Source organism: Papaver somniferum, chromosome 2, assembly GCF_003573695.1.
Source record: "Papaver somniferum cultivar HN1 chromosome 2, ASM357369v1, whole genome shotgun sequence".
Lineage (NCBI taxonomy): Eukaryota > Viridiplantae > Streptophyta > Magnoliopsida > Ranunculales > Papaveraceae > Papaver > Papaver somniferum.
The window spans coordinates 57,492,796-57,564,884 of NC_039359.1; the positions used below are offsets into that span (position 1 = coordinate 57,492,796).

The 72,089-nt window shown below is 36.2% G+C and overlaps 2 protein-coding genes, 1 long non-coding RNA gene and 2 pseudogenes across 4 annotated transcripts; 2 read left to right on the top strand and 3 right to left on the bottom strand.

Moving 5' to 3' along the window:
* The first annotated feature begins 2,135 nt into the window (after nt 1-2,135).
* On the top strand, nt 2,136-19,118 carry LOC113351115 (annotated as a pseudogene).
* An 11,219-nt stretch (nt 19,119-30,337) lies between these two features.
* LOC113351116 lies at nt 30,338-32,325 on the bottom strand (annotated as a pseudogene).
* Nucleotides 32,326-32,821: 496 nt separating this feature from the next.
* LOC113347736 (serine/threonine-protein kinase orb6-like) lies at nt 32,822-39,252 on the bottom strand. The gene is made up of 13 exons (XM_026591403.1): nt 38,966-39,252; nt 38,282-38,456; nt 37,963-38,046; nt 37,146-37,387; nt 36,783-37,026; nt 35,748-35,827; nt 34,809-34,893; nt 34,488-34,619; nt 34,284-34,397; nt 33,962-34,006; nt 33,701-33,773; nt 33,497-33,550; nt 32,822-33,392 (listed from the first exon to the last, which is right to left on the bottom strand). The coding sequence occupies exons 1-13, from the start codon at nt 39,178-39,180 to the stop codon at nt 33,304-33,306; spliced, it is 1,632 nt and encodes a 543-aa protein (XP_026447188.1). The 5' UTR covers nt 39,181-39,252; the 3' UTR covers nt 32,822-33,303.
* Nucleotides 39,253-57,608: 18,356 nt separating this feature from the next.
* On the top strand, nt 57,609-58,848 carry LOC113353343. Its single transcript, XR_003361218.1, has 3 exons — nt 57,609-57,967; nt 58,128-58,234; nt 58,609-58,848. It is a non-coding gene; the product is annotated as an uncharacterized LOC113353343 (long non-coding RNA).
* A 6,910-nt stretch (nt 58,849-65,758) lies between these two features.
* LOC113347737 (WRKY transcription factor 44-like) lies at nt 65,759-70,442 on the bottom strand. Of its 2 annotated transcripts, XM_026591404.1 has the most exons (9): nt 69,512-70,442; nt 69,334-69,409; nt 68,601-68,707; nt 68,372-68,431; nt 67,925-68,265; nt 67,704-67,820; nt 66,856-67,598; nt 66,480-66,635; nt 65,759-66,337 (listed from the first exon to the last, which is right to left on the bottom strand). In XM_026591404.1, exons 5-9 carry the CDS (start codon nt 68,156-68,158, stop codon nt 66,145-66,147), a joined length of 1,443 nt encoding a protein of 480 aa, XP_026447189.1. In that variant the 5' UTR covers nt 68,159-68,265; nt 68,372-68,431; nt 68,601-68,707; nt 69,334-69,409; nt 69,512-70,442; the 3' UTR covers nt 65,759-66,144. The 2 variants fall into 2 exon arrangements, with proteins under 2 accessions (XP_026447189.1, XP_026447190.1); XM_026591405.1 differs by lacking the exon at nt 68,601-68,707.
* Nucleotides 70,443-72,089: the final 1,647 nt, after the last annotated feature.

Sequence of the window (72,089 nt, forward strand, 5' to 3'; positions counted from 1 at the left end):
ACAGAAAGTAGCATAATCTCACATTCTTCTGCAGCTTGAAGAACATAATCCTCCAGATACTTTGGCTTTTGTATCTGTCTTGTTGATTTTCGCAGTGGAATGGGTTGAGTTATTTCATCGATCTCCTCTTCTTCTTCTTCTTCTTCTTCTTCGTTATTCTCAGTGTTTTCATTATTCTCTTCTTCTTCTTGATTAACATCATTGTTTCCATTGGTATTGATGATTATGGGTCCTTCGCGTTCATCAATTACTTGACCCCATCTCATGTGAAACATTCCTGGATCCCTACTTGATCCATCATTAGTTTCTTTCCAGTTCCAGTTTGCTTTTTCATCGAATACCACATCTCGACTCACTATTACTCTTTTCGTTGTTGGATTGAATAATCTGTAAGCTTTGGATCCAGGCTCAATTCCTAGATGCACAAGAGTCTGAGATCGATCATCCAGTTTATTAAGAGTTGCAAAATCAACTTTTGCGTATGCTTTGCAACCAAACACTCTTAAATGATCTATGTTTGGTTTTCTCTTTCGCAAACTTTCATATGGAGTCATGTCTTTCAGAGCTTTCGTAGGTATCCTGTTTATTAGGTATGTGGAGTGTCGTACAGCTTCTCCCCATAGATAATTAGGTACCTGCATAGCCTTTAAAGAACTTCTTGTCATCTCCATTAGAGTCATGTTTCTCCTCTCCACCACTCCGTTTTGTTGTGGTGTATATGGTGTTTTGAGTTTCCTTTTGATTCCATTTGACTCACAGAACTTGTTGAACTCTAAGGAAGTGAACTCTCCTCCTCTATCAGTTCTAAGCATTTTGACTTCCTCTTTTAACTCTTTTTCTATCAGATTTCTGAAAGCTTTGAATCTGTCAAATGCTTCACTCTTTTCTTTCATAAGAATAGAGCACATATATCTTGAGAATTCATCTATAATAACAAATATGTATTTGTTATTTGCAAGGGTTTGTGGTGTAATAGGACCACATAAATCAGCATGAAGAACCTCTAAAGGCTTTGAGGCTCTGAATGTTGTTGCTTTTGGAAAACCTTGACGCGTTTGTTTCCCAACTAAACATGATTCACAGATCCTTGATTCATCGTTTATCTGTGGTATCCCTCGAACCATCTTGTTCTGAGACACTGCCTTTAAAGTTCTAAAGCTTATGTGTCCTAATCTTGCATGTCACTTCCATGTCTGATCTTCCAGTCTCATATTCAGACACAATGGCCTTCCAATCATGAGACTTATCTTGTAGAGTCTATTCTGTGAACGTGAGACTCTAACTAAAAGTATTCCACTTGGGTCATGAACTGTTAGATAATCTTGTCGCATTCTAACATCACATCCAACTTCTGTAGCTTGTCCTAAACTTAGAATGTTGCTTTGTAAGTTTGGGATGAAGTAGATGTTTGTGAGAAGCTTCTGTTCTCCGGTCTTGCTCTGAAATAAAATTGATCCTTTCCCTTAAATTTCTACAGAAGATCCATCCCCAAACTTCACTTGTCCTTTGATTTTATCATTGAGTTCAGAAAAGTAGTGTCTCTTACCAGTCATGTGATTGCTGGATCCATTATCTAAATACCAGATTCCTTCTTCTCCATCCTTTGATTCGTAGTTCTTTGGTATTAGTTTTCCTTCGTTTAAGAATACAACTTCGTGCATGAAAAGAGTTGTATCTGCTTCCTTGTTTCATTCTTGTTTGTTTCTTCCATCTTTTGCATTCTTTCAGGGCATACAGAGGAGAAGTGTCCTGGTTTATCACATCTGTAACAAATAATGTTTGATCTATCCTTCTTTTCTTTCCCTTGGTTTTGATCATTCTGACTTGTTGTTCTATCTTGTGAGTTAAACCTTCCTCCCCTTCCTCGGCCTCTGTTTCCTCTTCCACCTCTTCCACGACCACTTCCTCTTGTCGCAGAGTTTTGTTGGTAAGAGTTTGTGTACAAGAGTTTTCCTTGAGTTTCTCCATTGTTTTCTTCATCGAGGATTCTCTCTTCATATGCTTTCAATCTTCCAATTATATCTTCATAGCAAGTCTTCTTTAAATCTAAGACTTATTCGAGAGAAGCTAAGATATGAATATACTTTGATATTGGTAAACTATTGAGAAACTTCTTTACCAGTTTATCTTCATCAATGGATTGCCCAAGTGACGCAGATTTTGAGGCTATCTCTGATAGCTTTCCTTCAAAGCTATCAATAGTATCAGTGTCTTTCATCTTCATTCTTTCAAATTCAGACATTAAGGTTTGCAAACGGGCTTCTTTAACTCGATCAGCTCCGAGATTACGTGCCTTTATTGCATCCCAAATTTTCTTTGAAGTTTCATGTTCACCAACTTGTAGAACAAGACATTCTGGTATTGCTTGAAAGAGTAATCCAATGGCAACATTGTTTTTATCTGGGTCCAATGTACCAGGATCAATTGTTTCCCAAACTTTGTAGATTTTCATCAGTACCTTCATTCTCATGGCCCATACTGTGTAGTTTGTGGCGTTGAGGATTGGAACTTGTATTGATGGTGGTGTGAACTGTTTTGCACCCACAATGGTGGTTTCGTTTTCCATGGCTCAGAAACAAGCTCTGATACCAATTAATGGCAACTGCAAGATGAAACTTAGCTTATATAAAGAAAACTCTCTTTATTGATGTTTAGAAAATCTCTCAAAACTAAACACAAGCTCTAATCTTGCTCATATGATCAACCACAACTTTGGTGATCATATATATATAGAACTATGAATTCCTTTTCCTAGTCCTATTACCTTATTACATGTCTTTCCTTTTCTTAGAACTAGATGACTTCTAATTCTCTTAGGATTACATCAATTTCCTAATCTTGTCCTAACCATCTTGTTAGTGACTTCTATGTTGAAGTTTAACCAACAGGTTTAGCCGGAGTTATAAATTCAGGTTCTCGTTTACGTACAGTGAACACAGGAGATGGGAAAGCTATGCTCTCTAATGAAAGAAGCAGAGAATTAGTTGCAGAGTTGAAAATGAGGAAAGAGAAAGACACACCATTTGAGTGGGTTGTTCGAACGTTATCATCTAAGGTTATCATACCTACCTAGCGAAGTAAACTACGTAAACATTATTCAAATGTAACTTGACATGTTAGACCAGACTGGGCTTAGGCTGGATTATTCTTAAAATAATGTTGTCATAGCTGTTTGGTTAATGCATGTACGTTGCATGATCAAGGTTGAAGGTTCAAGAATCAAGTCTCTGGAGACGAGTCTCGTCGATATATAATGACAATATCCAAAGGGTTATTTGGAAAATCAGGTTCGTGCATGGAAAGATCCTTGAATGTAGAACAGGTTGCATGACTTGTTTCAGGGTCTGCTTTTTTTTCCGTTTTTTTTTTGTTTCCTTTTGAGGTTCAAGGGAGAAAAAAAAGTAATAAAGGAAATGCACATAAGAAGCCCCGTCCAGTTTGGGGGTTGTGGTTTTTAAAGGGTACAACCTAGGTTGGTTTATCCTGGAAAAACGGTTAAATTATGTTTGTCTCATTGCAAATCCAATCCCGGATAAGGATTACTAAACCTTCCTTGATTTTAGGAAGCTAAAAAGGTGAGGTTATGGTATTCTTCCAAATACCTGGGATACATGTATCCTCACCTGGGTTAGACAGTTATTTTCCTTTAAAATAAGCATTTATCTAAGAAATAATTATTTATATTAACCTATTTTTGTAGTCAAACAAACACAAATTAACCTAACCCAAGATATGATAGAATTTTAGACAAACACCATTAAAACTAACCGTTAAAAAGGTTATCATAAATAAAATTAAGATAAACTTTTCCAGGATATGTTATCCCGTTTCCAAGCTCCCAAACAGAAATTCAAACTAGACCGACTGAAGGTTATACTTATAGTAACTAAATAGCCATTTGAACTTTGAAGTCAAACTACGCCGTCTATCTTACTTCTCAATCATATATATATCCGTCTTACTTCTCTTTTCAACACATCAATTATCAACCCTCTCGTTCCTTATTCATCTGATTTTGCTTCTTATGTCGGTAGTTCGCACTTTACATCCGTTTTTCCTACTCTTTTTGTCTTAAGGTAGAATCATAAAATATGATTGGTAAATCAAATGGAAAGAGAACACAAAGATTAGAGTGGTTCGGTCACTTAGACCTACGTCCACTATGAACCCCGTAGGGTGAATATATTATGATCATCAGAATAATCTGAGATGATAACATTTACATAAGATAACTCCTACTTATACTGACAATAGGATAAACCAATAACCCTAGAAGATAACTAACTTGACTAGGTAATACAGCTTAATTACAGGATCTTGTAAACTGGCGATCCTCTTTTCTAGCATATCACTTTTCTGCATGGTTTCCTCGGTCATGTGTATTGTAACCTCGGCTACTTACGGGCGATATACTCTAATATAGAATCACGAGTATTAGCAAGTAATTACATGGGATATCTCGGCATCATTAATTAAGGAAGTTTGTAAAATTTCAGTCATATGGAAACAAGTATTTTCCCAGTACGTAATTGAAATCAAAACAAATCACGAGGGTCTTGTAAGAAGTTCTGTCAATTTTCCGAATATGATATCCATGTGTAGATTGATGTAGGGGTTAAATATAGCACCCATAGGTATCATGTGAAGGGGTACTATTATAATGGAGCGAACTACGTTCGCACATAGCATATCCTAGGTGACGGAACCAATGACGTCATGAACTCACGAGTAAAGTGGGAAGTCAGTGCGAACTTCCAAGAGCATGTTCGAGAAGATCCAAATGTAAGTGTGCGAGTACATCGCACGTAAGATCCGAAAATAGGGGCTTCATTAGTTGTCCTCCACTATGTAAAACTCCCATATATATGACCAACCATCCTTGTGTTGAGAGGGAGAGATCTTTTGGAGAATAGGGATAGAGTCTTAAGAGAGAGAAAGTTGTTTTCTCCCCAAGTCAAGGGTTCTATTTTACTTCTTTGTATTGATTATTAAACTTAATAAAATTCTTCTAAGTGTTATTCATGATGATTTCCTAGTTTGTTACATAGATTACTAAAAGGGTGTAGTAGCAGGATTACCTACTAATACATTTTGGCGCTAGAAACAGGGATTCCAAATCTGCAAATGATATTCTCAAATATGAAGGTAAAGATGTCTTTATCGCGTATATGCTGAACCGCTTTCGCCTCTGACCATTTTGTGAAATAATCTGTTGCGACAATCAGATACCTTCTTTGGCCTGACCCTGGTATGAATGGTCCCACGATGTCTAAGCCATCTTGCGAATGTCCAGACACTGGTTGATGAATTTAAGTTCGCTCCCGGTGCATGTATGATGTTCCCATGTCGTTGAAATTATTCTCATCGCCTAGATACTTCTTCCTGGTATTCGCGTAACTCCACCATCGTTATTCTGTCTTTTATTCTGAACAGTTGTGTGAATAACAAGTCAGTTGGGAACAATGCATTGATGAATGCTAAGATGAGATTTCTTTCATCCACTCTCCATGCCATTTCACTGCTCATCGTCCTTCATCTATTGGTTATATCTCGCAGGCTTTCGTTCGTCCTCCTTCGTAGAATGAATGCTTTTTCAATTCCTGGCTTTAGCATACTGCTGTTGATGTATTGTCCCAAGAAAAAACTCTGCAAATGCTCGAATGACTTTATCGAACCTACTGTAAATCCATCGAACCACTTCAAGGCTTCTCATGCGAGGCTTGCTGGAAAATATTTTCATAGGACGGCGTCGTTATCCTCATATTGCAACAAAGCTAAGTTGTATGTTTTAATATGTTGGATCGCACACGTAGATCCATCAAAGATGCTAGGAAACGTGGGTAGGGTGCATTTTATTGGTATTGTTACTAATTGTATTCGCCGAGCAAAGGGTTCCCTTGCCGCTTCTTCTATTACTCTGTCTCTTTCCTCCACCTTTCCCTTTTATTACTAATTCTCTTAGTTCTGCTATTTCTCTTAAAATTTCGCCGTTTAGGAATATGTCTTCTTTTTGCTGTTGATCAAATTGATAATTTGAGAAATGAGAACCATGGCCTTAGTACCCAAAATGACTTCCTAAATTCCCAAGTATCCAATCTTTCGAGGTTGTTGTATAGTTCTGACTTAAGGAATCAAACTCTATCAGAGGAATATCGCACCCTTACGGAGGAAAGACAAACCTTCTTGAGTGAGAAGGATAACTTTACTCGAACCTGTACTGATCAAGAGGATTCCCTTCGTGTCCTACGGAACCAATATGACAGAGATGTGAAGAAATTGTCCTTGGAGAATGAGAAGATTGCGAATAGTAAGATAAAGATGACTGTAGAAAGAAATAAACTTCACGAACAACACGCTCGATTGATAAGTTCGCATGACATTTTAAAGAAGAAAAACGCCTCTCTCGCTCGAGATGATAAGAAAATTCGCTCCCGTCTTGAAGGCATGATAGGTGATGATTTTGATAAACATTTGGAGAGTATGAAAAATAGTGGTCTTGCCTTGTCTCAACATTTCCTCTCACAGATGGAACGTAGTCACGTCAAGCTGAACTAAGAAATTATTAACAAAGAAAACATCCTACTTTATCTCTTGAGAAACATTTTCTGGAATATTTTTTTTTATCATACATATAAGACAATGGGAGGAAAAAACGAAGATTTGATTCCTTCAACTTATAAAATATACGGCTTCAATGTGTCATCCAACAAGCCAAAATGATAGGTTACCATTTGAATCCCTCTTAAGGCAGTCTCTACAGAAATAACCTTTTGTATCGTGGACGTCGAATCTCCATACAATGCATTAATTGGAAGACCGTGGTTACATAGCATTATGGGTGTGGCTTCGACATACCATCAGTGTATCAAGTTTCCGCTACCACAAGGCATTGGAATCATTAGAGGAGATGTTAATGAAGAGAAAACATGCAATTAAATTGATGTTGAGAAAAGTGAGGTGCGTGCGAATAAGAGAAGAAATTGGAAACATGACGCAGAAGAAAGTAAGCGGTGTGAAAGATTGATGGTGAATTTCATAGAAAAAGAAGGAGAAGTTGATGGCTACCATGAAATTGAGGAATCATCAAAGAAAGAAGATGCTAGGATCGAAAAAGAGAACAAGGAAGGAACTAGTACAGGACAAATTCAGATGAGGACGGTCAAGATAGCAAAAAGGCATGAAAACGCGAAGAAATCGGAAAGGGCGTAGTTCCAACCTGGAGAGTTAGGCATGAGCGAAGTACCAACATATCGCAAGCAAGAGAATAAGAAGAAAGGAAAGGTAACATGAACTGGACCTTATATGGTGAAGAAATATTTTGGTAATGGGATGTACAAGTTAATGGAAAGAGATGGAAGAAATATGGAGAAAATTGAGAATAAGCTTTATAACAAAAAAAAACATCTGAAGCAGTTTTACAGTTAGGACGCGCGACAAAACCAATTCAAAAGTACAGATTATATACCAAGTGGGTGAAGAAATGAAAAGGGGTGAAGTAGCTAATAGATTATTATAAATTATTAGTAAAGATATTCATGTTTGTGCGAATAAAGAAGAGAAAGGAAAATCAGAATTGTACGAGAAAGGATTATTAAAAAAAAAATTCTATTCTTTCTACAACAAATATTACTCACATACAAGCAGAAAAAAGAGGCAAAAATAAGACCTCCAAAATAAGACCTCACTAGGGGGCAACAAAATTTAAAACCTCTAACTAGGGAGGCTAGAGGTCTCCAATTATGGCGTGCATCCTAGTTCGCACCTGTGCAAGAGGCAATATAAATAAGCCCTAACGCACGCCATAGTTGGGGAAAACCTAGTAAGGCATGGCTCAGGAGAAAGCCATACCATTCGTGGGACCTGAGTCATGGAAACTGGGGGAGAAATAAAAGCCTATCTGGTAGAGACTCCTTAGTCGAAAGACTAAGGTACTAAGTTCTCTATTATGGAGTGTAGAAACTCGACCAGGGAGGCGCGGCACATGGTTGAGCAAAGGGTGTCGTGAGAGCCTGGAGCATACCTCGTCGCCCTTGGTAAGTCCTGGGTATGATACACTCGGTCCTCAAGAAACCCCACCTAGGGTGCGGTCTCGTAACCATAAGCCACATAGGCTGCGGGATACGAGGTCATGAAAAAAATTGGTTGTTGCATCACTGGATGGGAAGAGCCCACCCCAACCCGGTAGGGGTACGCTTCCTTGAAAGGGCAATCAGGGGGAAGATAAGGACGACACCCTCCACTAGGGAGGTGGATTTTGTCAAAGATGTTAATATCAAAAGTCTTTTACTCACGGGGGTAATTAAGCTTGTCGTATTGACGTATATTCATATATCCTGCAGAGGCAATAATACGAAAGATGATAAGATAGGGTCAATGGGTCAATACGTGAAAACGTAAAGACGTCCTGCGACTCTGTCGCATCGCCAAAATAACATCCTGAGGCAAAAGTAAGTCTTATTAACAGGAGAGGCTGATTAAGACCTCTACTTAGGAAGGCTCAATAAGACCTCACTAATAAACAACAAGAGACCTAAGTAAATGTACATATAATTTTATCTCTTGAAAATTCATATTCGCATAAAAAAAAATTCTTTCTTAAGTGGAATACATTCGCATACACATTTTTTTCGTATTTATTCTGTATTCGTGTAAGCTATGCTTTGTAGCCACATATAACTCATCTTTGAATTCTTTTGACAAATGTTTCATGAAAAAATTATTATCTATTTTAGAGCATTGCTCGGTCGAACTCGCATGTGTTGCTATGTCAAGCATGTTTGTCAATGTTAATGATCAAAACTATAAGTCTTGGTTTCTAGTCTATTATAGCTAAGTCTCGGACTAGGATAAAAAGTGCAGTTGAGCTCAAGGACTTCATGGCGATTCATCAGCCAAGTAGAAGAACTACTCAAGGAATCGGTGGAACTTCTCGACAAAAAGGTATGTGAAGACTTGAACTTATCTATCACTCAAAAGTCTATCTACTCTATCTCATACTCTTTGAGACAAGAAGTTGCATGTATGTTATATATATAGACTTTGATTATACACATTTGTTATTTCGAGCCGAGTATACCTCGCCTATCTATATCTCGAAATATGAGTTGGTAAGCTTTTCGCTTTAACCAAGTTTATCTTTACCATGTGACGAAAGTCATGATATGTTTCAATCATCTTGAAAATTGCTTTGACGAGAAATGGTGTAACAACTGTATAACGTCCTCTAAGCATGTTTCAATGATAAAAATGAAAGTTTTGATTACATAACCAATGGTGGAAATAAGCATTGTTGTGGAAACACATTTATGTATAAGTCCTATTCCTTGAACCATAGTTTGCGAATTTTGTTGATCAAGAGAACCGGAAGAATGGCGTGAACCAAGTCCGCGAACTGTCGAAGTTCTCAAAATCGAGAATTTCTGCTGGAGTTGACAAACTATTTGCGTGAAACTAAGTCCGCGAACCGGAGAAGTTCTCATACTCGAGAATTTCTACTGGAGTTTGTAAACTCTTCCAAGTAACTTAAGTCCGCGAACCTAGTCTGCTAACTTGAGAAGGTTATATATATGAAGATGATTTCTGAACTTAAACTTAAAAAGACTAAGGAATGCAGTTTGCAAACCGTGGCTATAAAAGTTCATGAACCAATTCGAGTGAATCAAATCATCTTTGCTTCAATTGTGTCTTATGTAGTACATGAGATTTCCTTGCAATTGAACAACTCTCTAACTAGTTCATTTGAAATCATTTGAACTAGTTATGGTGAAGAAGAACATGGTTGATATGGAATGCTCATATGGATAACCTTTTGATTAACTATTGTTGAACCAACAAGTACATACGTTTGGGTACGGTTAACAAACCTAGAAGCGTGCATTGTCAAGTGTGTGTAACAAGCTAAGTTTTCGATCTAACGATTGGGAAATATTAGCTTGAATCTACATCAGGTTTTCATCTAACGATGGATATTGATTGCTTTGTTACCAAGATAACTTAATTGCAAACCCTGATTTGAAAGACTATATAAGGGGAACTCTAGTATTTGTGCAAAACTAATCCCCACACCTCACGTGTGATACTAGTTTTCATACTAGAGTCGGTTCTCCTTTAACCTTTGGTTTTCTTCTTCTAAAACCAGGTTAACGACTTAAAGACTTCATTGGGATTTTGAAGCCAGACCGAAACTACTTTTATCGTTGTTATGTGATCTGATATTGCATCTTCTATCGTACGAGTACAATCAGATTGATTGGCTTGATATTAATATCTCCGATAGGAAAGATATAAAAAGTAATCACAAACATCTTCGTCTCATTGTTTGTGATTCTCCAACATCTTGTTTCGCTACCATACGATTAAGATTGTTATGAGGTGATTGATAACTCTAGGTTGTTCTTCGGGAATATAAGACCGGATTATCAATTGGTTCCTGTTCACCTTGATTATTATCAAAATACGGAAAAAAAACCTTTTAGGGTTTATCTATGGGAGAAAGATTGATCCTTTGATAGACTTGTCTGTGTGAGACAGATTTATTTATTGTCAAGTCTACGACTTTGGGTCGTAGCAACTCTTAGTTGTAGGTGAGATCAGCTAAGGGAATCAAGTGCATAGTATCCTGCTGGGATCAGAGGCGTAGGGTGTACAACTGTACCTTGGATCAGTGGGAGACTGATTGGGGTTCAACTACAGTTTATTCTGAAGTTAGCTTGGGGTAGGCTAGTGTGTGTAGCGGCTTAATACAGTGTGTGTTAAATCTGGAGTAGGTCCCGGGGTTTTTCTGCATTTGCGGTTTCCTCGTTCACAAAAATTCTGGTGTCTGTGTTATTTCTATTTCCGTATTATATTTTTTTATATAATTGAAATAATACAGGTTGTGCGTTTGAATCAATCAATTGGAAATCCGACCTTTGGTTGGTTATTAATATCGATTGATCTTTGGATATTAGTCTTTGGTACCATCCAAGTTATTCCTTGTCTCGCAGTTCTTGCTTGAGTAAATAAAATCAAGAAGAGAGATATAAACTCGTTGATATACTTTTAATTGATTGAGTCTTGTTGATTCTCTTAAAAAGTATATTCGAGTTTGTCCATACAGATTGCTAAGCGAAATATTGTGTGGTGTTGTTAGACTCCTTCTTTTTCAATTGGTATCAGAGGATGAAAACACGTTTAAGACCTTACAAGTCTGTGTTTGTAGAGATTTGACTCTATGCACAAGAGTACTATCTCTGGTAAACGCATCTCCAGAAATAAAAGTTCTATCTCGTCAAATTCTATTAAAGAGAAAGTTTCTTCAATCTCGAATATAGACGAACCTTGTGTTCTGACGATAAAGACTAACATTGACATCTTTGATCCCGATTACCCTTCAAAAGAAAGCTTCTCTGGCAATGAACGGGATTCAGCTGAAGAGAGTGAATTGATTCTAAATCTTGTTAGAATTCAAGTTGATAGATTTAATCGGTTAAAACACCATGTCAATACTCTTCTTGGTATAGTAAGTGATTGCAAGTCCAAAGGTAATGTTGAAAATCAGTCTTCGTGAACAATTCTTGAGGCTACCCTCAAAAAGGATGCCTTTGGAATTGAACATCGCTTGAGTAAGCTCTCTATTCAAGGAGGCTCAAAGAAATCCAATATACCAAGTACTTCTGACACAACTAAAGAGGATTTTTGTTCAGAAGTAAAAACGGAAGCCCCTTCTAGTAAACTAGATGTGCCTGAGATCTCCATCAATTAAGGATGTTGCACACCTAATGGAGGGAAGAAATCTCCCAACGATGGTTTTAAGACTGTTCCCTCTAATCACACCAATGATCAGAGAGTATGTCCAATTTGTGGTTCAAAATGACATACTGAACAAAAGAGGAAATTCAGAAATCCGATAGGTTCCTCAAATGTTCAAAAGCGAATCAGTCTTCCTAAACTATTCCATCGAAAAATAACTCATGAATCTTCTTATGTGAAAAAGCGAGATAATGTTGGTCTTGATGTGAAAAAAGATACCAAAAGAAGGAAGAGAAACAGGAAATTCAAAAGACATTCTAAAAATGATAACAAAGGACTATAAAGAGTTCTTTTGAACTTGTGCTTAATGGTCATATCTTGAGGGGTGTGCGGCTGTGGAATTTTAGAGGGGTTATCTTGTATCTTTAACTCCTTAATGAATGCATTTAGCTTCGGCTTTATGATTGCATCTAAATTAGTTGGTATGTATTTTTTTTCCTTTTGTTATGAAATGTCTCTCTCAGAAATTTCATTATGATCCCGTTCTTGTAATTTGTCAATTTTATTGACAAAAAGGGGGAGAATTAATATGTAGTTCACACTACAACTACATATGGTTTTCGGATCATTGTGTAAAGGGGAGCGGTTTCCATGTGATATGGAGTATTGACTAAGGTGGAGTGATACATATCACCATAGTATTATTGTTGAAGTTGTGATACAATTGAACTTTCACGCTGTGTAATAATACTATGACACTGTATAACAATAATTGAGAACTATGTTTTCTCATTGTTATAGCTACGGATCTTCAACAACGGTGATGCTAAACTTACAACCTTTGGGATCATTGGAATACTTGGAAGTGACAAAGATTTCGAAGAATGTTAAAGATTAGACATGTTGAATAGGAGCTGCTAAAGTTTCTTTATATTTTTTGTATTCCATATGTATTGATAGTTTTGTCACTAAAATTGACAAAGGGGGAGATTGTTAGAGAATTGCTCGGTTGAACTCGCATGCGTTGCTATCTCAAGCATGTTTGTCAATGTTAGTGATCAAAACTATAAGTCTTGATTTCTAGTATATTATATATAGTTAAGTCTCGGACTAGGATAGAAAGTGTAGTTGAGCTCAAGGACTTCATGGAGATTCATCATCCAAGTAGAAGAAATACTCAAGGAACCGGTGGAACTTCTCGACAAAAAGGTATGTGAAGACTTGAACTTATCTATCACTCAAAAGTCTATCTACTCTATCTCATACTCTTTGAGACAAGAAGTCATATGCTATATATATAGACTTTGATTATACACATTTGGTATTTCGAGCCGAGTATACCTCGCCTATCTATATCTAGAAATATGAGTTGGTAAGCTCTTCGCTTTAACCAAGTTTATCTTTACCATGTGACGAAATTCAAGATATGTTTCAATCATCTTGAAAATTCCTTTGACGACAAATGGTGTAATAACTGTTAACGTCCTCTAAGAATGTTTCAATGATTGAAATGAGATTTTAGATTACATAACCAATGGTGGACATAAGCATTGTTGTGGAAACACATTTATGTATAAGTCATATTCCTTGAACCAAAGTTTGCGAACTTTGTTGATCAAGAGAACCGTAAGAATGGCGTGAGCCAAGTCCACGAACTCAGTCCGCAAACTTCCGAAATTCTCAAACTCGAGAATTTCTGTTGGAGTTGACAAACTATTCGCGTGAAACTAAGTCCGCGAACCGAAGAAGTTCTCATACCCGAGAATTTCTGCTCGAGTTTGTAAACTCTGCCCGGTAATTTAAGTCCGCGAACCTAGTCTGCGAACTTGAAAAGGTTATATATCTGAAGATGATTTCTGAACTTAAACTTAAAAAGACTAAGGAAGGAATTTTGCAAACCGTGGCTATAAAAGTTCATGAACCGATTCGAGTGAATAAAATCATCTTTGCTTCAATTGTGTCTTGTGTAGTACATGAGATTGCAATTGAACAACTTTCTAACTTGTTCATTTGAAATCATTTAAACTAGTTATGGTGAAGAAGAACATGGTTGATATAGAATGCTCATATGTCTAACCTTTTGATTAACTATTGTTGAACCAACAAGTGCATACGTTTGGGTACAGTTAACAAACCTAAAAGCATGCATTGTCAAGTGTGTGTAACAAGCTAATTTTTCGATCTAACGGTTGAGAAATATTATCTTGAATCTAAATCAGGTTTTCATCTAATGGTGGATATTGATTACTTTGTTACCAAGGTAACTTAATTGCAAACCCTGATTCTAAAGACTATATAAGGGGAACTCTAGTATCTGTGCAAAACTAATCCCCACACCTCACGTGTGATACTAGTTTGCATACTAGAGTCGATTCTCCTTTAACCTTTGGTTTTCTTCTTCTAAAACCAGGCTAACAACTTAAAGACTTCATTGGGATTGTGAAGCCAGACTGAAACTACTTTTATCGTAGTTGTGTGATCTGATCTTGCATCTTCTATCGTACGAGTTTGATATTAATATCTCCAATAGGAAAGATATAAAAAGTAATCACAAACATCTTCGTCTCATTGTTTGTGATTCCGCAACATCTTGTTTCGCTACCATACGATTAAGATTGTTGTGAGGTGATTGATAACTCTAGGCTGTTCTTCGGGATATAAGACCGGATTATCAATTGGTTTTTGTTCACCTTGATTATTATCAAAAGACGGAACAATACCTTTTAGGGTTTATCTGTGGGAGACAGATTGATCCTTTGATAGACTTGTCTGTGTGAGACAGATTTGTTTATTGTCAAGTCTTCGACTTTGGATCGTAGCAACTCTTAGTTGTGGGTGAGATCATCTAAGGGAATCAAGTGCGCAGTATCCTGCTGGGATCAGAGGCGTAGGGAGTACAACTGTACCTTGGATCAGTGGGAGACTGATTGGGGTTCAACTACAGTCCAGTCCGAAGTTAGCTTGGAGTAGGCTAGTGTCTGTAGCGGCTTAATACAATGTGTTTTCAATCTGGTCTAGGTACTGGGGTTTTTCTGCGTTTGCGGTTTCCTCGTTAATAAAATTTCTGGTGTCTGTGTTATTTCTATTTTCGCATTATATTTGTTTATATAATTGAAATAATACAAGTTGTGCGTTTGAATCAATCAATTGGAAATCCGACCTTTGGTTGTTGATTGATATTGATTGATCCTTGGATATTGGTCTCTGGTACCATCCAAGTTATTCCTTGTACTTGATTAGAACTCGCAGTTCTTGCTTGAGTAAATCAAATCAAGAAGAGAGATATAAACTCGTTGATATACTTTTAATTGAGTGAGTCTTGTTGATTCTCTTAAAAGTATAATCGAGTTTGTCCATACAGATTGCTAAGCGAAATATTTGGTGTTGTTGTTAGACCCCCGCCTTTTCAATCTAGCATGCTAATAATAGAGGCAAGTATGGGAAGTACAAAAATAAAATATTATTCGCATATCTAGAAAATAACTTTACATAGAAACGAATTTGTTTTTCTTTAAATGTGCAGCTAAAAACATATAAAAATAAATCCAAACAAACACAAAGACAAAAAGAAACTAAAGGGCGTTCTGAGAAACTTCATCATGCAAGCCAACAACTTCAGTATCAGCCTCAGTAAGAGGATTAGTACTTGGAATAGAGGTCTCCACGGGAACTTCAATGTGAGGAATAGCTTGAGCTTCAGTAAAGGGAATTGCTTCATAATTTGATGCATTAGGAAGATCCTTACCAGCTTCACCATCCTTAGGCTGCTCTCCAGGAAGAAGGATTTCATTGTCACAGCTATCGTAATCATAACCGCTATCAGGTTCGGGAAATGGCCTCATTATCAAAAATATCAAGAAGCTGCACTTCTTCTAGAGGAGGCAAGTTAGCAATGCATATTTCGCATGTGAAAGCTTTATCCTTGAGGTGAGCCTCATTATCAGATAAAGTAGGATGTTTTCTTTGTTAATAATCTCTTAGTTCAGCTTGATGTGACTACCTTCCATCTGTGAGAGGAAATGTTGATACAAGGCAAGGCCATTATTTTTCATACTCTCCAAATGTTTATCAAAATCATCACCTATTATGCCTTCAAGACGGGAGCGAATTTTCTTTTTATCTCGAGCGAGAGAGGCGTTTTTCTTCTTTAAAATGTCATGCGAACTTATCAATCGACGGTGTTGTTCGCGAAGCTTATTCCTTTCTACAATCATCTTTATCTTACTATTGGCAATCTTCTCATTCTCCAAGAACAATTTCTTCACATCTCTGTCATATTGGTTCCGTAGAAAACGAAGGGAATCCTCTTGCTCAGTACAGGTTCGTCGAAGAGCAAGATGTTGCTGAGTAAAATTCGCCTTATCACTCAAGAAGTTTTGTCTTTCCTCCGTAAGGGTGCGATTTTCCTCTGATAGAGTTTGATTCCTTAAATCAGGACTAAACAACAACCCAGAAAGATTGGATACTTGGGAATTTAGGAAGTCATTCTGGGTACTAAGGCCATGGTTTTCATTTCTCAAATTATCAATTTGATCAAGCAAGTATGAGTGGTTATTAATCAATTGATTTAATTGGTGTTGCAATTCTTTATTCTCCGCACAAGCGTCCTCAGCAGAACGCTGGTACTCAAACCTTTCCATGACTCGCCTTTGGTTTAAATCTTTATATTCATGCGAGCAAGGACAAAGAAGGGGAAATACATGCGAAGAGATACATATAACAAAACTTAAAAGAGGAACGAAAATGGTAAAATCATAAAGCAACTGAGAAGCAAAAGGGCATACCTCGGCTAAGACCTCTCCAGCATGAAAACCATCTTTCAACTTAGCATTCTGTAGAATAATCTCTTGAATGGTAGCGCTAGATTCTGAAAAACCTTCGGCTTGAATAAAGCGGCGCCGAGATTCCAAGCAATCAAAAGCAGCATTGACTGAGGGTTCCAGTTGAGTGAAGATCTCATTCCTAGTTAACTTGTCTGGAATTGAATCGTTAATATCTTGACGAGAGATTCGCACAGGCGAAGCTGAGAAGGATCATTGGAAGCTGAATGAGCGAGCTGAATTATATCGAGGAGAGGTATCGTTTCCGAACCAATAACACCAGAGGCACCTGCCTCACAAGTAGTAATATTCACCTGAGATGAAGTAGTTGTGCGAAGAGGAGAAGTAGTTAATACTGTACTCATGGAAGGAACAGCTGAGGCAATTCTCAAAGGAGAAGCTATGGAGTTATCCATAGATACAGGGGATGGTCGAAGAGGAAGAGATGGGCATATCTTGCAATGATGCAACAACTTCTTCAGTAGAAAAAGTGATAGCTTGAGTAGTAACGCCCAATCCCTGGGATGTGGAGGTCATTTCTGAAAAAGAAGAGAGATTCGAAGAGGCTGAAAGGATAAGGTCCTTACAGGGGTTTTGAATGAAATTATCAGAAGGATCGGAAGATAACGGACATGTGAAAGCTTTTTCCTAAGAAGAAGTAGTAAACGGTGAAGAGGTGGTATTCGCTTGATCAGAAGCGGTTGCATTCGCTTGAGTAACAAGGACAGTCCCACCGGAGGACCCCCATTGTGCAGAGCTAGGTTTCTTTTTGAAACTTGGAAGAACCATGCGAGTATCAATAGTGGGAGGTTGTTTGATTCTTCTAGACTTATTCCCTTTCTCTCTCGCGTCATCCTGCGAATTACAACGCATATAAGAAACGGAGGAAACAATATTGTTTTAAATAGTAAGGTGTTTCTTAATACCTTGTCATGTGAATGCTTCCTCTTGAGAGACTCGTCATCTTTGGGCCTTGAAGAGGAATTAGGGTTTGGAACGGTAAAACGGGTTCCAGAAGAAGAAGTCTTGCTTCAACAATACCAGTATGGGAAGTATCAATAGCATTAGCAGAACAACAATGGCGATACAGGAAGAACGATAGCAGCAGAATAACAATGGCGGTGACTAGTTACAAATAACAACGAAGACAAATTGTACACATCAAAGGACATAATGGAAGAGATAAAACAAACCTTTGGGAGGAATCCATGGAGTGTAAACACTAAAAGGAAAAGAGAAGATGAAGATTCAGAGGAGACGAAAATTTGAAAAGATTTTGTGAAAGAAGAAAAGACTAAAGAAAGCAAAATCTATCTCCCCTGAAAAGATTAAATAGGAAAGAAGACGACCGGCTGTACCAGGTGGAAGAGGAGACGTGTCGGTAAAAAATGAAAAAGTGAGAATGTGTGAACGGTTATGCTGAAAATCCGGAAGCCTGTCGGTCAAAAAGAATATGAAAAGTTGGTAGGGTGCGGCAAATCGCATAAATGGTGCGAAGAGAACTATAAGAGCAGTTTCTCTCATCGCTCTTTCCATAATAAAGATCGCTAAGAGAAGAGGCAAAATGTAGGGGTTAAATATCGCACCCATAGGTATCATGCGAAGGGGTACTATTATAATGGAGCAAACTACGTTCGCACATAGCATATCCTAGGTGACGGAACCAATGACGTCATGAACTCACGAGTAAAGTGTGAAGTCAGTGCGAAGTTCCAAGAGCATGTTCGAGAAGATCCAAATGTAAGCGTGCGAGTACGTCGCACGTCAGATCCGAAAATAGGGGCTTCATTAGTTGTCTCCACTATGTAAAACTCCTATATATAGGACCAACCATCCTTGTGTTGAGAGGGAGAGATCTTTTGGAGAATAGGGATAGAGTTTTAAGAGAAAGAAAGTTGTTTGCTCCCCAAGTCAATGGTTCTATTTTACTTCTTTGTATTGATTTCTAAACTTAATAAAATTCTTCTAAGTGTTATTCATGATGATTTCCTAATTTGTTATATAGATTACTAAAAGGGTGTAGTAGTAGCATTTTCTACTACTACAATTGATTTCTGGCCCTTTTATTGGGTGGATGATTATAAACGGATGGTATTTTAATGCATTTGTGGGATCGGCCATCTCTGGAGCCACTGACTGGTTAGATGGTTACTTGGCAAGGAAAATGAGGATTCATTCAGTGGTAGGATCATACCTTAATCCCCTTGCTGAAAAGGTTCTTATTGGCTCTGTCGCCGTAGCAATGGTGAAAACGGATCTTATATCCTCTTGGCTTGTTGAATTTGTCGTGCTTCGGGATGTTGGTCTTGTAGTTGGTACAGCCTTACAAAGAGCGAGTACCTTGGGTTGGCATTGGGAAACTTGGTCGGAGTTTACCAAACTTGACGGAGTTCATCGACAGAAAGTGGAACCCCTCTTTCTGAGCAAGCTCAACACAGTCTTCCAACTGGCACCTTAGAGACTGAAGTGTACATTAAAAACTTGAGTTTGCTAGTAACTTCGGCAACAGCAGCATCGACGGTAGCGTATGGAGCGCAGTACTTTCAAATTTGTGGTTTTTGGTCTTAAACTTCGGATTTTTGTTCAGAGAAGTTCGTACTGTTTCTATTTTTTTGTATCCCTCGAACTACTTGGGTACAAAATATTAGTGTTGAATTTCGAAAATGATGATTTTTATGTTCAACGCATGCAACGCGTTTGTTCACTTGTTTAATAAATTGGTTATGATCTATATATGTTACTGCATGCAACTGCTAAAGTAATGCAGACTTTGAAACATATTGGTCAAGTCATAAGGTCAATGTATAAATACTCATCCTCTGTATTATTGTAAACCACTTAAACATTATACTGTGTAATAATAATACATATCTTCTAAAACATTTTCACTGTATATATTAGAAACTATACAGTGAGTGGCCATATACCCATTTGATGTTCCACGACCCCATCTACTACCTCATATGTTTAATGATGAGGCATATGCATGGTAGATTCTGTAGGCCATGAATACAATACGAGATGAATAAATAGAGGATATGACTTAAGAGGAGAAGACAAAGATTTGGTGCCTATATTCTAAAACACTTTATGGAAGATCTAAAACAATGGCTGCCTACGTTCTCTTATTACTCATGATATTATCAAAATACATTCAGGTAAGAACGCGACGAACCCTTTTTTCTTTAATGTATACAAGGAGCATGCACGCGCGTTACGTTACTATGTCTAGTTTCTATCCAAGGCCCTTAAGATCTCCGCTATTACGTAAAAGCCACCATAGAGTCCTTTTCGTATATTACATAAATTGCACCGAACTCCTTATCTGACGGCCTTCATCAATCCGACGGGTGTGGTCAATAGTTCACCGATTTTTTTCTCTGAGATCTAACGATTGTTTTTTAAAGTCAGCATATCCAACCGTTCAGTTTAATTGAAGTTTCAAATTGGTTAAGCGTTTTCAATCTGGTGTTGCTCTTATTAAAGGGGGAAAGATGTATATAGAGCCAACCCATATCACATTTTTCTTTTTGATTCGTGTTGTGAGGTCACCCTGGTGACAGTCTTCCTAAGGGTGTACTTTTTAGTCGTTGGATTTAAATATTATGAAAATGTGGGGGTCTAACAACCACACCCAACAATTCGTTTGGCAATCTGAGAAGACTTACTCCAATATACTTTCTAAAGAATCAACTAGACATTCGGACTCAATCTAGAAAAAAGTATATCCAAGAGTTTATATTTCTAACTCTTAATTCAATCTGCAATTAGCAAATAGAAATCTGCGAGCCCGATTGAATATAAGAGAAATAACTTGAACGGTGCCAAAGACCAATATTCAAGGATCAATCAATTTCAATCAACAACCAAAGGTTGGATTTTCCAATTGATCGATTCAACGCACAACGTGTGATATTTCTATTATATAACAAAATATAATGCGCAATAGAAATAACACAGACACCAGAATTTTGTTAATGAGGAAAACCGCAAATACATAAAAACCCCGGGACCTAGTCCAGTTTGAACACCACACTGTATTAAGCCGCTACAGACTACTACCAATGAACTTCGGACTGGACTGTAGTTGAATCCTAATCAGTCTCACACTGATTCAAGGAACAGTTGCGCCCCTTACGTCTCTGATCCAAGCAAGGTACTATGCACTTGATTCCCTTAGCTGATCTCACCCACAACCAAGAGTTGCTACGACCAAAAGTCGAAGACTTGATAAACAAATCTGTCTCATACAAAAATGTCTATTGGAATAGATAAATCTTTCTCCCACAGAAATACGTACGAGTTTTGTTCTATCTTTTGATAAATCAAGGTGAACAGGAACCAATTGATAAACCAGACTTATATTCTCGAAGAACAGCCTAGTATTATCAATCTCCTCGCAATAATCTAAATCGTATGATGACGAAACTAGATATTGTGGAATCACAAACGATGAGACGAAGGTGTTTGTGATTACTTTTTATCTTGCCTATCGGAGATTAAATCTCGAGCAAATCTTAGAGAAGATAGTACTCAAACGATAGAATCGGGCAAGATCAGAACACGCAACTACAAAGAAAATAGTTGTAGCTTCATAATCCCAATGAAGTATTTGAAGTCGTTAACCTACAGGGTCTCGATAGAAACCTAAGGTTAAAGAAGAATCGACTCTAGTTGATGCAACTAGTAACATACTAGAGGTGTGGTGATTAGGTTTCCCAGTTTCCAGAGTTCTCCTTTATGTAGTTTTCAAATCAGGGTTTGAAATCTAAGTTACCTTGGTAACAAAGCATTCAATAATCAGCGTTAGATGAAAAACCTGATTCAACCAAGCTAATATCTTTCAACCGTTAGATCGAACTTAGCTTGTTACACACAAATGAAATGTACCCTCATTTAGGTTTATATAACCGTACCCAAACGTGTACACCATGTTGACTCAATAATAGCTAACCGAAGTTATCCATATGATCTCATATCAACCTTATTCATCTTAACCATAACTAGTTCAAATGACTCAAATGAAACCAGTTAAAGAGACGATCAATTGCTATATTCTCATAGAATTATACAAGAACACAGTTGAAGCAAAATCGGTTTGACACTCGAATCAATTCATGAGAATTATATCCACGGTTTGCAAAGATTGCATTCCTTATTATATAAATGTTTAAGCTCATGTACACAACCGATTTTAGAAAGTAACCCACTCAAGTACGCAAATGGGTATGCATACTTAAGTAGCCGGGACGAGTGTGGTTGCGTCAGTACGCGTACGGGTACGCGTACCAATTCATACTTCCACACTCCAGCAGAAATTCACGGACGTGAGACTTCCGCCAGTATGCGTACGGGTACGCATACTTCAGGTTCCCGGTTTTGGACTTATACACAAATGTGAGAACACACTATGTTTATATCCAAACATGGTTACTTGATTCTAAACTCTTTATTTCAATCATTGAAACTTTCTTAGAGGATGACAATAGCCGTTTTCACACACTATTAGCATCAAACCAAGTTTCAAGACATTGAAATAATCATTATGAAACATTCCAGTCTACACCAAATGATTGTATCACACAAACCATGTAGGATGTTTACTTGAAAATTTTCACATGATCATATTCTGACTTTCGTCAAGAATATAAGTTGAACTTGGTCGAAGTGAAAGCTTGCCAACACATATTTCGAGAAATATGTAAGCGAGTTAAACTCATCTCGAAATCTCAAATGTGTATAATAGAAAATTATACCGTAATACGACTTATGTCTCAATATAGGAGATAGAGTAAAAATAGAATTTCCAAGTGATAGATGAGTTTCAGTCTCCACATACCTTTTGTTGATGAAGTTCCACAAGCCTCCCTTAGTAATTCTTCGTCTTCAAATGATGAATGCCGTGAAGTCTAATGCTCAACTACAAAATCTATTTCCTAGTTCGAGACATATATAAATAGGCTAGAAATCAATATTTATAGTTTTGATCACTAACATTGATAAACATGCTTGAGATAGCAACGCATGCGAGTTCGACCGAGCAGTGCTCTAACATATTAGATGGATTTGCATCAGGAGACATTATTTACAGTAATAAAAAAATTATATTATCTCTTTAATTAATTTTATTTCCTTGTTGGTCCCGTTAAAAATCAAAACTTCTCTAGCCGTCAAAACCGCGACCTGATACTAATTTTCTTTGTTTCTTTAACCTAAAAATGTAATCTTTTTTTTTTTGCTTAAACATAGAAGAAGACTTGATTGAATTTGATGATTGGAGGAACTAGTCATGATCAAGTAGTCACTTCTAATCGTTCAAGTGAGGTACGATTCTGATATTGAGTTACTGCTAATAGTTGACATTATCACAATAATCACAATAATTTTAAATATTATAGGCTAATTATTGATTCTTATTTACATTTAGGAAGAATGTCAACAGACGTGTGATAAACTAATGGTGACAAAAATTCGTGTTTTGGTAGGCTTGTTCTTATTTTTTACTAAATAATTTAGTTTTTTTTTGCGACAGGAGGAAAACTTAAATCTACCAAGAGAACTAGTACAGAGAGTGAGCAAAAGCTTATATCTAGCCGCAGAGTAGAGACTGATCCTGTCTTGCATCCCAGTTATATCAAAATGTGATGATATTGTCATCTAATAATGAACTGATCAGTTGATGTTCTACCAATGGATGTTGATGCAGTTATAGAGAAAATCAAGGAAAAGAGAACGGCAAAGAGAACGATCGGTTGATTAGTTTATTTTTTTCAATTCTTTTTGTTGTTAATTGTTATAATATATTGAATTTCTTGAACTTTTTAAAACCACCTGTATTTTTTCTAAGCTTTCATAATTTCATATGCATTACTTCAGATGCATTTTCTATCATCGTAGACAAAGTAGACAATGCATATTACTAATAAGAAATTATTAAAACGAAGTGTTCATAATAAGATGTTTCATTTACCTTAATAAAAATATTCTTAACATATGTTATTGGATTTGTTTAATGGCTCGGAAGATCTCGATTAACCTCATTGATACGCTACGCTTACAGTGGGTTTGCTTAAAGATTTGTAATTTGGTATGACAGCTGGGTTTTTTTGACATCTCAAATGTTGCTCTTTTTCATATAAAAACAAAAAAAATAGCAATTTATTTCTCGGTATTTGGTTTTAGAGGACTAAAATCAAACGTACTTGAATATAAAGGCTTAAAAATAAGAAATATAAAAGTAAACAATAAATATTTATTTGCTATTTTAAATAACGTCTCGAGATGCAAAGACATCTAATATTTAAATCAATGGATAAAAAATGCACCATTACGAAGGCTTTCACGAGGATAACATCGTCAGAGCACGACTCTTTTGGTTGTCTTTATTTTTAGGGTTTAAGATATTCGGATATTTCGCCACCACCAACATCATCGCCGGCGCCAGACTCGGGAGAATGTGATGACTGTCAGACGATTGACATACCAAGCCAACAACCACGATCAACATTGGTGATAGAGAGGGTGTTGTTAGGTGTAACTTTCTTTACATTCATCATAATCGTCGTTTACTTTTTCCATATACACACGCCCATCAACTTCTCTAATACAAACTCCTCAAACTCCATATCCAGTTATATCTTTCACGTCGTCATCACCACGATCAGAAATCTCCATAGACGTAGATTCATCGTCTCCTCCGTTGGATGATAATTCCGACTAATGGATCTTATGAATAACATAATCATTAATGTATTTATGTATGGACGGGCAGATATTAAACAGAAAATGGATTATTTGACCAGAAAATTACCCTTTTCGGTTCATATGGACGAGTAAAATTTACGCCTGGGTGAAATGAACGGGAGATATTTAAAAGTGTAACTGACAGAAATACCCTCTATATATATTCTCTCTATTTTCTCTCCGTTATCTCAAAAAAAAAAAAAAAAAAAGTCACCACACCGATCTATTTATCCCCCTTATGTTTTCTCCACCACAATCATCTTGTTGCAACGCTGAAATTGGTTTCTCCACCGTCTTCATCATCTTTATCAACCATTTGCATCATCTTTTTCCACCGTCTACATCAACAGTATCATCATGTTTATCCATCGTCTACATCAAAAGTATCATCACAATTGAAATTGAAGACTTCATTTTTGAAATTGGTTTCTCCGTCGTCTGCAAAAACCATCTCGAGCAGCCTAATTAGGGTTTGAACAGATCAATTTCACAAAATGTCACCTAGAACTCATAAGTTCCCAAACCCTGAATCTATGTTGAAACTGGTTTGCATCTTGTTATTATATCTGTACCTGGGTGTAACTTGGTTATTTTTATTTATTTTAGCATAAATTAGGTTGTTGTTTTAATGCATCTGTGTTGGATGAAACTGGTTTTCATCTTGTTTTGTTGTATTTATGGTTAGCTATATTGGTTTACAAAATGGTTTATATGTATGTTGTGAAATTGGTTTCATATGAAATCTATTCTCTCTGACCAATTTAAACCAGGATGAAACTGAATTCATCCATTCAGGTTTACAAAAACTAATTGTCATATTTGTATGTTGTGAATTGGTTGCTCTTTAACCGAATTGAACTACGATGAAATTGGATTCATCCAGGTTTAGTTAGAGTGAATTTACATATAGTATGCTATACAGAGGATGTGATTATCTCATTATTTGTTTGGTTTCATCCTAGTATAAAAGTGGGATAAAACTAGGTTTAATCTGCAGTTTCAGCAGGTTTAAACTAGGATAAAACCAAGTGAAACTGGTTTCATCCAGTTTTAATCTGTGGTGTACATGTTTGTGATTGTTTTTTATTCACTTAAGATTAAAATCTTTTGAAGATCTAGAAATAATAATTGTGTACATGGTTGAAACAGTAGTACACTCTAAAATACGTAGGTATTTTTTTCAAACTTTCGCATCTAATATGTGCTTGATTATAAGTTATGTAACTAGTTATCTGTATTACATGAAGAAATTGGTTTTTATTTAGCTTTAAGATAGGATGTAACTAGTTTTCATCTATCTGTAAGTTAGGATATAACTGGTTTGCATCTCTTGGTGGTCCTAATTTTAATGATTAGGTTGTAAATAAGCTGTATTGGATGAAACTGGCGATATTCAGAATATGTCTTATTCGTCAAGAATGAAAGTTTTTGTTAAATTGTATGTGTTTCATTCTGTAAACCTTATTTATGTAGATTATATATACAGGTTTGTCAGTAAATGCTTTAGAGATACCTATTTAGTCCATGCATGATATAATAGAGATGGAGCATCAAATCACTCGCATATGCTGAATGAATAACTTCTTTTGTTAGATTTGAAATGCTTTTGTAGTATTATGCAAATGATTGTAGAATTAAGTTAGTATATGTGTTGTAGTTGATGGGATTACTGCTAACAAGCCAAAGAAATTTCATCGGATGATCTAAACATGCAACCCCAATAGGACCGGTTCAGAAAGATGATACCTGCAGAAACTGATTTTCATCTATCTTTAAAATAGGATGTAACTGATTTTTATATGTCTTTAAAATAAGAGGTAACTGGTTTCGATTTAAATTGTTGCACGAAGAAATGGCAAGAACAGTGCTGAAGTAAGAACCAATAACAGGCATGACGTGAATCGGTTGCTCAAGTAAGAACCAATAATAGGCATGATGTAAACGTGGGTGGTGAATCAAGCACAAGGAATATTCATGATATGAACGTGGTTACAAAAATGGATGAAAAAAAGTTGGAGAAAAAGGACACTAAATGAAGTTTATAACACATGCAGTTGCTGGAAGTTGAACAATAACTAAAATTGTTGATGTCATTAGATTTTTTAGCAAATAGGTCACTACAAAAGCATATATTAATATGGTTTAAACTTAAGATTTTTGTTTGTAAAAATTTCTTTGCATAGATTTATGAATCAGGATTCATATATGCATGCATGTATCTTAATTGCAAGTTAATTAAATATGAAACTAGCCTATATTTCGAGTTGTCAGTAATTTCAAATGATCTTGTCTCAAAATATACAGGTATGTTTTTTCCAGAATATACATGATGAAACTGGTTTCATCTTGCCAAAAAACGTTTTTGATAGTTTTTGCAGGATGGATATGTTTTTTTTCTTCAGAATATGCAGGATGAAACCAGTTTCACCCTGGCCAAAAAATCTGTTTTTTTTCCAGAATATGCAGGATGAAACAAGTTTCACCCAAGTTTATTTTTTGTGATACCTGAATTCATTTAAGTCTTTACCATAAAAATTGAAAGGAATGTACAATTAAACAACCAACAAAAGTCATTAAGATAGCCTTTCTTGAATGCGTCAAAACAAATGCTAGCTACACTATTGAAATACGGATTAGTGTACTCATAAACATTGAGGTTCGTTGAAGCCATACAGACAATAATGTGGTCATAAGGAAACTGATCCATATGCCGACGCTTACAGCTTCAGTACAACTTTCCAATAATAATAACATCCAGAACCTAATTTCAATTCACGTTCAATCATCACCTGCACCTCAACCTATTTTCTCCATCAACTTTTTTAACCAATTCAAACTGAACTCAATTAATACAGCAAACCCGATTTTTGTCTTCACCATTAATCCACTTCTCCCTTAAAATATTCACATAACCACCAAATGCAATTTCTACTCTGACCATCTCATCGCTGCTCATTCCCGAACTGACCACAAAACCAGTTACATTACCTACTATCGGTCCAAGATTTTTGCTACAACGATATATGAATTGAACTTTTAATGTCTCATGTCTATGAAGCGAATAAACATCGGGCATCATCCCATGGAGTGTCTTCAACCATCTTTAATTCACAATAAACTTAAGCCTCAACAACATCATCTTTCATGTACGTCCATAATTCTTCTTCAACCCGGAGCTTATTCTAGCAAAACCCAATTTCAGGATCACATCGAGAACCCAATATTCTCATCACTGTCGACTTCTATTTCGATCAAATATCAATCCAAACTCGAACCGAAATCAGAATCACTAACTTTGTGATTGTCATCCGCTCAAATTTAAGAACTTCTGAGTTAGTCGTTTCAAAATCCATTTGACAAAGCCTAAATATGTTTCAAGACAGAACAATAGGTCAAATCTATCAAGTTTGTAAGCACAAAAGTTAGGTTATTAGTAAACTCTAGACTAGAAAAGCACCAACTAAACCCCAAAATTAACAAAAATCCATCATCAAATAGCTAAATGAAACTTCAAATCATGATGAATCAAAGACACAAATGCGTAACAAGTTTATGTTTCTTCCTCTTACAATTAGACCAAAATCAAAATTGGATCTAAGAATCATAATCAGTTAAAATACTTATGAAATTGAAATTTAAAACTCAAAGTGATTTTGATAGAAGAATATCTTAAACTTCGATTGCACAATTATTCATCATCATCACAGATCTGAAGAAGAAAAAAATTCCAAGTTTCTGTCAAATTTTGTGAACAAAAACGAGTTTTTGTGAGTGTTTCAAAAACCTACTGTCGAGTTTTATGAGAAACAACTTAGTTGAAAGGATATTTTAGGTAAACCGATTTTATTTTTTTTGTTTCCAAGGCAGATTACCCAGAATGGTTAATAGAAAAGTATACTTTTGATTCTTGTCCATTTGAGAAGTGGACTGAACACAACTCATTATAAGATCATGTGCTCTACCGGTATTCCTATACTTGCTAGAGCTTTACTTAGAAATCCTCTATCAATTCTATCAATTATTATTACAATTTAGCCATTAATAAAGATATATAGCAAATGGGCTTTAAGTTCTGCTTCAAAATCACCCCGTGAGAAAGATGATTAATTAAAGAGATTAAAATGACATAATTGTTTAATAACCTGGCTAATTTTGGGTCTATCCCATTTATCTGAGGCCTACTGCTACTGGACAAAAAAATTATTAAGAGTTGAAACTACCAATTTACCCTCTATTAAATACTAATACTATCAATATATCCTCGTTAAATCCTAATAACAAAACTAAAAACTAAAAAATAAAATCAAAATCATAAAACTTAAATCAAAATCAAATTCAAATTCATTTCCCTCTCCATCTCCACTTCTAACGGATTCTTCTTCTCTTCTTCTCCCCGGAAATAGCACGAATCATATACTTTTCTAGCAAACTCAATCCCCTAAATTAGGTTTTATCAACATGCAATCACTCAAAATTCAATTTGTTTTGAAATCAAAATTTGGGTTTGCCATTATCGGTTTACGTTAGTGTACTTGTGAACCGATTACATATAGAAACGGTTTATGTTCATGCCCACTAAAACCGATTGTCCTGGATGTGTTTTATGTTTCGAGAAAATTCAACCAAAATCGGCCTACGTTAATGCCCACATAGCCTGATTCTGGTATGGAAGAGATAACCGTTTTTTCTGTATGTTTTTTTTTGGTTAGAATCAAATTACATGTATGTCCATATAACCCGATTGTACAACCTTTGATTCCTTAACCGATGTGCCCATAATCGGATTATTTAAGGGTCCACATAAATCGATTGTTACTGATGTTCCCCAAAATCGGTAGATATGGTACACCTACATAAACCGATTCTGGGTTGATGTGATGAACATCAAGCACAATCGGTTTATGCTAATGCACACATCAACCGAATCATTAACCATGTTTGAATATTTGCACAAATCTTGAAATTTTTATTTTTATATTATTGAGCATGAAAATACTAATTAAACGCAAAAAGAATGAGATCATTCCGACATCGGACGAAGAAGTTATGAGCAAAACAGTTTCATGAAATGCTTTTACCGTCGGTTTATGTGGGCATTAACATAAATTGATTCTGACGGAAAAAAATCACAGAAATTTTTTTAAATTTTAAAATTGGTTTATATTTTAAGCCTTAAAATCGATTTAAGAGGACATGAACATAAACCGATTCTGGTTCGATTTTAAAAAAAAAAAAATCATGTTTTGATGATGAATCAAGATTAGTTGATTCTAATTAAATTTTACTAAACATCAATTAATCATCCGATTAACACTAATTAATCAAGGGTAATTAAATTATCCATTATGTAAAATAGTTGGATAAGGGATTACTTTTTTTACCTTTTAATAACTTTTTTTGTCATGTAGTCATAGGCCCCAAATAATGTTCATAGGCCCGAAATTATCCCCAAATTAGCCGGGTTTAATAAGTCTTGCCAGAGATTATCAGACACCCTGCTAGGGACTTCAACATATACCATCTATGCCTAACATAAGTAGAAATTATATGTTTTGCAAACTTATGAGCTGCATTGTTTTATCACCTATCCCTCAGTTAATTAAATCCTACGTAATATGCTAGTTTTTTTTTTCGACGTGGGCAACCAAAGAAGATGAAGATGCAAGTACGATAGGAACACTAGATTAATGCTTTCCAAAATCCTTAACAAGAAAGAATTCTGATATTATGATGCTTCGGAATGGTTATTCATGGAAAAAAGAAAAAAAAAAACATCACACTTATATTGTGAAATACACATACGTAAATTCATTTACTTCTTGGCTAAACCTCTTTTATAAGAAAATACCTGCTATCTCTCCACCCTGGTGCTGCTGACGAGATTCGAACTCTCCACTTTACCTTTGTACTATACGTCTATACCACAGTGAAACCAAAATAAAACATTTTCACTCGCACGCCATGAATTTTACTACTTTCTACCGAGCCGCTGTTAAATTTTGTACTAATTATCCAAGGTGCCAGTTGTGCTGATTTCATTCCTGCTACACGGCACATTTTTTACGAAATGATATGAATGACATCTTGGAAGTCTCTGGCTGAATGGCATGAACAGATGCCGTTTTATTCTTCATGCTCTCCATTTCAAACACAAACTTCTTCATGGCGAGCCTTGGCAAAAAAACTGGTACTAGACAACCTTTGTCTCCTGTTTTATTTGTACAGGATAAAAAAGGGCTTGACATCCAATAATTCAAAGTCGGATAAACACCTATTGCTGGCCCAGCATACACTACTTCTCCACACCTAAAATCAACCTCATCAGCATTCTGCATGCGTCTCATATCTGACACGAAATAAGTTCGAACCGCAGATATGATAGGTCGCCCTTTTATTGACATTAGATCCGTTGTTGATCTAATGTATTCTTCATTCACTTCATCCTTCACTTTCATCACTAACTCCAATGTCAAACTCAAAGGATTTTCAGTCAACTTATTTGTTATCGACAACGCCACGGGATATGCAACTGCGTTCCCGTAGAATCACGTAGGTGATGGTGAGTGAAATTTCCCACGTGTATTGACAGCCATTACCACACGGACTTCCTCCTTGAGATCATATCCAATTGCAATTGTGCGATATCTCCATAACCAGGTAGAGAGCAACTCAAAGGTGGTGCATGCATGCAGATGAGGAGGTACATCTTGCCTTAGAGCTGCCAATTCTTTGGGGCCAAAAAAGAAGGAATGGTGAACCATGTCATCAAGAAGTGGAAGTTTTTCTTTATCACTCATATATCATCATATTCTCGATGAGTAAACATGATTTGTGGTGGGTCTCGAGCATTGAGTAAGTGTCTTTCCCGGGCGGGAAGAATAGATGGAGAGACTTTACCTCGAGCAATTTCATCTAGAGCTTTCACGAACTGGTGTAAGCCTTTCGCATCACAAATAGTATGGTTGTGTTCTATGTTGTAAAAGGCTCTAGGAGATCCGAGGCGGCGATGGTGGCCTAGGGCTTAAGCGCTCTCTAGGCGCCCAGAAAAAATTTAAAAAAAAAAAATTTGGTCATGTCGCCTCGCCTTGGCGCCTTTTTTTGCTAGGTGCTGGTCCTACGCCTAGTGGGCTTTTGGGGCTAAAGTGCCAAAGGCGCACGCCTTTTACAACATATTAATAGCAAAGATGAACCCTCCACGGGTAAGACGAGTCACCTGTGACCATTCAAAATATTGTCAGGCGAGAAATTTACTTCGCAATCAAACAGTTTCTATGTCAAAATGTTAAACCATCTTATTACCTGTATGAACAACAAAGGGAAACTAAGAATATCTTCAGAATTAGATGGGGTGTAAAGAAGTTGTTCCAGACAATGAAATTGAGGTTTTAGGAAATCACCACCCAATTGTTAACATCCGCATCAGCCTGGATGAACAATACACCTTGACCAGTGCATTCCACACTACAAAAAAGAAGGCTTCTAGGGACGGCCAGTTTTGAAAAAACCGTCCCTAAAGAAGGATATTTGGGACGGTGATGACCTGTCCGTCCCTAATAGTCATAAAATATTTAAATCAAGGCTAAAATATGGCCGTCCCAAAAAGAAAACATGGCCAAATAGTATTAGTGACGGTGGAACAGGGGACGGTACATAAACCGTCCCTAATACCTCTTGGGACGGTTTTTTGTCCTCTTGGGACGTTTTTTGGCCGTCCCAAGAGGCCTTCTGTTTTGTAGTGCCACTAGCAGCTTACCTCCGGGAATTTCTCTAAGCCTGCCAGCAAATGGGTAGTAAAAAACAAGTGTATCAGCTAATGCCTCTTAATGACACTCACTATATCATCTATCTTGCAAGTATTAGCCATAGAAAGGTTCTTTCTGCGATAAAAAAGAATTGTAGGCACATGAAAACGGAGACCTTCCCGATCATCAATGTCTGACAAGTACTTAATCTCATAAGGTGTGGGTTTAGCTGGCACTATTAGTTCAGGTTCTTGTCTTCGTACAGTGAACTCAAGAGACGAGAAAGCCATGCTCTTATGACTAGAACCACGGAATCAGTTTCAGAAGTGAGAAAGAGGAAAAAGAAAAATACAGATACGGTTTTGAGTTGGTTGCTTGATCCCTTCTTATCAAGGTGGTCATACCTACCCAATGAACATGTAAATCATCCAAGTGTAATTTCACTTCTATGTTAATGAACAAGTGTAGCTTTACAAGCCAGATTGGTTTAGGCTGGATTATTTTTAGAACAACTTGGACCAGATTAGCTTTTCGAATGGAAAGATCCTTCAATGCAGAACAAAATGCAGGATTTGGTTCTGAGGTCTCTGGTTGTCATGTCAAAACCTGGAGTTTCTGCAGTGCATCAAATGACTTTCGCATATTCACACATGCAAGGAACAGCGATCTGTCCAGAGTGTGGCTTTTGTCTGCTTTGTCCTACTAGTTTGCAGTTGGTTGTTCCGAAAAGAAAAAACTTGACTGTATAATCAATGCACAGAGGAGATGAAAAAGTGAAACAAGATATCCAGAGAAAAACCAATTTACTTGCACACTAACAGTTGCAACTTTCTAACACAGCTAAGAAGTTTTCTAGTTTCATGAAATTATCAGCAAAGTTGAAAATGAGCCAGAAACTGCCACAAGAGAAGGCTTTCTTTTACTTTTTTTATGCTCAGCCAACCTGGGCATCCAGGATATAAAATTTCTCATCTCTCTAAGCTATTTCAATACACAAATCTATCTACGAATTCTTGGTCCTAAAACTGCTATTACTACAATTTTGAGTATACTATTAATCACTTAACCCCCAACATTGGGTTTCTGTAAGACGTCCTTCCATAGATTACTGTACACCTTCATTGCTGGCTCTGCATGTACAGCCAACTTATCGAAAATGCTTATTTGGGGAAAAACCTGACTGAAAATAAGCAGGAAGTTCACCCGGATGAGACTAGAGCGCTTCATTTGGTACAAAAGATGCTTTACATTGTCAACAACATTGCTGTTTATGGAGACATGGATTCGCCTGATGATTCAAGCATGTGCCTTTCGGTTTCTTCACTCGATTTTGTAGAGTAGTCCATTGCTGAATAACCTTTGTAGAAAAGATTGAAATCAAAAGTCAGGAATGGATAAATATAATGATAACAAGACATGCACTTACTAGAAATTTATTTGAACTTGAATGTACTCTATTACCAAAGATGGCTTCTATAGTTGGTAGTCTTGTAGGTGTATTACTCCTCTTAAGCTCTGGATAAACAAAACAAAGAAGAAAAAGATGAGAAGGACAATTGTAATCTTATAAATGTACTGAAACTTCAAGCAAAACACAAGGCAGCTAATCTAATTCCCTGCTAAAAAAGAAAAAAAAAGAGCTCTTCACTAATAGAAGTTGCCTACCACGCAGCCCTTTGATAGCATCAAAATTCTTGAATGTATAGCCAACAAAACTTAAGTCTTTGGAAGTTAGCACCTGTGAGAGAAGTTCGAATATTAAGGCTTTTCTAGAGTCAATGGCAACACATATAAGTACTGCAGAAGTTTGTTCTAATTTAGCTGATCAAAGACATAACCTTGGTAAAGCTAATTCAGTAGAGCTGTTGACCCCTTCAGAAATTTAATAGTAAGATGTGTGGATTGATCACTCAATAAGTTACATACCTTCCTCGACTGTCCTGAACCAGTTCTTGCTGGAGGAGGATCCAACTGTGAAAAGAACCAGAATTTACAGTTATTTCCATACTAAGAATATACTTGAACTTTAACAACTGAACATCCAGAAAAGATACCATCTATAAGTGACAGAAAAAATGCTATGCACAAGAATATGTAAAAACAATTACTGGGCCACTGCCATACTGGTGAAAGGTTTGGTAATGAGCACCCTTGCACAAAATCGATAAGATATCCATGAATAAACTGTTCTCAAACATGGCAAAGGTTTGTTGGAAAATAATAGAGAGAATGTGGTAGAGATTCATACTTCATCGAACTTCAAAAAGTTTTGAGTATCTAGCTCCCCATTAACCATTGGTTTAAATGCTGCCTCCATTTCATAAAGTCTGTCCCACACAACATCCTGAAACCAGGGATGAGCCTGACCAAGTAGAATTGCAACAAACATAAGGAATTAGAAGATCATTTAAATTTCGTTAGTAGAACGAACTTATCAAATTCAACACCATACTTTTATTTGATCTGCCCCTGCTGTACCTAACCTATGGTCAACATCACATAGTAACCTACAGATAAGATCCTTGGCTTCAAGTGTCAACCTGGGTTCCTCCGGAAATTTTAAGTGGGTCCTCCAGTGCACAATCTGACAATATGGACAACCAGTATTAAAAACTAACCATTACACAAACGAGACGCAAGGAAAAATTACTAAAATAACAAGGAAATCCAAGTTTATGATGCTGCTAGAGTTAGTAGAGTTGAATCATATATACCAATTTAAAGGTAGATTACCACAAACACAATATATTTTCCAAGGACCCATCAGACTAACCTTTTTGCATGTAGTGATTGGATCGTCAGAATAAAATGGGGGATAACCAACAAGCATCTCATACATTATGGCACCTAAGGACCACCTGCAAAAGTTGACCGGATAAGAATACACAGGTGAAACCATGTCAATGCAATACTTGGTATTAAATTTCACAGTAAAATGAAGGACAGTAAAAGACTGAAAATCCAAAGCTAATAATAGCAATAAGTTATAAATGTCTTAAGAAAGCAACAGAAGAATTTCAGTCCAGCTCACAGAAATAAATTTAAGATGAAATGGATAGACATTGTAAATCAACAATGTATCCTCCAGAAATATTGTATGTTATACCATAATCAAACTGATGATTTGGTCCATTCATTCTTCAGGTGCCCATACTAAGTTACATGGATGAAGCATCTTCCGATGCTTGGCCATAAATATTTTTCCTTGACTAGATGATTTTTATAAATAAAATGGTGCAGCTACAGTTCGCTCCAACTAAGTTCACTCTCACTGGCTGTCTCTGCCCCTAATTGTTGGTGGGAAATGAAATAGAGATGTCTTGCTACTAAATCTTGACACCGCCAAATTGCATCTCATTTCAAGGAGGTCAAAGTTGAATTCTCTACCAAGACTCGTAAAAGTTTGACGATTCTAACTCAAATCTGTAGTTCCTTTAAAAATACAACACCACACTACTTTTAAGATAAAGACCGGGATCCGGAAGTAGATCTCATGCAATGATTCTCTTCCTGTTAATGTGTTAGAGTTCCATCCTTTCTTTGCTATGGTCTTAAAATGTTAAATATGTAACCAAACTAGGAACATCTCTACTCTTGAGCGTCTTTTGTACGTTTTCTTTGTTGGTTTGGTCTTCTCAAACCCTAGATCATTACAAAATGCAAATTATGCTTTAGAAGTAACATAACACTGGAAAGATTTAAATGAACAAACCAGTCACACTCCATGCCATAACCTTTCTTGAGAAGTACTTCTGGAGCAATATAGTCTGGTGTGCCAACTGTAGAAAATGCCTGTAATAAGAGAAGCGCTAGTATATTAATGTGATGCAGTAATAATTAATAATACTCGAGAAATGGAGGTCACCCCCTAAAGCAAACAAACCAGTTTAATTTTAAATTTTTCCCACGTAAACATTACGAGGGAATCTGATATATGAAACCTGAAAGATGCCTGGTAGAATGATTCAGGTTGTTCAGCATGGTATTTCGTGGAAAGAAAAAAGAAAAAGTTGCCCCTATTTGTTAACTTCTTACATTCTCATTGGAACATTTCAATTACTTGAAGCAGGCCAAAAAACATTTGTAAATGTATAAAGTAATACAATAGTGAGAGCCTCATATCAGGGACAGATAGTTAGAAAAATCTAACAGGGCAACTATATTTCTCAAAAGGTGCAAAGGCGGAAGTCTCATGCTTCAGCAAGATTATTGATGTTCTAAAATCAGGTGTTTTGTTGTCAGGTGCTGTGTACGTGTATTGATATAACAACAAAAACAGCCTAATTGTATATGGTAGTAAATTTTGGCTTCTGCCTTGACTTAGGACGCTTCATCTGCCTGATGTCTATTGTCTACAAAAGCTATGGTACCGAACCTGGCATACATTTATTGAACCCTTTCCATAGACAACTTGCACTGAGGAAATAGTGGTGAAAACAGGATATGCGATAAGATTGTGTTTGACGAGCACATGTTCTACAGGATACTATTTTCATGGAATATTCACATTTGGGAAAAAACTTCCGAAAGGAAGTAAGAAAAGGTATCACAACTGCCCTAGGCTCAAATATGTTGATATACTTGGTCGCCATCGAGCATTTCTTAAGACTGACAATACAGTACAAACATGTTATGCGTCAATAATTTTCTAAGCATATTCCTGGGGTTTGGGATCATTGAAGAGCATTCAATAAGACATTGCGTTTCCAAAATGAGGGGAAATCTGACAACACAATGAACTGCTTACCAGCTTTCTCCTGTTCATCTGCCAATGTTGAAGTTGCTCAAGAGGACTTTTCCACATGCTGCCATTAGCTTTATCTGGCAAGCGTCCATCAATGTCCATTGATTCCCTCACGTTTTCACCATCCATGGGTTCATCTTCTTTGAAAGCGGATAATGTTGAACAGTCGAGAGGTTTGCAGAGACCAAAATCAGACAGCTTCATGTGACCATTCTTGTCTAACAGAAGATTGTCAGGTTTAATGTCTCTGAAAAGCAATGGTCATAAATAATGAGAGAAGTACATTCTCAACGCAATTACAGATATTCAAACATAATCCAGGGATAACCTTTCAGCCGTTATAGATTCAGACTCCAGATGACTAACCTATGAATGTAGTTATGTTTATGAATGGATTCTATTGCAAGAACACTTTGGGCGATGTAAAATTTAGCCACATCTTCAGTTAAGGTGTCTGCTCTGATGAGCAGGGTCATCACATCACCACCAGGCAAATATTCCATGACCAGATATAAGTACTCAGAATCTTGAAACGAATAGTAGAGCTTGACAATGCAGTGGCTGGCAACTTCTGCGAGCAAGTTCCTTTCAGCTCTAACATGTTCAACCTAGAATACAAAACCTATCAGGTAACGCAAGCATGCATACATAAACACATTTTAACGAAATGGCAAGGGAGTGGAGAAGCTAAATAATAGCAGTATGCAATGTGATATTTATGTCGCACTAGTAGCCAATGATAAGACACAGCATACATCTTGGAGCAGCCTTTTCTATTTGTTAATATATGCTTATACATAAGACATATTCTTTCAAACTAGTAACAACCTCATCCTCCAGAAGCATTTACCTTGCTCAAGCGTCTTTGGATAAACGTGTCAAGGAATACATGATCAAAATAAACAGAACTACAAAAACTCTATGATTGTATAAATATTCTGTAACAGCGGTTACTAGGATCTATATTCTATAACAGCTTCGGATACATTAATGCTTAAGGGATTTATAATTTGAAGAATAAATTGAGTACTGAGCAAAAATTCTATGGTTGTACCATTATCCTATGTAACTGCATATGCTGTTTTGAGAGCATACAACAAAAAGCTCTACTATCAGAAAACAAGCGGGAAACAATAGGATGATCATAATAATAAACACGAAAATTATGTCTAGTATCAGTCACCTGACCCCTTCGAACCATTTCTGACTTCTTTAGTTTCTTCATAGCATAAATATTGCCACTTGACTTCTCTCGGCATAGCCTAACCTGTATTAAATAAGATATTATAAGCACCCAATTAATCTGACACAAAGAAAACTTAAACTGAAGGATGAAGTCTGGAAGCATATGAAGTTTGTAGCTAACAGATCAGCATTCAAAAGCAAGATATGCCAGAGAAAATATTCGAAGTTTCCAAACTCTTCCTTCAAACAAATAATAAAACATTGACAGTACAGCAGAACTTTCAACATATAACAATTGAGTTAAGAATAACTCTGACCTCCCCAAAAGCTCCTCGCCCAATGATTGTCAAAAGCTCAAAGTCGTCTACGCATATCTTATGTCTCTTTAGACGCATAAACTCAGTCTCTGTCCGCTCTAAATCCTTTATCAGATTAATTTTTTCTTCTCGAGGGACATCTGAAGAAGCTAACTTCCTTTCTAACACCCATCGTCTGCAATGTGGCCAAACAAAAAGAAAGGCAATGTAAAGACAAAAATCAAGTAAGATGGTGGATGTATCTGCAGCAGTGTACATATGTTGAATCTACTTTTCGGTATCCCAATCAATTTCGCACAAAAACACCCCTTTTCTCCAAACCCACTGGAGTTTCATATTATTAGACCAAAATCAAGTTGCTAAACATAAAAGGGGTTCTTCCTTTAGCTTCTCTTGTTCTCACATTTGACAACATCATAACCTATTCTAGGTAACCACTTAAATGGAGTATCTACACTTTCCACTACAAACAAAGAATCATACTTTTTTCACATAAAGTAAACACCCTTTTCACCAAAATCAAACAAAACCCATATCCCATATCACTCTAATTCCTTCTTTTACACTATCAAAAATCAATTCCACCCACCAAAAAAAAAAAATTGACCCAAAAATTATCAAAAATCAGAACAGAAAATCAAGTAAAATCAGATCTCAGGGGTGATAACAAATGATGATAATTACCTTTCTTTTCGTTCCTGAATGTTTTTCATCTGGTTTTTGTAATGATTCTCAATATACTGCTTGGCTGCAGCTACTTTCTCCATAGTTGAACTTGACCCTAATACTTCTTCTTCTTCATCATCTTCATCTTCTTCCATGGATTCTTCTGATTCTGATTCTTGGTGTTGTTCATCATCAGTAGCAGCTCCGTTCTCCCCTTCCTTCAAACCCTCCATTATTTTTTTTCTCAGTTGTGTACTGGAGAAATGGATGGAAAAAATCTCTCTTTTCTCTGTGTGCGGTCTTGTCTGTCGTGTGTAATACAGACCTGGCATTGTAATTATTTTAGAACAGGACAAATTTGTTGGTGTTGGATATGGACCGTTGGTCGTTTTGATGGATTCTTTTAGATCGAAGATGTAGGGTTTAGATACGACTTTGAAATAGACTTAGGTTGGTGTTCCAAATCGGAGTTTAGACGGGACCTGTTCGGGTTAGGATTGGACCTACTCTGGAGCAGCCGCAGATTTAACGGGTGCGTTTGTCCAGGAAGCGAATGACATACTACCTTTGTTTTAGGAAAAGCAATACTGTAACTTTTTATTCGAGTTTAGACTAGACGGTGGTTAGTAATTTGGCGGATTATACTATGCCGATTATACTATTATATTTCACGAATCCGTTTGTACCGATCGTCCATGTATGGACCCACGCTTGGGTTTGCGAAGGAGGACTCTCACTTTATATGGCATGAATCTCTAATTGCTCTTAGTCAAGGTGTCACAAAAGGACGTGACAACGAGCAACTATTCCTTCCTGTAAAATCGGTGTGATTTAGCATATCTTGCCTAAAACCAATTATACGCGCATTTATGAAATACTAAATAATATGGCATGTATAATGTTTTATCGTGTCATCATCAGATTATCATTCTGTATTATATGTTTGACCTTTAAAATCTTACACACATCAATGTAAGTCCAACACCAATATACATTTATTTGCTGATTTTTTTACACATATCGTATGTGTAGTTCATTCAAATCATTGAATCATAATATATAAGGAGAGATTATGCTAAAAAGGTTTTTTACTGGTTATTATATATTGGATTTTGGATACCGAATTTGTATTTCCAAAATTAATTATACACGTACATATGCCGTTCTGAATTATCTCTTAATCACTAATTGTTGGTCAAAGTAGTGGACCGAATTTATTTCGCCAAAATACATATTACTCGGAAGTTTGCCTTCAGAACTTTCCCAGTACCCCGAATTGCTAACCAGAGACTAGATTTATTCGAGTTCGGATTAGAACTATTATGTAGGAGATTTAATGGGTTGGATCTGTCCAGAAGGCGAACCACATATTACCTCCATTTTAGAAAAAATGATAAGTTTACTTTCCAGTGGATTTAGGTTAAACCTATTCGTGTTTAGATTGAACCTCATCGGGAGAAGATTTAGTGGGTGGGTCTATGCAAGAGGCGAATCATGCTCTTCCGTGAAAAGCGGTACTTTTGTTTTCCCATTGGAGTTTAAAATGGAGCTGTTCGAATTTAAATTAGACTTGTTCTAGAGCAGATTTAGTGGGGTGGGTCTGTCAAGAAATCGAATCATATGCTACCTATGTTTTAGGAAAAGCGACAAATTTACTTTATCATTTGAGTTTAGGCTAGACATGTTCGGGTTTGCATTAGACCTGTTCTGGAACAGATCTAGTAGGGTGGTTTAGAACAGAAAGTGAATCATATGCTACCTATATTTCAGGAAAAGCAAAAAAAAAATTTAATTGTAGTTTATATTAGACGTATTTTGGAGTGTATTCAGTGGGATAGATCAGTCCATGAATCCCACCTTCATTTTTAGGAAAAACAATATCTTTATGTTTTTTTAGTTGGAATTTAAACTAGACGTATTCACATTTGGATTGGACCTGTTCTAGAGCAGATTTGGAGGGTGGGTCTCTCTAGAAAGTGAATCACATACTATCCCTGTCTCGGAAAACAGAAGTACTTTTAATTTTTCATTTGAATTTAGACTGGATTTGCTCGAGTTTGGATTGAACCTTTTCTTAAGAAAATTTAGGGTCTATTCAAGAAGCGAATCACCTATTACCTTTATTTCAGGAAGAGAGATGATTTTACTTTCTATAAGAGATTAATTAGATTGGACTTGTTCAGGTTTGGATAAAATCTATTCTTGAGAAGATTTAGTGAGGTTGTTATGTCTAGAAAGTGAATCAAATGGTATTTATATTTCAAGAAAAACGATACTTTTACTTTTTCATTGAAGTTTAGACTGGATCTATATGGGTTTAGACTTTTTCTTTAGCAGATTTAGTGAGGTATGTCTATCCAAGAAGTGAATCACATACTCCCTCCGTCCTACTTTACCATCTTAAAATGGTTTTTGCACACACATTAAGGAAAATAGAGAGAGGAGATTTTTTTCCAAAATTACCCCCTCACTAGTATTTAAGATGCATCTAGTCTTTTGGACTAATAGAGAGAGGAGTATTTAAGATGTGCATCGGAAATAGAATTACCTAATTCCAACAAAGGGGTAAATTAGGCTAAAATAGGGAAAATGTGAAACTTAGCAACTAAATTAGGACAAAAAAATGCCCAATTTAACAAGTAAACTAGGACGGAGGGAGTACTATCTTTGTTTCATGAAAAGCGATCCTTTTATTATTTTTTTAGTGGAGTTTAAAATAGACTGGACCGTTTCGGGTTTGGATTGGACCTATTCTTGAGCAGATTTAGTGGGATGGTTATATCCAGGAAGTGTATCACGTACTGCCTAAGTTTCAAGAAAAGCAACATTTTTACTTTTTAATTGGAGTTTAGATTGGACCATGTTCGGATTTGGATTGGACCTGTTCGAGTTTGGATTAGGACTATTCTGGAGCGGATTTAGTGGGTTGGCTCTATCAATTAAGTGAATCATGCACATATTACCTCATTTTATAAAAAGAGAAACTTTTACTTTTCCACTAGATTTATAATAGAATTCTTCGGGTATGGTTTGGACCACATATATAAGAGATTTAGTGGGGTGGGACTGCACAAGAGGCGAATCATGTACGACCCTCTATAATTGGAATCTAGATTGGACCTGTTCAGATTTGGATCGGAGTTGTTAAGGAGTATATCCAGTGGGGTGGACATATCCATGAAGCGAATCACATACTACCTTTGTTTCATGGAAAACGATATAGTTATTTTTCCATTAGAGTTTGTACTGAGTTTTTCGCGTTTTGATTGAATCTGTTCTAGAACACATTTAGTATGTGGTATCTGTCATGTCTCATGTTCAGGGCACCCATGTATTAGAACAACCTGAGTGTAGTTAGCAATATTATGAGTGTGTGTCTGGCACATGTGCCAGGGTTGATATCCTAATATGTTGAGACTGTTTCTCTTTTCATCTTATCGATAATAAAAATTCTTGTTTAGTTTCTCTGCCTTCTTGAGGTTTTCTATCTTCAATATCACAGTGTAGATCATGTAAGTAGAACCTGATTACTTGTTGTAGTGTATATCACTACAGCATCTGTCTAGGAGGTGAATCACTTACTATCTTTGCTTTAGGAAAAACGATATTTTTTACTTTTTCATTGAAGTTTAGACTGGACCTATTTTGGAACAGACTTAGGGGTGGATATATCCATGATGCTAATCACATACTACATATGTTTTAGGAAAAACTATGTTTTTACTTTTTCGTCGGAGTTTAAACTAGTTCTATTCGTATTTGGATTGGACCTGTTCTGAATAATATTAGTGGGGTGGGTTTGTTCAAGAAGCAAATCACATACTAGCTTTGTTCAGGAAAAGAAATACTTTTACTTTTCGTTGAAGTTCAGAGTGACATGTTCTGAAACAGACTTAGGGGGTGGATCTATCCATGAAACGAATCACATACTACATATGTTTCGGGATAAACGATGTTTTTACTTCTTAATTGTAGTTTAAACTAAGCCTATTCACATTTGGATTGGACTTGTTCTGAAGCAAATATTAGTATGGTGGGTCTGTCCGGGAAGCGAATCACATACTATCTCTATTCAGGAAAAATGATACTTTTACTTTTCGTTGAAGTTCATACTAATGGGCCTATCCATGGAACGAATCACATATTACATATTTTTCAAGATAAACGGGGTTTTTAATTTTTCATCGGAGTTTAAACTGGCCAATTAGCGTTGGATTGGACCTATTCTGAAGCAAATATTAGTGGGTAGATCTGTCCAGAAAATGAATCACATACTACCTATATTTCAGGAGAAAAAGATAATTCTACTCTTTAATTGGAGTTTAGAATGGACCAGTTTGAGTAAGGATTGGACCTATTACGGAGAATATTTAGCGGGGTGGGTCTATATAAGAAGCGATTCGCATCCTACCTCCGCTTTATGAAAAAAGATACTTTTTATTTTTTATTGGAGTTTGGGATGGACATGTTCGGGTTTGGATTGGACTTTGTTCTGGAGAAGATTTAGTGGGGAGGTTCTGTCCAGGAAGCGAATCACTTACTACCTCCGTTTCAGGAGAAGCGATACTTTTACTTTTACATTAGAGTTTAGACTGGACCACTACTCGTTTATATTAGGCGTGTTCGGGTTTGGATTAGACACATTCTGGAGCAGATTTAGTGGGTGGGTCTATCCAGGGAGCGAATCGCATAATACCTCTGTTTTAGGAAAATAAATACTTTTAGTTTTTCACTGCAGTTTAGACTGGACCAATTTGAGTTTTGATTGGACATATTCGAGTTTGAATTGGACTTATTGTGGAGAAGATTTACTGGGTGGGTCAGTCCAGGAAACGAATCACATGCTACTTCTGTTTCAAGAAAAACAATACTTTTTCCTTTCCATCGGATACTTAGTGGGATGAGTCTATCCATGAATCGGATCACGTGCTACCTTAGTTACAGATAAAACTATACTTTTATTTTTTTCATTGGAGTTTATAGTTGATCTGTATGGGTTTGGATACGACTTGTTCTTAAGCAGATTTAGTCGGGCGGGTTTATCCAAGAAGCAGATCACAAACTACCTCTTTCAGGAAAAACGATCATTTTACTTTTTTATTGAAGATTTGACTTAAATGTTTCGGGTTTGAAATGGACATATTCTAGAGAATATTTAGCGAGATGTGTATGTCCGGAAAGCGAATCATATACCTAAGTTTCAGGAAAAGTGATATTTTTACTTTTTCATTAGAGTTTGGATTGAAGTACCTATTCAGATTACAATTAGGGTTTCTACTACACCTGTTCGGTTTTGGATTTGACCTGTTCTGGTTAGTTAGTAGGGTGAATCTTTCCAGGATTCGAATCACATACTACCTATGTTCGGGAAAGGCGATACTTTTACTTTTCACTAGAGGTTAGACAGGTCCTTTACATATTTTGATTCGACTTGTTCTATAGTAGATTTAGTGAGGTGGATTTATCTAGGAAGCACTACCTATGTTTCAAGAAACACAATACTTTTTCTTTTTCATTTGAGTTCAACCTGGACATGTTCGGGTTCAGATTGGACCTATCCAAGAGTAGATCTAATAGGGTTGGTATGTCCAGGAAGTGAATCACATATTACCTTTGTTTCATGGAAAGCGATACTTTTAATTTTTCATTAGAGTTTAGACTGGACCAGTCCTTGTTTAGATTAGGCATGTTTAGGTTTGGATTGGGCATATTCTGGGGCAGATTTTGTGGGGTGGGTTCGTCCAAGAAGAGAATCGCATACTACCTCATTTTTAAGAAATCAAATACTTTTAGTTTTCATTGCAGTTTAGACTAGACCAATTGAAGTTTATATTGGACCTATTCGAGTTTGGATTGGACCTATTCTGGAGCATATTTAGCGGGATGGGTATGTCCGCAAAGAAAAATACATACCTAAGTTTCAGGAAAAGCGATACTTTTACTTTTTCATTGGATTTTGGATTAAACTTGTTTGTGTTTCGATAAGGGTTTCGACTAAACCTATTCGGGTACCGATAAGGGTTTCGATTAGACCTATTCGGGTCTGGATTTGACCTGTTCTAGTTAGTTAGTAGGGTGAGTATGTCCAAGATTCAAATCACATACTACCTATGTTTCAGGAAGAGCGATATTTTGAATTTTCATTGAGGTTTAGACTAGTTCTTTACATGTTTGGATTTGACCTGTTCTATACCAGATTTAGTGAAGTGGGTTTTCTAAGGAGCCATCACCTAGATTTCAAGAAAAGTGGTAATTTTGTTTTTATTTTTCATTTGAGTTTAAACTGGACATATTTGGGTTCAGATTGGACCTATTCTGGATTTTATCTAGTAGGGTTGGTATGTCTAGGAAGCGGATCACATTCTACCTTCAATTCATGAAAAGCGATCCTTTTAGTTTTTTTATTAAAGTTTAGATTGGACTAGTCCGTGTTCATATTAGGCATGTTCGAGTTTTGGATTGGAAATTTGCTATAGGAGATTTTGTGGGGTGGGTCTGTCCAGGGAGAGAATCACGTACTACCTCTATTTTAGGAAAAAAAAAATACTCTTAGTTTTTCATTAGAGTTTACACTAGACAAACTTGAATTTATATTAGACATATTCGAGTTTGTATTGGATTTATTCTGGAGCAGATTTACTAGGTGGGTATATCCCGTAAGCAAATCACATGCTAATTTTGTTCCAACAAAACCGATGCTTTTTCCTTTTCAATGGAGTATATACTGAGCCTGTTTTGGAGCATATTTAGTAGGATGATCTAGCCATGAATTGAATCACATGCTACCTTTGTTTCAGGAAAAATGATACTTTTATGTTTTTCATTGGAGTTTATACCGAATCTGTTATGGTTTAGATAAGACTTGTTCTTAAGCAGATTTAATGGGGTGGGTTTGTCCAAGAAGCAAATCACATACTATCATTTCAAGGAAAAATAGCCATTTTACATAATCATTTTATTTTTTTATTGGAGTTTTTACTGAACCATTTCAGGTTTTAAGTTGACATATTCTGGAGCAGATTTAGCGGGATGAGTATATACAGAAAACGAATCACATACCTGATTTTCAGGAAAACCGATACATTTATGTTTTTATTGAAGTTTGGATATTGGACCTGTTAGGGTTTCGAATGGACCTGTTCGGCTTTAGATTTGAGCTGTTCTGGTTAAATAGTGGAGTGAATCTATCCACGAGTCGAATAACATTCTACCTCTGTTTCAGGAAAAGAAATACTTTTACTTTTCATTGGAGTTTAGACTAATCCTTTACATGTTTGGATTCGACCTGTTCTATATCAGATTTAGTGAGGTGGGTCTAGGAAGCACTACCTATGTTTCAAAAAAAAGCGATACTTCTTATTTTTCATTTGATTTTAAGTTGGACATGTTCGGGTTTAGATTGGGCCTATTCTGGAGTAGATCTAATGGGGTTGGTATGTTTAGGAAGCGAATAACATACTACCTATGTTTCATGGAAAATAACTTTTACTTTTTCATTAGAGTTTAGACTAGACCAGTCCGCGTTTAGATTAGACCTGTTCGGGTTTGGATTGGACATATTTTTGAGCAAAGTTAGTGGGGTTGGTCTGTCCAGGCATCTAATCGCATTATACCTTTATTTTAGGAAAACAAATACTTTTAGTTTTTCATTGAAGTTTAGACCAGTCCAACTTGAGTTTAGATTGGATCTATTCAAGTTTGGATTGGACTTATTCTGAATCAAATTTACTAGGTTTTTTTGTCTCGAAAGCGATCACACACTACTTCTGTTTCAAGACAAACGATGTTATTTCCATTTTATTGGAGTTTAAACTAGACCTATTTTGGAACTTATTTAGTGGGATGGTTCTATCCATGATTCGAATCACCTGCAACCTTCTTTTCAGGAAAAAAACGATACTTTTATATTTTTCATTCGAATTTATACCGGATCTGTATGGGTTTGGAAAGACTTGATATTAAACAGATTTAGTGGGGTGGGTCTGTCCCAGAAGCAAATCACATGCTACCTCTGTTTCAGGACAAACGAGTTTTTTATTTTTTTTTATTAGAGTTTATACTGAGCCATTTCGGGCTTGGATTGGACCTATTCTGGAGCAGATTTAGCGGGATGGGTATGTCCGGAAAGGAAAATACATACCTAAGTTTCATGATAAGTGATACTTTTACTTTTTCATTGGAGTTTGGATTGGACTTGTTTGTGTTTCAATAAGGGTTTCGACTGGAACTGTTCGGGTTTCGATAACGGTTTGGACTGGACCTGTTCGGGTTTGGATTTAACCTATTCTGGTTAGTTAGTAAGGTGAGTCTGTCCAAGATTCGAATCACATACTACCTATGTTTCGAGAAAAGCGATATTTTTTACTTTTCATTGGAGTTTAGACTAGTCCTTTACATGTTTGGATTCGACCTGTTCTGTACCAGATTTAGTGAGGTGGATTTTTCTAGAAGCCGCTACCTACATTTCAATAAAAGTGATACTTTTACATTTTCATTTGAGTTTAAACTGGACATATTAGGTTTCAGATTTGACCTATTCTAGAGTAGATCTAGTAGGGTTGGTATGTCTAGGAAATGAATCGCATACTAGCTTCATTTCATAAAAGGGATACTTTTAATTTTTTATTAGTGTTTAGACTGGACCAGTCTGCGTTCAGATTAGGCATGTTCGATGTTTGGATTGGACATTTATTGGTTCAGATTTTGTCGAGTGAGTCTGTCCAGGGAGCGAATTGCATACTACCTCTGTTTTAGGAAAAAGAATGCGTTTAGATTTTCACTGGAGTTTAAATGGGACGAACTTGAGTTTATATTGGACATATTCGAGTTTGGATTGGACTTATTCTGGAGCAAATTTACTGGGTGGGTATATCCATGAAACGAATCACAAGTTACTTATGGTTCAATAAAAATGATGCTTTTTCCTTTTCAATTGAGTTTATATTGAATCTGTTTGGGAGCATATTTAGTGGAATGAGTCTACCCATGAAATAAATCACATACTACGTTTGTTTCAGGAAAAATAATACTTTTATGTTTTTCATTGGATTTTATACCGGATCTGTTATGGTTTGGATATGACTTGTTCTTAAGAAGATTTAATGGGGTGGGTCTATCCGAAAAGCAAATCACATCTTATCTCTGTTTGAGGAAAAACAATCATTTTACACGGTCATTTTACCTTTTTATTGGAGTTTTTACTGAACCATTTCAGGTTTGGATTTGACCAATTATGAAGCAGATTTAGAGGGATGGGTATGTCCAAAAAGCGAATCACATACCTAAGTTTCAGGAAAAGCGATACTTTTAATTTTTGAATTGGAGTTTGGATTAGACCTGCTAGGGTTTCGACTGGACCTGGCTTTAGATTTGAGGTATTCTGGTTAGTTAGTGGGGTGAATTTGTCCACGAGGTGAATCACATACTATCTTTGTTTCAGGAAAAGCGATACTTTTACTTTTCATTGGAGTTTAGACTGGTACTTTACATGTTTGGATTCGACCTGTTCTATATCAGATTTAGTGAGGTGGGTCTATGAAGCACTACTTATGATTCAAGAAAAGTGATACTTTTTTTTTCATTTGAGTTTAAACTGGACATGTTCAGGTTTAGATTGGACCTATTTTAGAGTACATCTAGTGGGGTTTGTATGTCTAGGAAGGGAATCACACACTACCTATGTTTCATGGAAAGTGATACTTTTACTTTTTCATTAGAGTTTAGACTGGACCAGTCCGCGTTTAATTAGACCCTTTTGGGTTTGGATTGGAGATATTCTAGAGCACAGTTAGTAGGGTGGGTCTTTCCAGGCAGCAAATCGCATTCTACCTATGATTTAGGAAAACAAATACTTTTAGTTTTTCATTCGAGTTTAGACTGGGCCAATTTGAGTTTAGATTGGATCTATTCGAGTTTGGATTGGACTTATTCCAAATCAGATTTACTAAGTGGGTTTGTTTAGGAAGCGAATCACATGCTACTTCTGTTTCAAGGAAAAAGATGTTATTTCTCTTTTCTTGGAGTTTAGACTGGACCTGTTTTGGACATATTAAGTAGGATGGGTCTATCCATGATTCGAGTCACATAATACCTTCATTTCAGGGAAAAAACAATACTTTTATGTTTTTCATTGGAGTTTATATCGGATCTTTAAGAGTTTGGATAGGACTCGTCTTAAGTAGATTTAATGGGGTGGATCTTTTCCATAAGAAAATCGCATGCTACCTCTATTTCAGTAAAAATGACCTTTTTTATTTTTTTATTGGAGTTTTGACTGAGCCTTTTCGGGTATAGATTGGACCTATTTCTGAGCAGATTTAACGGGATGGCTATGTCCGCAAAGAAAAATACATACTTAAGTTTCAGGAAAAACGATATTTTTACTTTTTTCGTTGGAGTTTGGATTGGATTTGTTTGTGTTTCAATAAGTGTTTCAACTGGAGATGTTCGGGTTTGGATTTAACCTGTTCTGGTTAGTTGGTGGGGTGAGTCTTTCCAAGATTGAATCACATACTATCTATGTTTCGGGAAAAGCTATATTTTTACTTTTCATTGGAGTTTAGACTAGTCATTTACATGTTTGGATTCGACCTGTTCAGTACCAGAGTTAGTGAGGTGGGTTTTTCTAGGAGCCACTACCTACATTTCATGAAAAGTGATATTTTTACATTTTCATTTGAGTTTAAACTGGACATATTTTGGTTCAGATTTGATCTATTCTGGAGTAGATTTAGTAGGGTTGGTATGTTTAGGAAGTGAATCACATACTACCTTCATTTCAGGAAAAGCTATATATACTTTTACTTTTTTATTAGAGTTTATACTGGACCAGTCCGTGTTCAAATTAGGCCTATTCGAGATATTTACTGGAACATAGTTTGTGGGGTGGGTCTGTCCATGGAGGGAATCGCGTACTACCTCTGTTTTAGGGAAAAAATACTTTTAGTTATTCATTAAAGTTTATACTGGACCTACTTGAGTTTATACTGGATCTATACGAGTTTGGATTGGATTTATTCTGAATCAAATTTACTTGGTGGGTTTATCTAGGAAGCGAATCACATGTTACTTCTGTTTCAAGAAAAACGATGCTATTTCCCTTTTATTGGAGTTTAGACTGGACATATTTTGGAAAATATTTAGTGAGATAGGTCTATCCATGATTCGAATCACATATTACCTTCGTTTTAGGAAAAAAAATACTTTTATGTTTTTCATTGGTATATCCGATTTTTACGGGCTTAGATATGACTTGGTCTTAAGAAGATTTAGTGGGGTGGGTATATCCCAAAAGCAATTACATGTTACCTATGCTTCGGAAAAAACGATTTTTTTTATTTTGTTGTTGGATTATTGGCTGAGCCGTTTCGAGTTTGGATTGGACCTAGCTATTTTGGAGCACATTTAGAGGGAAGGGTATGTCCGAAAATAAAAATACATACCTAAGCTTCAGGAAGAGCGATACTTTTACTTTTTCATTAGAGTTTGGATTGGAATTGTTTATGTTTCGATTGGACCTGTTCGGGTTGGGATTTTACCTGTTTTGGTTGGTTAGTGGGGTGAGTTTGTCCAAGATTGGAATCACATACTACCTATGTTTCAGGAAAAACGTTATATTTACTTTTCATTGGAGTTTAGACTAGTAATTTACATGTTTGGGTTCGACCTGTTCTATACCAAACTTAGTAAGGTGGGTTTTTCCAGGAGCCACTACCTACATTTCAAGAAAAATGATACTTTCACATTTTCATTGGAGTTTAAATTGGACATATTTGGTTTCAAATTGGATATATTTTGGAGTTGATCTAGTAGGGTTGGTATGTCTAGGAAGCGAATCACATACTACTTTCATTTCATGAAAAACGATAATTTAACTTTGTATTAAGAGTTTAGACTGGACCAGTAAGCGTTCAGGTTAGGCATGTTCGAGGTTTGGATTGGACATTTACTGGAGCAGATTTTGTGGGGTGGGCTTGTCCAGGGAGCGAATCGTGTACTACCTCTATTTTAGGAAAAAGAATACTTTTAATTTTTCATTGGAGTTTAGACTGGACCAACTTGAGTTTATATTGGCATATTCGAGTTTGTATTAGACTTATTCTGGAGCATATTTATGATCGTTGCCTAATAATGAATATTTCTAGATCTTTTTGTTGTCTTTTATCATATCTTTAATGCTTTCATGTTCTATTTTGCGACAAATCTCGTATCATGAGCACATCTCCTTTAATGGGTAATTTGTTGAAATAATCTCTTTTTCTGTTGTGTTTTAGGTGGTTGAGTAAATGGTGAACAAGAGGTGAGCGTGTAATGCTCTGTATTTTTATTCACCTTTCTGGGTCGGGTTTTACCCTATAGCTAATTACATTGTTAATATGGGTTGTTGTTGAGTCACTTATTTTTCCTTATCATAAGTTATGACACTTGAATAAATATTTATAAATCCTTAGAAAATCCTTTTCCTATCATTTAGTTAAAATGTATGATGAAAATGGTCAACTAACTATATTATGACAAGTAAGTAAATAGGAAGAAAATCAAAGGACATTTAAACTAAAATAAATATAATGTTTTATTATTATTATTATGGTACTATTATTATTGTCATTAGTGTGTATAATTATAAAAGGAAATAAAGTAAAAGAAAGGGAAGATTTATAAAAAATGAGAAGGAGTTTGAGAACCAAAGGCTAGAAAGAATGAGAAATAGATGGAGCTTGGGTTTTTTTTAGAAAATAAAGCTATGGAAAAACAATAGGAAGGTTGTATCTAAAAAGGTAGAATGTGAAACCCTTTCTCTTTTGGTGTTTATTTCGTATGCCTTTGTATTGTTAGGTTTCTGAAATTTAATTGAATAAATATACATCTCTTATTGATGATCATGCTTCTCCTATTTTTTTATAACATGATTAGGTATATCTTATTAAATTTTGAGAATTTTCCTACGCAAATTCGCCGTTGAATGTTCCTTGTAATTTGGATTGTGATTTCTGAAATTCTGGACAGTTTCGTTTTGCTGTGGTTTTGATGTTCTGAGGCAGTCTTAATGATGTTAAAATGATTTGAGGGATTAACAAAAGCTGTATATAAATGTATTATATTTCATTTTGATTTGGGTTTGCTTAATTTGAGACTAATATGAATTTATGGTGAATAGTTTGGTAAAATGACGTTGTCTGCCTAGATTTTGTAATGCGTTTGTAAAATCAATATCTTTTGATTGAGCCGTTAGTTTCATGTGAAATTTGGATATGTTATACATTATGGTGTCAAAAATGTTCACTAAAATTTTGAGGTAGATCGGACAAAGTTATCATTACGAAAGCTATAATGTAAACTTCTGCAGTTAGTGTGTTTGCTTAAATGGTTGAAAGAATTACATCGTTAGTTGGGTTGTGAACTTATAAACTTGTTGATGAAGTGGTTTGGAATATCAAGATGTGTATTGTATTATAAATTCATTTTGTAAATTATTGGGTATGCTTGTTTGGATGGCAGTGCCCCTACCGAGGATATACGGATAGGTGGGGAACGACCCAACGATACTCGTGAAACGGTAATATGAGTTTATAAATGAATGGATATACTTGTTTGAATGGCGGTGCCGGTACCGAGGATACACAGATAGGTAGGGCACGACCCAAGGATACTCGTGAATGGCGGTGCCCATACCGAGGATACACGGTTAGGTGGGGCATGACCCAAGGATACTCGTGCAAGTGAGGTTGGCGGTCTCGTGCCGAGGATACACGGATAGGCGGGGCACGAACCGAGGATACTCTTTCATTTAAGAGGATTTGATATGTTGTGAGTTTAGTTGATGATTATATACATAATTAAATCCTTGAAGTTACACTATATACTCTTGTTGTGCGTATTCTCTTTGATTGGTTGACATGTTTGCTTATATTTTGAGAAAGGGAATGCATTCTATTGAGCTGTCATCTCACCCCAATTGACATTCCTTGCAGATTTATGGAAGTTGTAAACGGAAGCTACAAATGAGTAGCTTAGTGATTGCATTGTTTTCTTGTATTGCTTGAAGTGTAAACTGAATTAAAAAAAATGTTTAGTTGAAAATGTTTTGAACGACGTTTAATGTATTCATATGCTTCAATTAATTTATAAAAGTTTCAATTATGTTCGATATAAAAGTAAATTAGCAAAAATAAATATACGCATAAGTCTCGTTCCGACCCGTAAAGTTTCGAGTTCAGATCTACATACGGGTTTTAACCTGGTCCAGAACTCAGGGTGTTACAGAGCGACTATGTAATGGGAGCGTAAGAGGAAGTGGGAACGTCACACCGCAACACAAGGGAGGTGTTAGCTGAGCATGTGCAGAACTGAACTTACCAAGTCAATGGAACAAATAGTTGTGGTCAAGAATTACAAAATAAAATAAAATTTGATCAATGGTCAGAAGTGTTCAATCCATGTTTGAAAACAAAAAAAATCAACAGATTCATCCTTGAATATCTAATTAAGGTACACATGCCTAATACCTAAGTAATCCCCCTTTACACTCTCCCTTCTCGTTCCCAAAATCAGAAGAAAAAGAAAACCCTTCTTCTCCACTCTCTCCCTCACCCACTCTGATGAAACCCATACTCTCTCAACTATGATCTATTCCCTTCCATGTCCCAAATGTGTATTCAATACCACTTTCCCATTATAAAATACCAACTTTGTACTGGATATCAATCACCCAATTTTATCATTCCTACACACAACTAGTGACATATTAAGGAAGGAGGAATGAACTGAAATTATAGGTTATGCAGTTGAAACCTAGGTCTGAATATCACCATCAATGGAGTTATGTAACATCAATGGAGTGTCTGGTGATGATAAAATCCGTAGACCTTGCTGTATCTCTTGGTGAGTGATTGATATCTCAATTCCTAAATTTCATTTACAACTGTTGAGATATTAAAACCCAATTTAGGGTGAAGTTGATGTATAAATAGGAGTGGTCTTTGTGTATTGGGGTATCCAAGTGGGAAGGATCACTGTAGTGTTTAGTTTACTTTCATCTTGTTTACCATCTTTTTGAGTAGAAATCATTCAATTCATCCAACTGTTCTTCTAGGCGTATTTCCCAGACTTCAACAGATTCTATATTAAGAGAATATCTAGATACTGACCTAGATGTGACAGTTTTCTCAGGTGAATTCAAGCTTTGAAAAATCATCTGGTAATTTCTGACCTGGTACGTTATTAGAGATAGACTCGTCCATAATAATCAGATTGCTACAAACACAGACTTATGAGGTCTTAAACGTGTTTTCCTGCTATGATACCAATTGAAAATGCGGGGGTCTAACAACCACGCCCAACAATTCGTTTGGAAATATGAGAGGACTTACTCCAATATACTTTCTAGAGAATCAACTAGTCAGTCATACTCAATGTAGAGTAAATATATCAAAGAGTTTGATATCTCTAACTCTTAATTCAATCCGCACTCAGCAAATAGAAATCTGCAAGCCCGATTGAATAAGAGGAGTAACTTGAATGGTACCGAAGACCAATGTTCAAGTTGCAATCAATGTAAATCAACAACCAAAGGTTAGATTTACCAATTAATCGATTCAACGCACAACCTGTGATATTTCAATTATATAACAAAATATAATGCGGAAAAGAAATAACACAGACACCTGAATTTTGTTAAAGGAAGTTTGCATCCATGATTTTATCTCCATTAAAATTTCATATGTTATCTGATTTAATCATGTGCTAATTTTCTTAGCTAGGGTTTAGATGAATCCCTAAATATGATGCTAGGTTATTCATCTTTGATTATTATTCTTGTTGTGCTTAAACAAATTTAGAAAATGATTTAATCTTTGTGTCACAGTATATTGCTTTCACCTTGTTTGTTATGCAACATAGGTAGTTAGAATAACTCTATATTGTGCTTCAACTCATACTTCAATGCTCAATCTAATATGTGATTAGTTGTGTTGTAAGAAGACAACTAATTCTAGGGATTGATTACATTAGTTGACATTAGATTATTCATTTAAGATTACCCTGGATATATGGCAGACTTGCATCTTCACCGGTGTCCATTACAAAGGGACAAGAATAATAGTTGAACTGAATTGACCTAGCAGATGTTAGGAAGTGGATTCGACTTCCCTAATTTCCTTCATTTGATTGATTTTAACCCTCTTTGCATTAATAATTATCTATTGCTTTCATAGTTCTATTTAGCAATCATCTCCGTCGTATCGACAAAATCCCCTTTTTGATCTAATTTAGTATAGCAAGACCTTGAATTCGACTTTGCACCAACCAAGTCCCTGTGGGAACGATCCGCACTTGCCGTGTTTTACATTGTAGACATCGTATACTTGCGGTTTAATATTGTAGGCATCTTCTAGTCCTACCAATTTACTAAGTTAGTATATCCAGGAAGCGAATCACATACCACCTTTGTTTCAGGAAAAACGATACCTGTTTTTTTCATTGGATTTTATACCGGATCTATAATGGTTTGGATAAGACTCGTTCTTAAGTAGATTTAATGGGGTGGGTTTTTCCAAGAAGCAAATCACATACTTTTTCTTTTTCATTTGAATTTATTAAATTGGACATGTTCGGGTTTAGATTGAACGTATTTTGGAGTAGATCTACTTCAGTTGGTATCTCTAAGAAGCGAATCACATACTACCTATGTTTCACGGAAAGAGATATTTTTACTTTTTCATTAGAGTATAGACTGGACAAGTCCGCATTTAGATTAGACCTGTTCGGCTTTTGATTGGACATATTTTTGAGTAGAGTTAATGGGGGTAGGTCTATCCAGGTAACGAATCGTATTCAACTCTCACTAGTCCAGAAAAGGCTATTAATCACGTTTTTAAATGACAGGTTAATCACGTGAATAAAATTTGACAAACAAATTCCGTCATATAACCATAAAATCGTTGGGCTCATCATTTAACGCAAAAAAACCGTCATTATCAAACTTGGTAATTTACTAGGTGTGTGATTTCAACATAAACTATTATATCACGGAATAAATCCGACAAATATTTTTAGTATTTGTACGCCCACCACTAATCTTCTATTACATAACCAAAAGTGGCTAGCCACATGTAATGCCAGGTTATTATAAATTTAAAAATGGTTAACCCAACGACTAATGGGTCGTGAGCCATTCATCTAGTTCGGTATCGGACCTATAGCCCAGTCTTTAGCTGCCATTTCTTTGCGTCCAACTTCTAACCCTAGCCTTTTTCCGTGCCCAGTGCCTCTTTCTCCTCCATGGTCCTTATCCTGCGTCTGAAAAATTCAGAAAAACTACCCCCCACCCCCCATCTTTTTCATCTTCTCTACAAAACCCAAGCTCTCCAACAAAGAAAACAACAACAATTAGTTTCTCATTGAACAAACCCATTACTTCACGTATGGTTCTTCTTCGTTTTATCTTGTTCGATTAGATTTAATGTTCTTGTAAGATTCTAGGGTTTTCACAAAAAAAAATACGATTTGGGAAGATTGTTGTAAAGATTTTAGGGTTTTAAGTGAAATTGGGGATTATTTTTTGAATCTGGAATTTGTTATGGATTTTGCTTTCTTTGTGTTCTTTGTGATTTCAGTATTGTGGAAGGTCTTACCCAGGTAAAATCGATTTATAAATTCTGTTTGAGTTCCTTTTTAAACAATTAACATAGAAGTATTATCATTGAATCTAGCTTTTCTATTTGTTAGGATTTTTTTTTCTGTCTGTAATGACTGTTTTGCTGTAGTCTTGAATCTGAGAAGATTTAGAATATCGTGTTTCAATTTATACTTGTGGTTGTATCTAGAAAGTTAATCAATTTTATATTGATGATTTTCAGATTCACAACTGGCAATGCTTTCATCCTATATGTCATATGATATAAATTTGGGAGAATCCCAAAACCTTGGCCTCATCCTTGTTCAGGATAACAACATACAAATCATTCCAAAGGCACAAGAAAAGTAAGATCATTTCCTTTATATAACACGTTTTGTGGGAGTCTGGGAGATTAGTTACTATGATAGTAAATGATTTGAGTTCTTCATGTGTTTGATTGTTTTGAAATGTGCAGTCGTTGCTCCTGTGCTTGAATGTGAGATTGTAACTGATCCTAAAGTTCAAGATACTGGAATTATATTGAAGCCAAAGCAAGATGTTGGAATTATATTGAGGCCGAAGCAAGGAATTGCTGCTTAATCTGCATCTCAGATTGTGCATGAACATCCTCAGAGGTGAGTTTTCTTCGAGCCTTAATATAAGTGAGGTTGTTATAATTTAGATAGAGGTTCAAAAAGGCCAGCCATTATATTACTCACATTTGGTTGCCGTTTAAACCTTTTGAGTTCCTTTATAAGCTTTGCAAACTGTTTCGCCTTTGATGTTTAACTTTGTAAATGACATTAATTGGAATGTACCTGAAAATGAGTTCCTGTATAAACAGTTGATTTGTACCTGAAAATCATTTGTGCATTACAAACTTGCATTTTGTATTGGACATGAAATTCAGTTATTTTATGACGTTGCTGGAATATTAGGCTATTTGTTATTGGTTCAAGATAAGTTCATATTTCATGCTGACCTGCGAAGACTTTTACTAATTCATGGTTGGTTATTTTGCTATTCTTTTGTTAGTTTTTCAGAGTACTGGCTCAACTGCTTGCGTGAGAACGAGAGGAGTTCAAGACTGGATAACCAGATTGCCTGGGATAGATAAAGAGAATATGTTGATTTTGAAGGTGATGTCAGTGCTTTGTTCCATCTGTTGATAACTTGGACAGACAAGGTCGGATAAAGCATTCTACCGGCAGAACCTCCCAAACGTGACAAATTTGTGAACAACAATCTTGATCTTCCCCAATTCCAAGGGTCCGGCATTGTCCTACCAGTTAGTAAAGAATGCTCGGGGACAACAGGGTTCACATCTTATTAAGTTGTTCTACACCTCTAACATGCCCATCATTCTGCAGTTTGCTCTTGTATACAACCTTTACCTTATCTCCCAGGTTAGATAGAATTTTCCAGTAAAGTTTGATTCAGATACTTGATTCCTACTATTAACAAATAACATACCACTTGATGCCTAACACTTTCGTTAATCTTGTACTGTTTTCTATACAGTTGTTGTACAAGTGATACAGTTCAAGCTTCGTTGTGCATTTGCAGATATGGTTGCTTCCAATCCTTTCCATGAAATGTTTTATCTTGTATTTATGCCGACTTGGATTGAAGTGTCTGGATCCTCATTTAGAGATGTGGCTAAACAGCTCCAGGTATTGTTATATATTGCATTCATTTACTGTATATTCTTTCTCCATTATGTGATCTGGTCTTTTGAATATACTATTTAGCAGTGTAGTAATTAAAGTAGTGATTGATTTATTGAAGAATCTGCAAATCACTATATATGTTGTGTAAGTCGCATGTAATTTATTTATAAAGGTTTGCTCTGAAGATTTCACATGTAGGTTCTTTTGTGGGTGCAAGTATTTGTGGTTTTAGCTTAATGGTGTGTCACTGTCTCTGTTATTAGATTATATTGTTTTCCCGCAGTCGAGATCAATAGTTCTTCTTTATACTTGAATATGTGGCCGTTGCTTTCCTTCCATGCATTGAAATTTCAACTAACTTGTATCTTGTTATACAGGACATTAGGATATCAGCGGTTGAATGTGCATATGCTGATAAATCAAAACCACTGAATGATGACTATTATCACTACATGATTGATGAAATTATGGATGCAAGTGCGATGTTATGCGATAAAAATGGAGTACTTGGAGATGTTTCAAGAGGTGACATAGTGTCCCAAAGCTTATGTAATTTCTTAGAGTGACAGTAGATTGAATTTAATTTTAATGATTATGTGAATGTAGATTGAATTCGCTTTTAGTGTTTAATATGTATTCAGATATTCTTTGTTCTTTTTGGGTAATTTAAATAAAGTTATCTCAGCCGTTTTATTTAAGATTCTGTTACATTTTCAGAATTCGTTCAAAATTTTGTTTCAGAAACACTAAACCTAAATCTGAATGAATTTCATATTAACAAAATCTAAATACCAAATCTGAATCAATAGCCTGAAAATGACGGAACATTCATGTTTTGAATTAGTATATTTGTTTCTACGAAAACACCTCATTTATGACAGACATCGTCATTCCTGTTTTGAATTAGTATATTTGTTTCTACGAAAACACCTCCTTTATGACAGACATCGTCCGTGATTATATTTAACATAAGATAATCGTGGTACTAAATAATATATTATGGCCGTGACTTAAAATCACATATTTTACTCGTCATACTTAATAACGTTCTTTATTTGTCATTTATAAAGAGTCACACCAAATAAATAACGGTTCGAATGACAGATGAAAACCGTGACAAATCATGTTTTATAACAGACTTCATTCGTCATTTATAGACCCTTTTGGACTAGTGTCTATTTTAGGAAAAAAACTCTTTTAGTTTTTCATTGGAGTTTAGTTTGGTCCTATTTGAGTTTAGATTGGATCTGCTTGTTTTAATTTGACTTATCCTGGATTAGATTTATTGGTGGGTTTGTCTAGGAAGCGAGTCACATGCCACTTATGTTTTTTTTTTTTAAATATGCTTTTTCATTTTCATCGGAGTTTAGACTGGACCTGTTTTGGAACATATTTAGTGGGATGAGTCTATTCAGGATTCAAATCACACAGTACCTTCGTTTCAGGAAAAACGATGTTTTTTTTTGGGATAATTTGTGTTACCTCCCTTGGCGAAGATCGTAATTTGAGTTACTTCCCCTACAAAGATAAAATTAATGAAACCTCTCCTCGTTACATTTTCCGTCCAAATCTGATTATATGAGTCAGCAACTTTGTATAAGTGGACCATATTTTTACACGTGGATGTTGACTTTCCCAAATAGATCTCTTTGTCCAAGAGATAAAAAAAAAAAAAAAAAACATATCCCATCCACGACATTAATGGTCTCATCTCCAACACCAACTTTCCTCCCACTTTCCACATTCTTCTTCTTCTTCCATCCTCATCCTCAATCCCCATTTGGATGTCAATCCTCCTAATTTATCCTATCCAACAAATCAATTAGCCATTCAAACAACAACAGACCGATTATAGCCATTCAACTGCCACTGGAACAAATTTGGTTTAAAGATGAACCTCTAATTTGATGTAGGGATTTTTTTTTCTATTTATGATTATTTCAATTGAAAATTAGCTTTGTATATGTTTGATCGAAAAGGTAAAGGATTTGGGGTTTCTGATTTGGGTATTCGATTTGGGGTTTATGATTTGAAAATTTGGTTGACATAGGATTGTAGTTGGTTTTAGGTGATGAATATTGAAATCTATCACTACTGTAACAGTAAAACATGTGAATGGAAAAAAAAAAGACTAGAGGTGATTAGAACTGTTTACTGATTGGAGAATATGTTTTTTTCTAACCCTAGTTTTTTTTTTGGGAACATTTGGAATGGAAGATGAAGAAATCAAATAGAAAAAAAAATAATTCAATCTTACTGCTTCACAATTGTGACCACCATTAATTCAGGTATTTCTCTACCTATACCGCAATCATCACCTCCGCCATTGCCATGCTCTTTTCCCACGTTCTCTTCCTATTCTTCCTCCCTTATGCTTATTCAAATACTTTATTCACAGTCTTCGTCATCAATAACATTGACGTGTGTTGTTGTTGCTGCTGCGTTCTTAAGAAATTAAAGGTACTTCACCGCTATTTTATTGATGATGATTGGAGACAATAAGATTATTGTTGCTGTTGTGTTCTTAAGAAATTGAAGGTATCTCGCCACCATTAAAAGTGATGGTGATGGATGATTAGGAATTAGGCATGTTTGAGAGCCTGAGAACAAGTAAAAATGAGATATTCGACTAAAGTTCGGAACCACTGGAGATGGTGACTCTCGTCTGCAACGTCACTCATTACCAGAATTCATGTCCACGTTCGTCGGGTCCGGCGGTGGACAATCCGGCGAGACATTTTGGGAAAGTGTTAGAACATTGCTCGGTCGAACTCGCATGCGTTGCTATCTCAAGCATGTTTGTCAATGTTAGTGATCAAAATTATATTTCTTGATTTCTAACCTATCTAGATGTCTCGGACTAGGACATAGATTGTGTAGTTGAACTTTAAACTTCACGGAGTTCATCTCTTGAAGACGAAGAACTACTAAGGGGAGCTTGTGGAACTTCATCGACAAAAGGTATATGTGGAGACTGAAACTTATCTATCACTTGGAAAGTCTATTTCTACTCTATATCCTATATTGAGACATAAGTCGTGTTACGATATAGTTTTCTATTATACACATTTGAGATTTCGAGCTGAGTTTATCTCGCTTATATATTTATCGGAATATGTGTTGGAAAGCTTTCGCTTCGACCGAATTCAACTTACATTCGTGACGAAAGTTCGAATAAGATCATATGAAAATTGTCAAGTTACATCTTACATGGTTTGTGTGATACAATCATTTGGTGTTGCTTTGGAATGTTTCATTATGATAATTTCAGTAACGTGAAAATCGCTTTGACAAAAAATAGTATGTGAACAACGACTATATAACGTCTTCTAAAAAAGTTTCAATGATTGAAATAAAGAGTTTAGAATCATGTAACCATGTTTGGATATAATCATAGTGTGTTAATCACATTATTGTACAAGTCCAAAACCGGGAGCCTGAAGTATGCGTACCCGTACGCATACCGGCGGAAAGTTCACTTTCGTGAAAATCTGTTGGAGTTTGGAATATGTTAAAGTATGCGCACCCGTACGCGTAGCGGCGTAACCAAACTCAATTCCGGCTACTCAAGTATGCGTACCCGTTTACGTACTTGAGTGGGTTACTTTCTAAAATCGGTATGTACATGAACATAAACATTTATATAATAAGGAATGAAATCTTTGCAAACCGTGGCTATAATGTTCATGAATTGATTCGAGCGAATCAAACCGATTTTGTTTTGATTGTGTTCTTGTATGTTTCTATGAAAATATAGCAATTGAACGACTCTTTAACTAGTTCATTTGAGTTAGTTATGGATAAGATGAATATGGTTTATATGAGAGTTATCATATGGCTAACTTCGGTTGACCATGGTTGAGCCAACATGGGTGTACACGTTTGGGTACGGTTACATAAAACCTAAATGAGGGTACATTTCATTTATGTGTAACAAGCTAAGTTCGATCTAACGGTTGAATGATATTAGCTTGGTTGAATCAGGTTTTTCATCAAACGGTGAATATTGAATGCTTTGCTACCAAGGTAACTTGGATTGCAGACTCTGATATAAAAACTATATAAAGGAGAACTCTAGCAACTGGGAAACCAAATCCCCATACTTCTGTGTGTTACTAGTTGCATAAGCTAGAGTCGATTCTCTTTTAACCATAAGTTTTCCTAAACCTTGTAGATTAACGACTTGAAAGACTTCATTGGGATTGTGAAGCCAGACCCAACTATTTCTCTTTTAGTTGCGTGTTTTGATCTTGCCCAATTCTATCGTTTGAGTACTATCTTCTCTAATATTTGCTCGAGATTAATTTCTCCGATAGGAAAGATAAAACGTGATCAGAAACATCTTCGTCTCATCGTTTGTGATTCCACAATATCTAGTTTCGCCATCATACGATTTAGATTATTGTGAGGTGATTGATAATACTAAGTTGTACTTCGGGAATATAAGGCTGGTTTAACAATTGGTTCCTGTTCACCTTGATTTATCAAAAGACGGAACAAAAACTCTTGGGTATTTCTGTGGGAGACAGATTTATTCAATCATATAGACTTTTCTGGGTGAGATAGATTTGTTTATCAAGTCTTCGACTTTGGGTCGTAGAAACTCTTGGTTGTGGGTGAGATCAACTAAGGGAATCAAGTGTGTAGTATCCTACTGGGATCAGAGACGTAAGGAGCGCAACTGTACCTTGAATCAGTGTGAGATTGATTAGAGTTCAACTACAGTCCAGTCCGAAGTTCATTGGTAGTAGGCTAGTGTCTGTAGCGGATTAATACAGTATGGTGTTCAAACTGGACTAGGTCCCGAGTTTTCTTTTGCATTTGCGGTTTCCTCGTTAACAAAATTATGGTGTCTGTGTTATTTCTTTTCCGCATTATGTTTTGTTATATAATTGAAATATCACAGGTTTTGCGTTGTATCGATCAATTAGGAAATCCAACCTTTGGTTGTTGATTGAGATTGATTGATCCTTGAACATTGGTCTTTGGTACAAATTCAAGTTTACTCCTTTTATATTCAATCGGGATCGCAGATTTTTATTTGCTAATGGCGGATTTAATTAAGAGTTAGAGATATTAAACTCTTTGATATATTTTTCTCTAGATTGAGTCTCACTGTCTAGTTGATTCTCTAGAAAGTATATTGGAGTAAGTCCTATCAGATTACCAAACGAATTGTTGGGTGTGGTTGTTAGACCCCCGCATTTTCAGAAAGTCAAACATCCACGTGTAACAAATGTTCCACTTGTAAAAAATTGCTGACTCACATAACTAGCCTTGGAAGGAAAATGTAACGAGGGGAGGTTTTACTAATTTTATCTCTGTAGGGGAGGTAACTCAAATTATGATCTTCGCCATGGGAGGTAACGCAAATTACTCCTTTTTTATTATTGGATTTATACTGGACCTGTAAGAGTTTAGATAAGACTTAATATTAAGTAGATTTAGTGGGGTGGGTCTGTCCCAGAACTAAATCACATACTACCTCTGTTTCAGGAAAAATGATCTTTTTTATTTTTTATTGGAGTTTTGACTGAACCGTTTAAGGTTTGGATTTGACATATTCTTGAGAAGATTTAGCGTGATTGGTATGTCCAGAAAGAGAATCACATACCTAAGTTTCAGGAAAGGAGATACTTTTACTTTTTCATCGGAGTTTGGATTGGACATGTTCAGGTTTCGATTAGGGTTTCGACCAGACCTATTTGGGTTTGGATTTGACCAGTTCCGGTTAGTTGTTGGGGTGAATCTTTCCAGGATTCGAATTACATACTACCTCTGTTTAGGAAAAAGCGATACTTTTACTTTTCATTGTAGTTTAGACTGGTCCTTACAACATGTTCTATAGAAAATTTAGTGAGGTGGGTTTGTCTATGAAGCACTACGTAAGTTTCAAGTAAAGCGATTACTTTTTCATTTGAGTTTAAACTGGACATGTTCGGGTTCAGATTGGACCTATTCTTGAATATATTTAGTAGGGTTAGTATGTACAGAAGCGAATCATATACTGCCTTCGTTTCATGGAAAGCTACACTTTTATTTTTTTCATTAGAGTATCGATTTGACATTTTCGGGTTTGGATTGAAGTTTAGACTGTGCCTGAACATTCGTGTTTGGTTTTGACTTGTTTTGTCTATATTTAGTCGTGTGATCTGTCCTGGAACTGAATCACATACTACCATATTTTAGGAAAAGGGATACTTTTACTTGTGTGTTGGAGTTTACACTGGACATATACGAGTTTAAATTTGGCCTGTCCTGGAGCTGTTTTGGTGTGGTTGGTCTGTCCAGGAACTGAATCACATATTTCCTCAGTTTAAGGAAAAGAGATACGTTTACTTTTCACCGAAGTTTAGGCCAGAACTATGCGGGGTCGGGTTGGACTTGTTCTTCTGCTGATGTAATGTGGTAGGTCTATCCAGGAATCGAATCACATAAACCTCCACTTCAGCAAAAGCTTTTAGTTTTTCATTAGAGTTTAAACTGGACGCGCCAGGGTTTGGGATGGACCTGTTCTGAAGAAGATTTAGCGAGGTGGGAATATCCAGAAAGCGAATCACATACGATCTCCATTTCAAGAAAAGCAATATTTTTATTTTTTATTTTTGCTAAAAATAGGACAAATTGAAAAACTGAAGTATCATGTTTCTGAAATGGATGGAGTATTATGATTCTGAAATGGATGGAGTATTATGATAGTTGCATCCACGGAAATAGATAAATTTTGAGAAACAAAGACAAGTCCTAATAAATTAATAAAGGATTCAGATAAATTTTGAGAAACAAAGACAAGTCCTAATAAATTAATTAATAAAGGATTCCTTTCTTTTTCTTCATTGTTGTTTTTTCCTTCTTTTTTTTTACCATCTCATTGGATGTTTAGAATCAGTAGAGACTGGCCAAAACAACTGATCTGATCCCAAACTCTAGCCAAAAACATCTGAACCACCTTAGCCCATCAAACCTATCTCGATGGGCTAAGTGGTAAATTTGTACTTAGTCGATTATGATTGATGGGCTAAGTGGCAAATTTGTACTTAGCCCATTATGATTACCACTTTGTCATATTTATAGAAGGTACAAAACTAGCTTTTCCTTCATTTCCTAGGTGGTGCATAGGAACTGGTCTATAGGACTGAGTTTTATGAGGGACATCATAGACCTTGACAAGTTACAGCCACGCCAAAATGAGAATAATCCAATGCTGTTAATGGGGTACCATTTAGTTTGGGGTGTACCAATTTCTTACAAAAATATGTTTTGTCTTTTATGCAATTTGGTACACCCGAACAAAATGGTACCCCATTAGCAGCGTTTGGAATAATCTGTTCAAGTACTTGAATTTTTCCAGTGAGACTAATTCTTCACACGCATCTTCTGCACTTCGGCAGAAGGTGCTTGTGAAGAGGGAGAGAAGGCGACCATTTTCTGTCACTCCTCTTCACATGGAAGAGCCATAACTCGAATCTAGCATAACTCGAATCTAGCGTAACGGGCATCAAAATTGACAACCTGAGTACAAACAACTACAACAATTAACAAGTAATGTATATCGACATATAGTAAAATAATGCTGTTACAGGAAAGTTTAACATAACAATATCTCATCTGTTGCAGATTCAAGCTGCGAAAAAAAGAAAAGAACAAAAAGTGAAAAATAATAGAGAAACCCTTTGCTTTTTAGTCGCTTTTTGCTGCTTCTACCCATTTAATGATTGAGTTCTATAATAATCAATACTCATATCTACACAAAGAAAGATCTCCCTCCTGGATGATTCTGGATCTAATTATCTGTATCGATTCTCATTCAATAGGTAGTTGTTCAATGAAAAGTGAAACTAACTCCAAGTTGATCTCTCTGGCAGGTATTCAAAACATTGATTTGTAGAGTAAAGATCCTCGCTCTGTGTACATCATTGGTTGGGTTTGTAAATCGCGGGGTTAGAATCCATGTCATGAGATGCAGATGGATTGATGTTCCTTGTAGAAGGCATGTCATGATTGTGTTTTCCTTCGTATGTTGTGATGAAGGCGGTTGGATCATCCAATGACCTTTCGACATGCTTCCTGACGTTGCACTTGAGACTGCTGCATCTGTAGTAACTTCTGCAATCCCAGTTATATATACAGCTTTTAGGGAAAGAAAGTTCTTTTGAATAGGATAACCCATATACTATAGGTAATGATGTATCCTTATAATGATGGACCTGACAGAGCAAAGAATACAAGAGGGAAATTTAGTACCAACCTTGGAAATGGATTTCCTTTCACGACTTTCTGTCCGTATTTTCTCCAGCGGAAACCATCCCCGATAATCTCCACATCTGTTGTCCCTTGCAACACGACTCGAGGCTCTTGTACACCTTGTGACATTAGAACGTCACTAGACTGATTCTCCTTCTTCCTTGAAAGAAAGAAAGAAACAAGTAAACATCAAAAGTGAGCATGTGCATTGGATTTTATGAGACACACCCTTAAAGCAATAAACCACGGTCTGACAGAGTTATTAAAGTTCTGTAACCACATAGATTCTAACAGATGCTGCAAAACAGTAAGTCCTAAATTCTGTTTCTTGATCACTTTATTAGAATCTGCCTAAAACAACCATTGTTTAAAATTCTTACCTCCGCTTATATTTAGTTTCATCATCCGCTGCATTGATTCTTCTGCTTGCTTCATCACAATCACCACTCAGACCATAAGAACTTTCAGGAGTTCCAAGACCACTACTGTTAAAAGCTCCACCAGATGTGACAGAATCATAAGGCATTGGAGCTTTAGATGTATAAGAAAAAGGATTATATGAAAATCCAATAGCACTTCGATTCTCCAATCGGTTTTCTGACCCTTGGTTCCTCTCACCGAGAGAGTTACTCCATAATGAATTACTACTAGTTTCATGACCAGTCCCATCGGATGCAAGTCCTTGATCAAGTGTTCCTAACGTGTGACGTTTAGGAGGCTGAGGTTTCGCGTGATTATGCTCACCCTTGTAAACAATTTCTGCTATTTGCCCGTCAAATGATCTTTCAACCTTCTTTTTTACTGGACAGTTTGGATGCGTGCACTTGTAGTAACTTCGAGGGTACTCACTTCCTTTCACTTGTTTCTGCCCATATTTTCTCCAGTTATACCCATCATAAGAAGGTCTATCACCACTTACTGTTGGCATCAAATCCTTTGGATTCTCTTTAGGTTTCCGCAATGCCATCTTTGAGGGATCATTGATCTGGTTAATGCTAACAGGTGGCCATGGCAATTCTTGACGAATATCTGTAGTAACCGGAGTTTGGAAATGGTGTTTTGTTCGACTTGTATTTTGAGCATAAGCTTGCACCTGAACTGTTGCTTGTTGGCTACTCATTCCCTGATCAAAACGAAATGAATAAGCAAGCATGCTCAAAGCGAATTATGGAATAGAAACCAAACAGAGAACTACTGATTAACGTTGGTAGATGTATATTACACTGACCATATTTGCCAATTGAGAAGCAGTTTTTCTTGAAACAGGTTTAGCCAGTGGTTTATATACCACAGAAGATTTGATTTCAGCCTTCAAGGAATAAGCTGCACTTCCAGATGCCTCGCCCTGAAAAAAAAAGTTCAGAAAAATGGTCCAAGGAGATTACAAATTATATAAATAGAAGCAATTTTGATAGGAACCGAGAACAATCTATACTATCAAATCCCCACCTGAGATGAAACAGCAGCATTTGAAGCCAAACTTTCTGCGGGTTTGATCCTCAGAGTCTTGGGTCTAATGGGAGCTACAGCTGTCTCGCAAATTGAATTAGGTGATGAAGATGATGTGCTAATCGCACCCGTAAGGAGTGCAGAGAAAGACTGGAACTTTGAGCACGAGGGTCTTGAAGCTTTTGGCTTAGCCAGAACCATCTTATTGTTATTTTCTGTGGCTTTATCTTCCATTTAACGATCACATATAGAGTGGCAATCTTCAAATTTCCATTTCATGACGACGTTTTTCAGAGCATACGATCAATTTGCCACCATTTGTACTACTTTTGTTTCAATTGCTAGATGTTGAGATGGAGAAAATGTTATTTTTAGGGATTGAGGTGAAGAAGCAAGCAGTTGAAAATGAATGATCCTAAATTGATAGTTACCACCTCAAATACTTACTTTTGGATGAATTTGCTCGAGAACCAGCAAGTTGACCTCAAAGTTGCTTACAATTTAGAACTGCCAAACGTGCCATATATTAGATTGGTTTCAGCAGTAATCAGAATAAAGAAACCACAAAAGCTAAGGGAAACACCTGAATCAACAGACCTCAATGAGAGCACAACAAAATAAAATCAAAAGAATCAATCGCAGTAAAATTTGTAACACACTAAGATCAACAGATTACCGTGCTATTACATGTACCAATACCATGTCATCATAAATTTTGCTTGCCACATAGTAAATTAAATTTGGCGAACTCCTGTAATGACATCAAATATTCGCCTACTTTTCCTGGTGACATCAAGTAGGTAATCATATTAGTTTTTCTTAATGTCTGTCAACACTAACCAATGAACATCTTAGCACTGTACTTTCCATTCTTTCAAGCATTACATTTGAAATAGGATCAACAACACCACAGACACACACTATCAATGGCTTTGGATTGCAATTCAGATATCATTGCTCCCATTTCCTCACCAAGCTTAGAAGAGCACACTTAGTTATTCTCCCCCGCGATTAAGTATGGGACCCCGATACATCCACCAATTTTGAGCAAGTACCCAAGAAAATTCGAATTTGGGTTTCAAAAGCACAAGGAACACACTCTTAGCGAAGGTACATTAAAGCAGCTCTTTATCCTCTGATTCTAATATCTCTTCTTCTTCTTCTAGGTCAGTGTTTTCAATTTCCCTCAATTCAGAAGTGCCCTAACTACTTTACAACATCTCTAGAAAAGATCGAGGTTCATTCAAAACACAGTTACCACCAGCCCAGCCTTGTCAAGGAAACAATCAGGAATTCGGGCGCAAATTAACTTAAACGGTAAAAAGACAATACAATATCTAACAAACAAAATGTGGATATAAACAATTTCAACACAAAAATGATGCATCTCTGAGAACAAGAGGACTAACCATACTGAAATGTGTTTCTTTCCCTGAAAACAAACTCAACTGCTGGACATTTGTGCCAATTCCCTTCTATTATTCTCTGCATTCGAATCCAAGCAAAAAAAAAAAAATCAGAAGAAGAAGAAGAAGAAGAAAATCTTGAAATGTAAGCAAAATGAAAACAAGCTAAAAGCATACTCACCAGCAATCTGAAATTCTAGCTATTCCTTGTACTACCTTAAGAACAAAATGGAGAACTGAAAGAAAAAAAAAAAAGAAAAGAAGAAAAGGTACTGTTAGTATTCTTGTTCCCAGTAAAAGGGTTATGTGGCCGTTAAACACAGATTTCTAGTACATGCTTTTCTAGTAAATTCTTTCTTTTTTTTCATCTTTTAGATTAAAAGAAAAGAATTTTTTTAAACAAAAGGGGTTTAAAGGAGGATTTTGACAAGTAGTTGGGTTTTAGAGTTTCAAGACTAAGAAAGTTTGGTGAGAAACTTGGAAGGTAGATGCAATCCAACCACCAAAAACCCTATCACATTCTCATTTCTCATATAAAAAACCAATCTATCCTCAAAACCCCATTTCCAATTGAATGTTAGTTTTCCTACTAACCCTTCACCCCTACGTTTTCTAACCTAACCCCCACAAAAGAAAGAGGCGGACACATAAACATCCCAAAATTAATTTAAGAATGTTGCCCATTGCTTTTGAATCACTCTCAATTGGCTCAAATACCTCACTGGTCATTCAATTTTGGAGGAGATTGAACTTTTTAATAGAATCGGTGACAGAATCGTTTATATATGCATTTTTTTTTTAATTCACGTTTTTCTTCAGATTTAATCAGAACTGAAATTGATCCAAATCATCATTCAAACAAAAGGGATCCGATTGCGTTTTTTTTTTTTTAATATGGATCAATCAACACTATAAAGAGAGCTTTTGAATTAGATATTACAAAATCGATAGAAAACTAAACAACTTAAAAAGAGGAAAGAACTTTATCGATGTCAAATCATTATTCCATAGAAGAAGATCGATCTGATGAAATGAAATTGCTTGCTGTTTTATGTTATTGTTAGTTCAGAAGATGCAAGTACGGCGGTGTACAGTGAAAGGGGAAGGAAGGAGGAAAGTTAACTAGGTTTTTGCTTTTCTGGATAAAAGTTTCTATTTGAAATCGAAATTTCCAAAATTACCCTGGGACAATAAGGGCACGTTTTGTGGTTGTGATGGGCCTAGTCATGATGCTCAACTATGAAGTCCACCTCTAGCGAAATTACAATATTTTTCTCGCAAGTATACGTTGGGTTGTTTATTTCTCTGTAATTATAGATAAGCTCCACCTCTAACTAATCTAATAATATGTCCATGCTTTCATTCCACCTCTGTTGGGTTAAATATCGCACCTATTGGTATAAGGGATACTATTATAAGGGGGTGAACGCACTCGCACGTAGTATATTACGGATGACGAAGCTAATGACGTCATAGGGTCACGAGTAAAGTGTGAAGTCAGTGCGAAGTTCCAAGAGCATGTGCGAGAAGATCCAAATGTAAGCGTGCGAGAACAACGCACACCAAAAACGAAAATATGGGCTTTATTAGCTGTCCTCCACTATGTAAAACTCCTACATATAGGACCAATCACCCCTGTGTTGGAAGAGAGATCTTTTTAAAAGTAGAGATAGAACTTTAGGAGAGAGAAAGTTGTTTTCTCCCCAAGTTAAGGGTTTTACTTTACTTCTTTGTATTGATTTCTAAACTTAATAAAATCCTTCTAAGTGTTCTTCATGATGATTTCCCAGTTTATTCTATAGATTATATAAAGGGTGTAGTAGTAGGATTTTCTACTACTACATTTTGGCGCTAGAATACGGCTCGGGATTGGGATTATACCTGTTTGTGAAAGTTTTAAGTTGATTTTTTTGAAAAAGTTGTTATTGTCCTTGTTTTTATGAAAGAGTTCGATTATTTTCTCGGAATTTCGACGTTTGGATTCACTCATTTAAAACGCATTTTTCATTTGGGAAGGAAGTTTTGGATTTGCATAAGCTTAGGGTATGTTATTTCAGGAACACCAAATGGCGAGACAAACATCTGCAGGAGAAAATGCAACACCGATTAGGAGGAGTAGAAGAATTGCAGGTAGAAGAAGAGGCGAAATTGCAGAGACGTCAAGAATGGGAAAGAGGAACAACATACCTCAACCGATCAGATCTCAGATCCAGTAGGAACAAAGGGAAAATGGTCAAAGAAATTTTGATGAAGTAAGTGTCCACACTACGGATACAAATACCGCAGAAGAAAATGAAGAGGGGACACAAAAGCAAGAAGCAGTAGGAGAAAATGAAGACAACGTGACCATTGGAGAACTAAGACAGTGATTGGCAAATGAAAGAAGAAGAGAAGAGGAATTACGTGCGAACTGACACGCCAAAATGATGAGCTAAGAGTGGAAAATCAACGATTACAAGAGAAAAGATCACAATCACGATCCGGAACAACACGTGCGAGCTCGAGATCGATAACAAGCAGGAGTACCACTAGGAGAAGTAGATCTGAGCACGGAGATAATACACATGGACAATTTATGGATAATAGTTTGGGTGACACTTTTTAGGTAAATGAAAACTCGCAGGATGAGCGCGAACGCAATCACATAGAAGATCGGTATGTCCAAATAGGTGAGGATGAACCCGGACGAGGACATCGTAGAGAAGGAGAATACAACCGCATGCATGATGAAGAGCAGCGAGAGATGCTGAGGCAACAGA

Coding starts and splice junctions, on each gene's coding strand:
- LOC113347736 (XM_026591403.1), bottom strand. CDS start 39,180: ATGGAGGGTTTGAAGGAAGGGGAGAACGGAGCTGCTACTGATGATGAA. Junction 38,047..38,281: donor GGCGAGGAGCTTTTGGGGAG/GTCAGAGTTATT, acceptor TATTTAATACAG/GTTAGGCTATGCCGAGAGAA. Junction 34,620..34,808: donor CAATCACTACATGCAAAAAG/GTTAGTCTGATG, acceptor CCATATTGTCAG/ATTGTGCACTGGAGGACCCA.
- LOC113347737 (XM_026591405.1), bottom strand. CDS start 68,158: ATGGAAGATAAAGCCACAGAAAATAACAATAAGATGGTTCTGGCTAAG. Junction 67,821..67,924: donor ATGCTGCTGTTTCATCTCAG/GTGGGGATTTGA, acceptor TTTTTTTTTCAG/GGCGAGGCATCTGGAAGTGC. Junction 66,338..66,479: donor AAAGGAAATCCATTTCCAAG/GTTGGTACTAAA, acceptor CTGGGATTGCAG/AAGTTACTACAGATGCAGCA.